Source organism: Lepisma saccharinum, chromosome 2 (assembly GCF_977018435.1).
Source record: "Lepisma saccharinum chromosome 2, izLepSacc3.1, whole genome shotgun sequence".
NCBI classification, from domain to species: Eukaryota; Metazoa; Arthropoda; class Insecta; order Zygentoma; family Lepismatidae; genus Lepisma; species Lepisma saccharinum.
In genome coordinates, this window is record NC_139230.1 from 196381980 (window position 1) to 196454068 (window position 72089).

The 72089-nt window shown below is 37.9% G+C and overlaps 1 protein-coding gene across 1 annotated transcript; it reads left to right on the forward strand.

Annotated features, from left to right (window-relative positions):
- The first annotated feature begins 44723 nt into the window (after positions 1-44723).
- On the forward strand, positions 44724-45377 carry LOC145983822 (uncharacterized). The gene has a single exon (XM_083116868.1). The coding sequence runs from the start codon at positions 44724-44726 to the stop codon at positions 45375-45377; it is 654 nt and encodes a 217-aa protein (XP_082972994.1).
- The last annotated feature ends 26712 nt before the right edge of the window (positions 45378-72089 follow it).

The window sequence follows — 72089 nt, forward strand, 5'->3', positions numbered from 1 at the left end:
CCAGGGTTTCCCCCAGGTACCCATGTCATTCGACGCTGGGTGGGCGCCGGGGCCGCTTCCAACGTTAGAAAAGTTACCGGGCTTGAACCGGCCGGGGATTGAACCCGGGGCCTAAAGCATGGTAGTCAGACGCGTTACCGACTGAGTCACCGGCACAGATAGACTAATCTGAAGTGCATACAGTTTAAAGTGGGATCCGAACCACTATGTGCGATCACCTGGTATCGTACCCCAGACCCCTTGATTACAAGGCCTTACCACTACGCCATCAGTGAGTCGCACACAATCTTTTTATTTCGACCTTTTTAAACCTATATGTATCATATAAGAGGTTGTTTAACGTTGCTATTCCTCTATCGATTATATTTAGCCAGTATTCGAGCACATAGCGTCAGGTTTCATAGAATATAAGCTTCTCTTCCATGTTTATGGTTTCCTGTCTGCAGTAGAAAAACTGGCAGGTTCCCATAGCTTTTCTTTCAATAGTCTTCCAATGGTTGCATATCATATCACTCAAATTTGATTCATTCGTTTCGAACACAATCCCCGATGGCGCAGTGGGATCGTGGGCGCCTTGTAATTAAGGGATCCCGGGTTTCGATACTCGGTGGAGGAACATGGTGGTTCGGATCCCCCTTTAAACTGTAGGTCCATTCACGATTAGCCTAACAGGACATAAAGTGGACTTAAGACACCAAATCAAGCAACCAACACAATCCCGTTATTGTCCAGATTATCGAATCCAGAGCCTTCGTCGCGAATAACATAAGCAGGAAGACAACGTGAAATAACCGAACAGAAACAGAACCTAAAACCTACATCGGATAGATTGGATTAAGTCGACGATACAGCACGGGTTCTGAAATGAAAAAGAATACGAAAGTTGAAGGACCTCTATACGCAACCACTTTTCCTCCACTCAATGGGGAAGATATCCTTCTAGCTGAGAAGCCTTTACGTAGGAGTGCCCTGAGGGAACTTCAAGGCCACGACGATAAAGTGTTCTAGTGCAATGACGGGACCAAAACATACGTCAGATAGCTGTGTTCCTCCTTATTTCGTACGCCATTGAATACTGGAACACGTGACCTCGTCTTTGATAGAGCAGAAGCCTGCTTGCTTGCCACCACCCTTTAGTTCAGTGACCTTCGCCCGTAGTCAGCAAGAGTGAATGACTCACCAGATACTTGTTGTCTGTGAGGCTACACAAGAATAGATATTTCGTTAGTGGCTGTAAGTATTGTTTCATCTGCAGTTATATCAGTTAACATTTCAATAGTTTTCTAATGGTTACGTTAGTGATAAACATGTAAATTAGTTCTCGCGAGTGAACGTTTTATCTATTTGAACGGGGGATTTTTATACAGCCTGCATGCATTATTTTTTCCTGAAACAAGAAGAAATTCGAAGACGCAAAAAGAGTTGTATAAGAGTAGTTAACAAAAGGAAAAAAGAAGAAGAAAACGAAAATGTAAATGCTGAAATAAATTATGGTAGAGATCGAGTGAATAACATTTTGTCATGGGGCCTCCTCGATGGCGTAGTGATAACGTCGTCGCCTTGTAATCAGTGGATCCCGGGTTTGATACACGATGGATGCACATAGTGGTTAGTATCCCACTTTAAACTGAAGGTCGAGTCCAGATTAGCATATCTGTGCACCAAACCAAAACTAAGAAAGAAATTGTCACAGTGTAAGAAAATTTCATGTTCAACCAGATACGAAACAAAAGGGAATAATATATTGCAGGTTGGAGTTCACATCTGTAGCATCTAATCAGCACAATTATGAATCGCAACATATCGTATGAGATCCATTTTTATTATACATGTATGATAATATAAGAGAAGTAGAGGAAAGAGAAAACCAAGCGAAACACGGACGCCTTCTCCAGAATTTCAAATCTCGTTACATAAGGTTCTGGGTTGGAGTCCCGAACAGGCATGACATTCTTGTTATTGCCCTTTTATCTGCTTCATTTCATCATAATTCATCGTTATGGTTTACCTGCAGGGGAAGAATAATGACAATAATTGCCAATACAAAGCCAATGACAAACAGAACAACTCGATTACGGAGATGCCAAGAAGAAACGAGACTTGACAGTTTCTCCGTCTCTCGGTTTGTCGAACTGAAAATTGCTCTTTCGTTCTCGGTCTCGATTAGTTAAATGTAGAAATCGAAAATGTATGTGAATGAATATACATGTATTTTATATATTCCGGTTTTTTAGGAGATTTCGTGAGAGATGAAATAAGTACTCTTCCATCGTATTTATTTTTATAATTTTTATTCCCTGTTCGATGATCGCGACGATAAGGACGAGTGACCATTACATGAAATTGATGACGAAATAGTCAAACACCTCCGACAAGGACGGTACTCAAACCCGGGAACTTTGGCGACGATATCGAATGTCAATCACTTAATGAGCTTGACCACCGAGCCTGCTTAATGTTGTTTCTGTCAGGTAATTCGTAATAACTGTCAATATCCCACATTCACTATCATTTTCTTCATAATTTATCTTATTGTTGTGATTAACCTGAATTCAAAGAATTAGTTGAAAGGCAAACATGCAAGATTGAATGTCTCTGATGTTACTTCGTGCCGAATAATATGACGTGGTATTATGGTATGAATTTATTAATCATATAATATGCCTATTCATTCCATTGATTGATCCCAATTGAGCACACAAAATATGCTATAATGTCCACTCCATGGAGGAGTGGTTAGCACAGCGCGCTACGATGCCATGGGTCCCTGGTTAGAATCTCGACTTGGGCGTGGGTGTCCTTGGTAAGTGTCCCTTCATCAATTTCATCATAGCATCACTCATCTTCATCGTCGCTATTTGCCAAAAGTGAAAGAATAGCAAATCTAAATAACAAACATCCAATCAAATCGAACATCTCTACCGATTTAATTCTATACGGTACCGAATTCCCACTTTATTACTGCATCTTAAGTCATTTTACAGCATCTCAATTGTTTTCAGATTCGAAAACATTTGGAATGTTGTTTTGTGCAGTTGATTGTGCATCGTTTCGTTGTTGGGATTGTTTAATTAACGTCGCATTAATTAGTTTTAGACCAATCGTGACGGGGGAAGCAAGAGCACAAAGAAAGCGAAAAAGACAAGGAAGAGACCACGGCTTTCTTTAAAGATAGCATCCCGTGAATACAATTCAAGTGACTGCAGAATATTATGAATAAAATTTATTTCGCTTTTTCCTTTTATTTCTGTTTCAGTTATTTTACTTCGCTTTTCTTCTACCACTCGCGTTACTCGTGTCGGTGAGGAAGAATTATAAACTCGTGAAATGGACGATGGTACAAAAAAATATATGCCTCTCCCACGGTTCGAAACTGTCAGTACAAAATATTGTCTTATTTTTAAAATTTACGGGCAAATATGGTTTGTCACGTAGCAATTTTCGCTTATCTCTTTCTCAAGGGGTTCCATTGCCTCTCTGATGTCGTAGTGGTAACGTCTTCGCCATGTAATGAAAGGCTTCCGAATTCAATACCAAATAGAGAGGCATTTGGTTCGAATCCCATTTTAATCTGTAGGTCCAGTGCATGAACTGGACTTAAACAATTAACGTGTGGCATGTGGTCTGTGATGAGAACCATCATTTCAGCGAACCTTCTTGACAATGACTCTAATATCACTTGATAGAATAGTATTTCCTTACGAGTAGATCTTGTCAAGAAACCAGTTCCTGAAATTTTCTTCTGGAGGCATCGTAGCACCCAGCTGTTTGTTGTGGCTGGGGCACGAGTCATGTGACTCATGCTATCAAAGCTCAATCCTTCCCGAGAACTCAGAATCACCAGGCAAACTTAAGCGAATATTTTGTTATTTGGGTTGCATAAACAACAGGCTTTAAGACGTTACGAAATTCTACGTCCCGTGGCCCAGGTATTTTTTTCTAAGACTGTACAGTCACCGGCAATAAAAATGGGACACCTAGATCCTGAAATACTCGTTTTCCTGCAAAGCATTATGTGTGTTGCCTAACTCTACGGCGATAAATGGGTTTTAATAGCAAATTTTTAATGGCTATTTCTACCACCTTCTATCACGCTATCCACATAATTAAGGATTTTTGCGTGATAATTCACGGAGCACAATGAATTTTCTAAGGGGATCGTATCCCTATGATAGGTCAGCTTCGTCTCTAGTAACATCACCCTTACACCGATTAAATGTAATGTGTTTCTTTTTTCGTCACTTCCCGTTGAGATATTACGTCAGGAATTAAATGATAAAGTATGGAGGTGTTTAGGTAACAGACTAGCACCTTCTCTACCTCCAACATTGCTTCATGACGTAAAGCTGTCTTGAGAAAAACTTTACATTCATTAGCATCCTTCTTCATGATCTCAAAATAAATGAGTTGATTCAGATGCATGCTGTTGTTATTAGAATACCAGTAGGTCACCCACTCTTCACTTATTCTTCATCACTGGAACACAGGGTAAAAAAGCTCTTTAAACTTTTAATTGACTGGGAGCTCAAAGATCCTTCGAGATAATAAACACCCAACTTTCGTACCTCACTGCATTTCTTGTTAACGCTCGCTCTTATACTTAATATTACATTGTTTCCAACTGCGTCGACAACAAATCGGAAAAGTTATTGCACAACTTGAGAGAATTTCTGTCCTCATTTCACCCTTCAGACACGAAACAACATAATCATCAGTAATTTCTAGGTAAAGAGTTCTACTTCCTATGGCATCCTTCACCTTCATTTGGAGCAAATATAGGGATAACAGAAAATTGGAATTTCATTTTGTATGACGTAATTACGAGAGAAGGTTATTAAAGGAAAGAATATTGCCGGGTGAAATTTTCTGGAATTACTCTATCATGTATCATTAATGTTTGAGGCAGTGATGAAATTACTTCCCGTGAAAGGATTCTTCAACCGTAAAGGTTACAGTTTCAATTAAATTTTCATAGCGCCAGATGATCTAGTGTTTGCTTTCCCTCCACCAAGACACTTCACCTTTGAACACGTCTGTTGTTTTTTGATTAAATGACGCCGCATTCGTTAACACCTAGTTTGAGCGGTGGATGTGTAGACTCAAATATATTTAATTCCATACATATTAATGTCCTGGGTTCGATATCCGGTGGAGGCACATAGCGGTTCGGATCACACTTCAAACTGTTGGTCCAGTCCCAATTAGCCTTTCTTTAGATCGGATTAAATACATAAATAAATTCATTCCAGGTAAATTTTAGAGCTGACATTTTCTGTTTCTGAGCACTGGCTGTAGGAATATATAGATACGTGTACATATATCTAAAGTGCCACGCTACTCCGGTGTGTGTTTGTGCGTGTGTGTAAATTTTATATGATATTCTAATTAGGGATGGCCAAATCCGGAAAAAAATTGTATCCGAATATCGGATAATTTCCTATGCGGATTTCAAATATTCGGATATGGGATATTCTGATATCCAGATAAGGATTAACCCGATATCCAATTTATCCGGACATCGGATTATCCGAACATTAGAATTAACCGGATTATCCAAATTATCAGGATATCCGAATTTGTGCATTATCTGCAAATTTTTATCACTTATCCGTTTTACGGGCTGTCCACGTTTACATTATACATCATTTTCGTATTTCACTGTGCTGATTTTTTACAAATCCTTCTTCAGATCTATTATATCCGGGTATTCGGTATATCTGGATATCCTAACTATCCAGATATTCGGATTATCCGTTGCATTCGAAACGGATATTGGATAATTTGAAATCCTGATATCCGTTTTACCAAAATAAATTAAAGGTTTGAACAACATTATTGCGGGTATACAATGATGTGTATATTCACGAACTACAAGAAATTAATTATAATTAATAATAATAATAATTTATAATTAATAAGAAACTTTGTTAATCATCAGAAATAAAAAAATACTTTTGTAGATCAGTTTTTAATGCTGATCATGAATTTATATGTAGATCTGTGCTGCCACCCACCATCTTTTCATAACAACCCTCTTTTTTACAATGAAAATTATCCTTAGTCTGACATAAACAGCAATATTATTTCAGCAACATAAGTAAATTTGATTAAAAAACGTTAGGAATGTCCATGTCTGCTGTACACTGCATCAGGATTATCACGATATAACATTCAGCAGTAGTCTGCCATCATTGAGGCATTCCAGAAACCCTGGTAGTGCTGTTCCTTTGTCTTTATGTCCTGGTGGAAACACTCCCCTTGTTCGTCACTTACATCGCCAACGTATTTAGGGAAGAAATGCAAATGAGAGTGCATAAAGTGTAGTTTAAGTGACATCGGACATCTCATTTCATTGTATGCACGCAAAAGTTTATCTACACCATTGATGAAATCCGGAGACTTGGTTTTACCTACAAAAAAATTTACAAACCCACTAAAAACTTGTTCAATCTTCTCTTTCTTCAGCACATTTAGGATTTGAGGTCACACGAAGATGCCTTCTTTAAATTTAGCTGTGCTTATGTTTGGAAATTTTAGCAGTAAAGTATTGGAACGCTTTAGAGTTCGTTTTGCTATTGTCTTCACCAAACACTTTACTAACTCAAGTTTTATGTGCAGAGGAGGAAGAAATATCTTCTTAGGATCAACTCATGATTCTGTATTCGATGGTGGCAGACTCGGGCTTCCAATTTATTTCCTTTAGTCTTGAAGCAAGGACTTCTGCTTTCTATTTACGACAATGAAAGAAAGGTCTATAATGAGGTCATTTAACTTCCGCTGATTAAATAGTTTTGGTTCTGAAGTTTTCTCCTCGGGTATGTGCTCATCTTGATATGACTCTTCGGCAGAGGAAAAATCTGCACATTCCATATGTTGTAAAATTATGTATACTTGTCCTCTCTCCAGAGACTCTGGGATGTGTAAAGATTTGTCGTGTGGGACTGGTCTTCTTGCAGATGGCACATCTGGATACACACTTGTATGTTTATTCTTTGAAGTGAAAGCTGCAGTGTTCGTACAACAAACAATGACATCCGTCTTCTTGCTGACTACAGCAAACACTGTCGTATGTTACTGGTCGGATTCAGTCTCAGCAGGCTGAATTCTGATTCTTAACAGATTCATCCGGTTGACAAAACTGCTGGTATAAACTGAACAGCTAACTCAGCTGCTGGATATTTATACCAGTCTAATAGTTTACTGACCTGCATCTCAAACTGTGTCACAAAGTTGCAATCTTAATTAGAGAAAGTATATAACAGCAGTAGGGATCAGCCAAGTATTTTTTTATTTTTTTTATATGTTTTTATTGCAAAGCAATTGGGAAGTTAAAGCAGCTGAATTCAGCCGTTTGATCAGATGGCTGCCTGTGGTGGCTGCAGCTGGTAGATCAGCTAAATGGCACATCTCTAGATATTGCACACAGCGAATTTCATAACCCTGTCTCATGTCAATAACTATACGTGTTGGAGGAAAACTAAGCATAGATTTGGAATGAAGGGGTCCAACCTAGTCTACAGCACCTATTAGTTTCTCTGGTGATTTTTTGTTGTAGACCAGTGTTATCAGTGATTTTGTTCTTGAAACATAGAGAAAGTAAATAAGAAGGCTAGCTTACCCGCACAATATCACATATATATTTTATCTATATAATGCACCATGAATGAAAAATTGAAAAATATTAATTTTTTCAGATGATACAAGTGTTAGATAACGGTTTTTCTTTCGTTTCTCTATTTGCTAATGTTTAGGTGAGTAAAAATGCACTACTCTATTCTGGAATAAAATCCTACCATGAAGAAAGTTTAGGTCGTTCAGCGCTTACACACGATAAGGAACGTACTCAAACTATGCTCATTTAAACAACACGACATTATGGTTACATGTTCGATGGTGAGAAACTTTGAAGAAGTGATTGCTTTGGACAAAAGAACTGCCCTTAGTATGAACAAAAAAAATCCATCGGAACAGCAGGAGACTATTCTCTCTCTGCTGCAAGTTAAAGAAAGTTTCCGGATAGAGACAAACAGAGGACTGGAACAGGCAAGTTTGAAGAACGATTTTCAAAGTTTATCTTGCTCTCCATTCTGCAATATATATATATATAAAGGATCCTGTTGAATGTGTGTGCCAGCAAGTGCGGTGAAACATGGAAAGAGATACAAAGCTAAAAACAATAAAATCGTGAAAAGGGTTGTATTGTAGTGACAAAATTCAGCCATCGATGATGAATGGACGAGAGAATTACAAACGCTGGAATCGGAGTTGCCAGTAGAACAAACTTCTTGTTCCTAAGGAAGATATTGTGAAAATAAAGCTCCCATCCAAGAAATGAATAGCACATGTACCTTTTCAAAATAAATGTGTTTCCTTTTGACTTGATTTAGATTATTTTAAGTCGCTTTTCTACTCCTTTTGGCTACTCGCGACGATGGAGATGAATGCTGCTAAGATGATGAGAGAAATCAAGGGGCAGTCACAGACACATACGGACGACGAGAGTCCCACAGTGGAATATCCTGACTGTGTGGTCCGGCGCCAGGGCCTCGTCTGCCTGCAAAAATGCAGTTCAGTCTATATACGTAGAAGAGAGTGACCTAGGAGATGGCGAGAATTAGGAGGTTCACAACTCAATGCAGATATTGTTATAAAATTACAGTTAAATTAATAACGGTATGAAACGACGATATTAAAAATAAAAATTTTCTTCCGTTAATAGTCATTCGTATATAATATATTTGAGCCTATCATGGCAATTTATTGAAACTACCTAATTCCCAACGTATACAGAAAAGTGAAAGTAATATTCCAACGTTTTGAGACTAAAGGGTTTTTGAAGTAATGTAACTTAATATAACGTGTAAAAAAGCAGCTCCAGAACAAGACTTTATTTCCAATTAAAGGTTACGGTGTATTTGTCTACTTTAGAATCATTTGATACAAATATAAAATCTCCATAATAGCATATTTCGTAATTTAAGTAACTCAGTTAATATACCATTTGCTGTAAATAAGTAATTAAAATTATACATAGAGACCATCCATATGTACTGTTCATAATTTATCATACGTAATTACTTACGACCCGGTGGAGGCACATGGCACAGTGGTTCGGATCCCACTTTAAACTGTAGGTCCAGTCCCGATTAGCCTTTCTGTGGATAAAGTGGACTTAAAACAACAATTTAATGAAACAAATGTATTTATGAAATTTGGTTGTTTGATACAATTTCCCCTTTTTTTTTAAATTAGCGTAAATCCAGTTTGAGAAGTAAATTATAATAATAATAATATATTTTCTAATGGGAGTTGAACCCAGACTCTTAGAGTGACTTGATCGTAACTGACAAATTAAATAAATCTGATACTATGGCAGCATGCAATTTATAATATATAATGTATAAATCTTATTTAAATATTAAAGTAGCCGTTAAAAAATGTGCTCCAATTACAGTTAGTGAATTATGGCTCTGATTTTGCTAAACTTATCCCATTGTGTGGCAATGACTTAATATCCCTGTGTTTGGACTGTGTGAGGAAACATTCCATGGAGCTCCTTCGTTCTGGTAATTATAAGAAAGTTTCACACCAACACAAAATCCGGGAACAGTCTCTCAAGACCCACACACTTCCAAGAATCTAAAGTCAAGTTAACTGCATCAGACTTCCGAAGTTTCTTCTACCTTCCTTGGACATGCTTACAAAGAGGTAATTGTGTTCAGTACCTGCATACCTCACACTGAAATGACGCTAGACTGTTGACGTTAAAAGGTGCATTTTTAACTTCCGTTCGTAAAGTTTTTCAAGGTTTCTAGTTACTATAATTTTGCTGATGCAAGAAAATTGGTGATTGCAAGTTTTACCGTTAATGAATGATAAACAAGGATAAACGTTGGAATCCAGGCGAAAATATACATTTCTACTAAAAATTCACCAGGCAATTAACACGCACCACCACTTATTAAGGGACAAAGTAATGATATCTAGTAATATGCATTATCCCAGTCTGCGATCCAACAACACCAACAGTATCCGAGTACCAAAATGTAACAAGGCAAGATACGGATCAAAATCCCTGTCATCTCTGGCAAGTAAAGCGTGGAACGAACTGCCTGTAAATTACAGAACGGAGAGAAATTTGGCCAAATTTAAATTACAGATTAGGACATTAATCTATGAATACTGACACCTTGCCTCATATACGTCATTGCCTCCTTCATATAACGTAGTTGCAAAATTGTTTATTTTATTCTATTTCTTATATTCTTCAATTATATAAATTTATAATATTCCATTTTATGTATACTTATAAACAAATAGCATAATTGTATATTAATCCATGTAGGGCAAAAATCTGTTTCTATAGTTATTGATTGTATGTAAAGAAAATTGTAAGCTTAATTGCAACCCTACTTTAATAATAATAAATAATAATAATAATAATGATTCGAGAGGCTGTTACACTTCCCCCGTTTACAGAATTTGTAGTATTCACAAATATTTTATTTATCTGCATTTATGATTTTAGTAACTTGAACTTTTAGATACAAGAAACTATTTAAAAATATCATATAATTTCTGCTTTCTTTCTACATCTTCCTATTGCAAACCGTAAAAGTCCAAATTTTATATTGCACCGAGCTCGGAATATGCGCAGCCTTTCTTGCTCATTTACTATCTCCGTTCATGCATATTGCTCAGCATTTACCGCCTCGAAGCCGAGTGAATTGAGTAACTGACTTACGGTCTCACTGCTGGATTCTGGGTTTGGATGTACGAGTATAAGTTTGATTGATTGAATTAGGTTATTTTACGTCGCTTTTCTTCCACTTTTTGCTAATCACGACGATCGGAATGAGTGATGGTATGATGAAACTGATGAAGGGATACTCACAAAGGACACCCATGTCCCGATCGGGATTCGAACCCGTACCGTCGTAACGCGCTGTGCTGACCACTCCGCCACGAAGGTCGGCAAAAGTGTAATTGAGTATTTTCTTCCATCTATTTCATGTAATCATCATTGATTCTCATCCTATAATCCTAAAGGGAGGGAGAGTATCGACCTCAACTAGCCAAAAGCAAAACTTAATACTTACATATATTAGAATAATACTTCTGTTTTATTCGTACACAAATTATCGTTCTGAACCACTATTCCATCGGGTAGGAAATACTGGCTTCCCTTTGTGTTGATAGTTGGCGATCTCTCAATCTATTCTTCGCTAAAGGAAAAGAAAGAAGTCTCAGAATGTGATTCGTGGGGTGCAGGATTGTTTCCCGTTTAGTTTCGTGGATAAGCTCTGCCAAAAATCCCAGAGGCTCTGTTATTGTGCAACAAAATGTCACGTAAACCACTTTTTGGTTGTTGTGCCAGCAACGTTTCACAAACCTGATGGTGTAATGTGGTGGATCACAGAACTTGTTTTGATATAGAATAGGGAACAGTTTCAAATTGACCATTTTTGAAGGACTTTTCAGTTCCCCCCCCCCCCTTACACACACTTTTGCTTCGGTTAACTTTGACGGGATAAATACTGGAAAGACCGATATTGATGAGTGGTATTTTGGTACTAGGTCTGGTTGCTAAAAACATGTATGTTCTTCCATGGTAATCTGACACACGGCATGACGCACCGTAATTAAATTTAACAACAATGACGTCTTCATCGATACCTTCAGTCTATTGCCTACCTTTGCTCTTCTAATCTTTCAAGATATTTTTTCTGATTTTTGAACTCCCAATAAAAATTGTTGTTCGTAAAAGAGCAAGATGACAAAAGTGTTTTGGAATACTTCAAGTGATTCTCTTCCTTTTAATCCACTTAAAAAATCGGAAACAATTATTTCAAGAAAGTGCTCAGCTTCGATCCCCGAGGAGAATCAATTTCAATCGTGCAATATTACATTATTTCATCATTTCCCTGTCTGTCGATGATCTTCAATCTCCGCCATTTTTCGAGATTGAATCAAAAGAGTAAACAACATGATAAAACTACAAGTCCTTTGAATAGCATTTTCGATTGTAGCTCTATGTACCGTACCAATTTCACGTCAATTATACTGTTGAAAAGCTTACATCGTATTGATGCGTCTGATTAAAAAGCCATTGAGACCCAATGACACACCTACAAACGAACTCAAGTAGCAATTACAAACTGTATAAAACAGTGTTAATCACATAAACAGGTTTTTTGGTATTTGTATATGAAAGGGTTCTCTGACCCTATACGTGAATTAAAACAGAAGGCTGTAATGAACAGTGTTTGTTTTGCCAATAATCTCGCATTACGCTTCAAACGAATCGCTGGAACAAAAGAATACATTTGACAATTTGTTTGTTTTTGGAATATCTTCGTCGCCGTGTTGTTTTTGATCCACGGTCGAGCGAGGATTTTTTTTGTATCAAATGTGCGTGAGTCAAAAAGACAAAACCATCAGTTTACACGCTGTTCGTAACTCGAAAATATTTGCTAAATTTTATACGTATTCTGTTTGAATTTGGCCACTAGTATTGTGGCGGTATTAGTATAGCGAACTACAAAGCCAGAGGTCCTAAGTTCGAGTAGAATAAATTTTGTCCAATTCAGCCGTCATTAATTTCTTGTGGTAGCAAAGCTGTCCAAAAAAATAATAAAGGCTCTGGTTGATATTAAAAACTTAATATTGCAATTAATTGTAACTGCTTGCAGCTTGTTATTGTGTCAAATTCATAATATTCAGATACTGTAACCGCAAGACTTTGAAACTTTGTGCCCAATTGACTATTCTTGAATAATATGAATACTTCGATCATATGTCTGAGGACAATATTTTTTAGCGGTGCCAATTAGCATGTTTAGAATTTACGCATCACAGAGATATTTCGGCTGGATCTTAAGAATAACGGCAGTGAATACAATACAATACAATTTTTATGTACCAATAATTGCAACACTTTTTCAAATTAATTATTTTAAATCTGTTACTGTTAAAAGAAATAAATGAAAATATATTGTCACGCCAAAATATATTTTATATCTCGAAAATTTAGCCTATTTTCTTTCTGAATAACCTTTTGCAGTCTTTTTTTCTGGCGGTATTCAACGGTACGCCGTACCGACACCTTTTTACAGGTGAAAAATAACTAATAACGTTTTATTTTAACGAAAGAAATATGTGCGTATGTGTGTATGTGTGCGCGCGCGTGTGTGTGTAACTTCATGAATGGACGATCTTTTATGAACATACCACATTATTTTTAGCAGTTCTTACATGGGCGTAGAAAATTGTTCAAGGTGGTGTCAAAATCGAAAATCTGCATCCTGAAGTTAGATATATTGACATCATGTTTACATGTCATCATAAGAAAAAAGTGTTTCAAGGGAGATAGAAAAAGAGAGATAAAAGAAGAAGTAGATAATGAGAGAAAACGAAAGAAGCCACAAGAACACACAGAGAGAGAGAGAGAGAGAGAGAGAGAGAGATAGGGAAGATAAAGGGACACAGAGAGAAAGACTAGCGAGAGAGAGAAATATAAAAGAGGAGAATTGAAACGCCAGAGAGAGAAGACAGGAAAAGAGAGAGAGAAAGAATAGGCGAAAGCGAAAGAAAAGAAAAATTTAGGAGAAAAGCAAGAAGAGACAGAGAGAGAGAAATAACAGAAGATCAATGGAAATAAATAAAAAAAAGAAACCAACAGAAAAGGAGGGAAAATATAGAATAAGAAAAGGTCAAGAAGAGCTAATAGGTACTAAAACTCAGAAAGGTCGAAAGCTAGAAGGAATAAACAAGGATAGACACACAAGAGTGAGAGGAGGAAGGGGAAGTAGAACCATGAGTTCTTATGAAGAACCTAATTACAAGCAAAGTTGAGGAGTACTGGAACGTACCAGAACCTTTCTTCCCAGAAAAGAGGACTGCTCTTTTGAAAGATAAAGTTACTAAATGCTAGTTGGAAATAACACTGTTTTATTTGAAAGTCGCCGTTAATTGCCGTTTTCTTAGAAATACTGTTGCCTGTGCAGGAAGAGTATCTGCTGCTGTTTGGCAATGAAATATTAAAAAAAAAAAAGAATAGAATTTGATTAAAAATACATCGAAACTCGGGTGATGTCTCCTTTATAAAGATTTAGCTGAAGCTGAGCTCTCCGATATTGGATGGAAGCTTTAAGATTCACTTTGCATCTCCCGATGAGTTTAGGGCGGCGAAGCCCGGGAAGCGTCGCCCATCCCCGAAGTTTGACGCTGGGCGCTAAGACAGGAGACGATCCCCATTTCGGAAATAATTCTCTGGGGGAGATCCCCGCTTCCATTCACGGCTCTTTTGTTGGTCTTTCCCCGGGGCTACAGCGAAACGCTTCCCGCCCCCAACCGCCCGGATGCGTCGCACCTTGGCCATTTTCTGTTCCGGCGAATATCCTTCCCTTCCTGCGTCCCACCATATTACTTCCTCGGCCAAGGAATAACATCATCCGATTCCCAGCATGGCACTTGATCCGTCTTTCTCTGTAGGCGAACCGCCGACTGAGTACCACAGAGAAAAATGAAAGTAAAACTTGGTAGAGTAACAAGAAAATTCGATAGACCATTTCTTATAAAAGAAAGATGAGAAGAAATAAAAACGCTAAAAGTCAATTCGGATATGGTTCGGCAGTGAACGACAAGAGCTTGTTTTAATAACACAGGATTCTATTTTCGAATTTTAATGTCTAATTTATGCATTTGCGAACATTTTATTACAGGTGACGTTGTTAAATTTATAACTACACACTTTGCTTTTGGATGTGAATCCAGAATTTCCTTTTACACATGAAATATTATTGAAGTGCATTAAAGTACTAATAAAGAATATATCTTTGTTTCTTTCAGTCGTAATAGAAAAAATTCTACCACAAGTTACATTATTGCTTTGTCGGAAAGCGGCTGTTATTGGACAATAGTAGTTTCATGGGTTTTCCACCCTGAGAAAGCGTCTATCAGCGTTAGAGTTTGTCCCCTCGAGGGGAATGTATCGCACCATGTGTGACTTAGTACCTAGGTAGTAGCCATGTTTGCGAGTGAACGTGTGTTCGATCGTTTCCTTAAAGTTTTTGTCAGCTTCTAATTTCGAGGTTATCGCATAAGAGAACAACACGAGGTCTTTGCAAACTGTATCGAGCCTTAGCCTGCCTTCGTAGTGGAGCGGTAAGCACAGCCCACTACCGGCCGGGGCATGGGTGTGACTCCAACAATTTCATCTTACTCATCCTCATCTTCGCGATTAGCAAAAAGTGGCAGAAAAGCGAAGTAAAATAAACGAAATCAATTAATCCAGTGTTCCAGCCTTAGGCGGGAAAAAAGTTTCTGACTTGTTGGGGTGCATTTCCTAATCCCATCAAAGTTTAGTCCAAAGATCCATCCATTGCTGGAAGCACCTTTGGAAGGTCTCTTTTCGAATGGCCCTGAGCTCCACCGTAGTGTTCCTCACGATATTCTACCGGCTGTCAGAACAACATACTTCGGTAGTGTTATTAGTTTCGTAAACAACCAGAAGTCAGATAGAGCCATGTCCAAGTCTCGTCTCCAGTTATAACGGTATTGCAGAACTCAAGACCCGGTTGTCAACCTCTATCATGTCCTGCTCTACTTATGTGGAATTGTTCCCGTTTCTGCAAAATCATCTTGGGCACAAATTTCTCTGCCACTCTTCGTGCCACTTCATGCACACAATCACTCTCATCAGCAATTTCTTTGACCGTCATACGACAATCTTCCACTCACAATGTCCACAGTATCTCGACACTTCTCCACTGCTGCTTGTTGACGGCAATAAGAACTCCGGTCACTCTCCACCAACGTGTAGTCGTTTTTTTTAATCGCTCCTGCCATACTTTCATTTTGGTAACCCCCTGGCACTATCATCGAAAGCCTGTTGAATTTTGCAAAATTGTTTCGCTAGCGCATTGCCAAGCTCATGGGAAAACTTGCTGTTTCACACGTTCCGTCATCTCGGCCCAAATAAAATGCTCGGTAAACCTTGCCAAAAGGCAGGAATGCGCATGAATGTTTCCTGCACCACCGTGTGCAGTGTTGTAACTCTATCATCACCAATTTTCGCGGGAAAAAATGAGGCCGTTACTTTCTGACAGACTCGTATTTACGTATATTTTCCGAAATATATTCCGTTATGGAAATGTAAAATAAATGAGGACTAAAAGTGGTAAACGTTGTAAGTGCCAAAAGCAAAAGTGTTGGGAAATCGCATCGTTCAGCACATCAGCCCGTAAGAACGTTCACACTAGTGCCTTTTTATACGCCCTTTGAACTACTTAGAGGGCTACCAGCCACATTTCACGTTTACCACATTATAAAGCATGGCACATTTCACAGTTTAACGTGGAAAACGATGTTTGAATTATTGTGGCACTTACAGCGTTTACCAATTTTATTCTTCAAATCTTAATGAACGATCTTTAAAAAATCGGTGCAATTTGCATTATTAGTTGTTCGGAAAACTGCGTTTAAAAGAGCGGTGTGAAAGTCGCAGGCCGTGACTCGATCCCAGGAGTATAGGTAGTGAGATGGAAACCGGCCACTTGACGCGCTCGACCACCGAGCTGACGTGTAAATAATAAGTGAATCGCTAATAGTGTGAATACTAGCTTTAATTTTACTTTTTTTGTTTTATTATTGTTAATCATATTACTTAGTTGTTATAAACGGTGTTAAATGTGCGCTCTTTGGCGTTTTGACTTTATGGTTAATAACATAACTAGGAATTGAGTTTGACATAGCTGTGTTACACTACAAGACCGCTCATAACGTTATATTGATTGATTGAGTGGGTGTTTTAAGTCCACTTTATGCACAGTAAGGATAATCGGGACTGGACCTACAGTTTAGAGTGGGATCCTCCACCGGATATCGAACCCAGGACCCCTTGATTACAAGGCGACGGCGCTACCATTGCGCCATCGGGGAGGCCTCATAACAGTAGACAAGGGGAGAAAGCTAGTGGGCGAAGCAAAGCTGTGCGCGCTGCTGTAAATGGCTGGTAGCTGCTGCCAGATTTTCCCCTCTCAAAGGGCTTAATTTCGTTCGCTTGCTCCAGATGTTACTGGGATACAGTGGCTTGACGTAGAGAATGTTCCGAGTCCACAACTCCACACCTCATATGGCACTGATACGGGTACAGGTGACATTTGCGAATTCCTCAAAGCGAAGTGGAATAGCTGTACCAATCTGCAGAACCTTTCCGAACCATTCAGGGCGATGCTTCTCGGGGTCACCTTCTCCGCATCGGAAGGTCTCTTCCGTGAAGAGAAAAAGTTCCAGGTTCATCAGCCAATCTCTTGAAAGAGGAAAGGAGGGCGCGAGGAAGAAATTGGAAGACTTACAAAGCATGACAAAGCGATTTGTGCATTGCGGTTCGCTGCCAGAAAACGATGTCCTGCCTTTCTTCAGGAAATGTATTCGACTTCCTCGGAGAGAGCGATTCTAATTTGACCAGATATTGAGTTCTTTGGAATCAGTGGGATTAAGGGCGTGAGCTGAGATATCTGCCAGAAAGAAGATCGCTCCCGGCGTCCCTTGTGCTTCTCCGCAAGATATTTGAATTTATCCAATCACAATGCAGAATGAGAAAAGCACGACGGAAATATTTGCCGACTTCGTCCTGTGCTGCAATTCTGGGTATGTTAATTCGATTGTTTACGCATACAAATTCATGTAGGTAAGATTGAAGTCGTTCTTAAATTTCTCTATTTCTTGCTTTGTAATCATCTAGCTACTGTCCCGTTTTCTTCTCTAGTCGTCCATACTACAGTACGGACGCGATAAGAAGCGGCGTGCAATCAGAACGCAGAACAGCAGAACGTGACCAAATTCTGTCTCCTCGTTGGCTGCCATGTGGCTGGGGGGTTTCTACGTTGCCACGTTCGCACAAACACACGGACAGGCTAGTCAGCTGTTTGCAAGCTCGGGAAAAAAGCGTTACGCGAAATTAAGCAAGTACGTATCAGTATGCTAATATATGTTATTTCCGTCGTAAAGTGATAATTTAACGAATCTAGAAGTTTGAATCTGAAGTTTCTTGTAGGTTGACGTTAACTTCCAGTGTGAATTTTACATTCTGGCAAGCATGAAACATTTTATCTTCCTGCTCTACACAACAACCGAAAACCTTCACTGAAAGAACCTTTGTTGCGTTTTTATTATGGTACATTGCAAGCATCAGCTACCGGCATCTTTTTACTTATGTTGTATCGTATCACAATTACCAACAAAAGAAAATGCGTCTTGTGTTATGAACAACACTGTGGCAAATCGTTCTCCTTTGATTTCATGCCGCCTCTCTTTGCCTTCTTTGTCACGCCGCGATTGTTGAAGCTTCAGGACGTACAAATGAAATGTATTTCTTGAAAATTAGGGCAAATTACGTATAAACAAATTACGTACAACTTCGTTTCGTTAACACGTTTTTAAATTATATTTTGAGGAACCTAGAAAAATTCACCTCTAAAACAGAATTTTACAGAACTGAATTACTATATTACGGAGAAGAATTTATCAAGAACAAATCAATTGTGTGTGAATTGATTGATTGAGTTGGTGTTTTAAAGTCCACTTTATGCAATCTGGAATGGACCTACAGTTGGAAGTGGGATCCGACTTGATTACAAGGCGACAACACTTACCCTACCACTGTGCCATCGGGGAGGCACATGTGGGTGTGTGAAGTGAGATAATTTGGGAAGCTATATGAGAATACAGGCTCAATACAGAGTTCAATAAATTACAACGAAACGCTTGGCAATTGCTCGATTTCCTTAACATTAATGATACATTTGGTACATGTGTTATTAATGCTTTGAGCTATCTGTATGTAAAAACATAAAAAATGAATGAAAGAACAGAAGTAGTAGTTAAAGAATCAGTTGTTTTTTATTACCGGCTACCATTGCAGTGGCGCTATCCCAAGATCATCTTCATTGTTGGTTGGTAAAGGAACATCTTCATCTGAGCTACTACTGTCACTGCTGTCTTCCCGCCCAAGGGAAATTACAAAATCCTCCTTTTGCTGCTCTTCAACTCCCTCCTTTTCCCATGCTTCGGAAATAATCTTCCTTGTGTGTTCTATAGCCGAACGCCACCTATCTGCTGTCACATCCCCGATAGCCTGTTCTGTCAATTGGGAAATTTTAGACGGTGTAAAAGGTGGCAAAGTGTTCCTTTGTGCTACCAGCCCTTTGACCTGTGCCCAAATAAGTTCGATTGCATTGTACATACAATGATATGGCGGGAGACGGACCACCGTATGTCCCGCTTCTTCTGCAAGGTTGTCTATTCTATATATGGGGAACTGGGGTTTGTGTAACATAAGGAGCTGCAGTAGTTCAACCTTCCTCATGTTTCTGTGGGCTCGCGAAAATCCTGAAGTAGGTCAATCCGGCAACAGCGTGTCACTACCAGAGTGGGTGGTTCCACGCCGCTTGCTAGCGCGTCTCGACAATAGATTGTGTGGACAATGGTGATACTAGTGTCTCATCAAAGACACAGTTTTTTCAAATATTTTGCATTCTATTTTTAGCATGGAAATGTGCATCAAAACTAACAATAATACTTTAATTTATTACACTTCTGAGAATAGCTGAATATTATTGATACAGCAGTAATTACAAACAATATATTGTATTACCAAATATGTATTAATATAAAATACGAAAATACATAGAGCAAAACTACCCAGAATTGTTAAATATAGAAATTACAATACAGAAACTAAGAGCGAGAGAAAGCAATATGAAGTGTGATGGGACAAGTTCTATAGTTGTTCATAAGATTGATGTTTAACATTACTGGTACGTCAACTCGTTAGTTATTTATGAAGGGGTCCCGGGTTCGATACCCGGTGGAGGCACATACTGGCTCGGATCACACTTTAAACTGTAGGTGCAGACCCGATTAGCCTTGCTGTGCATAAAGTGGACTTTAAACGCCAACTCAATCAATCAATCAATCAATCGATCAATGAGAGGCCTTGCTGCACAGGTTCTTGAGGCAGAGTGTAGTGTAACACATCTATGTCAAACTCAATTCCTAGCTATGTTATTAACCATAGAGTCAAAACGCCAAAGAGCGCACATTTAACACTGTTTATAACAACTAATATGATTAACAATAATGAAACAGAAACAGTAATATTAAAGCTGGTATTCACACTATTAGCGATTCACTTATTATTTAAACGCCAGCTCGGTGGCCGAGCGCGGTAAGTGGCCGGCTTTCCATCTGCCACTTTTGGTTAATTTGCGAAGATGGGAATGAGTGATGATATGATGAAAATGATGAAGCGACACTCACAAACACCCATGCCCAGGCCGGGATTCGAACCCGGGACCCCTGGCGTTGCAACGCGATGTGCTAACCACTCCGCCAAGGTGACCGGCTTGAACAGAGTTAACGTTTAAAGAATATGTCACTCTACGTATAGAAATGTTACAGCTCTGGTACGTTATGAATTTTTGCTGTTGATTCAAGTCCACTTTATGCACAGCCGGACTAAACCTACAGTTTCAAGTCTGTGCAATGTGTCTCAACCGGGTATCGAACCCGAGACCCGCCATCAGGGAGGCCCAGGAACATTATACCCTTTATATCTGATAATAAGTTTCGTTGTGTTGAGGCAAATATATGAAAAAGAATAAGTTTGAATGCCTCTATCTATTCTACTATAAAGTGAAAAATATTTATCATCTATTATTGAAAATAACGCAAGGAATATGTTGAGAAGAGATTGAAATTAAAACCACTGATCACACAAACACACACGCACCATCACACACACGCACCATCACACACACGCACCATCACACACACGCACCTCTCCCTCCCCCCCCCCCCCACACACACAAACAAACACAAACACGAGTTTACTAAAGTCAACTTTTTAAAATAGAAATAATATTCTAAGAGTCTCCTGTAGTATGCGAATGTGCGCGTGCACAACAAAAAGCTCTGTAAAGCGAAAGTTGATTCAATACATCTTTATGCAGATCATCGACATTGAGGCCTTGTTATTGCAAAATTCATTGCCATATCATGGTCCATTTTATAGCCAGGAAGTCATTGGGATCCCAAAAGACGCATATACGTATGTGTACGTAGTGTTCCCAAAGGTAAGCTTGGGTATTCTCTCAGGGCACATACAAATGAATGGCAAAGGGTCTCGCCAGTGAAGGTTTGCTCAAGACATAAGAGACTTCACCTAAGAATGGAAATGTTGGAACGAGAAAACAGTGCAGTGAAATATGACAAGACCTTAGGTTTATCCATCATATAAAATAAATAAATGTTTTCTTAAAGTCTATTCTTAGAAAGAATTTTAAAAATTGCTAGTTGCAGTAATCCTCTACATTGAATACCAGTCTGTACTAAAATTAATGAACATTCTAATAAGATTTTTTTTAATTGAATATCTTCTCTACTCAATTTTGATTATTCGGATTTTATCGTTTTCCTCATATTTCCGCGACCATTTTTCTATCTATCACGTGATTTGTTTTATGTTTTCTTCATTTTGACATGTTATTTCCAAATCCATTTAGTGCCAACTGGCACTGTACCTACTGTATAAACTGAGATTCGAAATTTACACCCATCGAAAATCTATTTATCAATTTATACTTTTTGTACATTAATTCACTTATTAGACATGTATAGCCTAAAACAATTTAAAATTTACATTTATTTCCGACGTCTCTTACAGAAATTTTATTTTTGAAAAAAGGGCAACTCTAATATACAACGAATTTGTTTTTTATGAAAATTCGTTGTGTAACTAGAAAAGAAAACAAACAGAATTCGAATAGAGCATAAAAGTGAAACAAACTCATAAAGTACATTAGCATAAATATTTGTATTTGGGCACTATATTAGGAGAATTAAAGATTAAAAGGGAATTAAGACAAGGATATGGATGGCATTGAATGTTTTCAACAGGAAACAGAAAATGTTCTAAACAGTAGAAGCACTAAGACAAAGATTATCATGGATTGGATTTGAAAATGAACCTTTAAGAAAAATCTGAAAGATTCTGAGATTAAACGTGTAGATGGCTAAGAAATTGAAAACATTTTAGGAGAATTAGTGTGAATGTAGTGTAATGGAAACCGTAACAAGAATGTAAGGAGTGTTCCTTTTAAAAATATACAAGAATCAACTTCTGTTTCCACTTCCAAGCTAACTACTAACTAACTAACTCTCTAGCCTTCTTAAACCCGAAGGTTCATGGCTGCAGCAACACAGGCCTTCCATATTTCCATACCTTGAGCAAGATCTATATACTCTTTTCCATCCCTACCGATTTCCCTTAGGTCCATCTCAACGTTGTCCCTCCATCTTCGTCTTGGCCTTCCTACAGGTCTCTTACCATCATGTTTCCAAACAAGAATCCTGTAAACTCCCCTTTCCTCTCCCATTCGTGCCACATGACCTGCCCACCTAAGTCTTCTTGATTTAATTATCCTAATGATATCTGGACATGAATACAAATTATGTAGTTCTAAATTATGTAACCTTCTCCACTCACCTGTCTCCTCATCCCTTTTAGGTCCAAAGATTTTCCTAAGGATCTTATTTTCAAATACTCTCAATTAATGTTCCTCTTTCAATGTAAGGGACCAAGTTTCACATCCATATAATACTACAGGCAAAATTACTGTTTTGTATATTTTAACTTTTAGTTTCTTAGATATTAAACGAGAAGACAAAAGTTTATGAAGAGAGAAGTAACATGCGTTTCCTGAATTAAGCCTACTTTTTATTTCCTCTTTAATATAATTTTCATTTGTTAATATTACTCCTAAGTATTTGAATTTGGAAACTGGTTCAAACGAGTTGTTATCAATAATTAGATTTTCATTATTACCTAACACTTGGTTTCGGCCTGTAAGCATATATTTAGTTTTCTCTTTGTTAACTTCCAAACCTATCTCTTTAGCAGTTTTGAAAAATATTTTAGCATTATTCTTAATTGTATTCACATCATCCCCCAGTAAGTCTACATCATCTGCATATGCTAACAACTGAGTCACACCACTTCCAAGCTAGCGGTGAATTATAAATCAAGTTTTTAAGAACGAAAGAAGAAAATTTTACACTTTCCCCCGTAACCTTGGTGGCCAAATGGTTAGAGCGGCAGTCCACTATGGAACTAAAGCTCCTAGATTCGAATCATTGGTAAGTTTTATGTATGTAATTTTCACTTCTTAGATATATAAGGATTCTTATAACTTAGGTAATAACAGTAACCTATGTGTACGCTTTCCTTTATTTATTTATGTTTTGTTTATCATGGCGAAGTTAAGGCTTTGTAGCCTTTTCTACCACGTAACCTTGTTTACATCGAAATTTTAGTGTATGAAAATTAGAAAACAACATTTAAACCAATACATAAAGAAGTAAATATTGAAATCAAAGAAAGAAAAATATAAAATAAAGAAAACAGAAAAAAATATATATACGGGAATAAAAGTCTAACCATACTCACGGGCATACAACAAAACACACACACACACTCTCACATACACTCACATATTCATGACAAAAGTTTGGAATTTGAAATATCAAGTTGAATAAGTAGTTTCAGTGTTTTTCTGATCTTAACTGTATTCAATTGGTCACTAACGTATAAGCTTGCACTAATGTGCTAACTATTTGTAGCCAATAAAAAATGATTTAATTGTGTGTTAAAGACATATGCTTTAATCTTGTTTTAAACTTACGAGGTAGTAGTCGTTCGTTTCCATATAACTTGTGCAGGTAACCCAACTTACATAACTGAACGATCATGATACTGGGAACGACAGGCGCAATCAATTCATGTACCACAGTAATACATGGGCATTTCATTGTGTTTCAAAATAGTTAACATTCATTTCCATTTTTGTCATTTCCCTTCCTTCCTTTCAGTACGTAACCGCGCTTGTTCCAAATTCCAAAATATTTCCTTTAAAGATACACGTACTTTGGTATCAAATTAACAGGCTAAATATAGTAACTTCGATTGAAACGCATGAATATAACATGTGATGAACAAGTGACCTTGGTAGCGCCTATAATAACATTTTGTATCATCAGTACTTTTCCTCGAATTTTGAGCCAATTTAGAAAATCGAAATTGGATGTTTTGCAGATAATTTAGTTATTCGCAAACGACTACATGGTACAGCGTTGAAGAAATTGACGTAAACAGGATGTAGGTTCCAAAGAGCAGAGAGCACGAGGCAGCTCCGGCAATGACACAAAAGGGATATTTTGATACACGTGTCGGTCTCAGATGAACGTCCCTGGAAACATACAAATGGCCTTCGTAACAGATCCCATCGAAAAGGTAATTCTAATGTTCCATTAACGGTGCTTTGAAAGCCTTTCAGTATTGAATTACATTTTCACGTGAAAGGCCATTAGCGTCATGCTTCCAGTTCAGGATCACTTTATCTTATTGACAGACTTACATCAAAATAGACATTAAGCGCAGGTAGGCTGGGAAGGACAACTTCTCTCTGCTTGCGGAATTAGGTCGCTGCATTCGCCTGGCTTCTTCCAATTACGGTCATGGAAGTGGGCTTCCTTCAGAGGAAAATAATATTTTGTAAAAGGATGACCAGAATATATTTGATATAGTTGCAAAACATCATGTTTGTTACACACACACACGTGTACTGATAACAATTGAAGTGTGGATAAGTTCGTTTTAAAACGAGGGGATGATGTTGATGCAAATGATTGTGTATGTGTGTGTGTACCGATCTCCGTAGCGGAGTGGCTGGCACAACGAGCTATGACGTCTGAGGTCCTGCGTTCGAATCCAGACATGGACATGAGTTCATAAATTTCATGATATCATTACTCATCCTCATCGTCACAATTAACCAAAAGTGGGCAGAAAAGTGCCGTAAATTAACCTAATTCAGTTAATCAAAATAATGTGTGTGGTGTTGGTTATTTAACACTTCTGCTCCTTACTACCTTCTTTCAGTGTAACAACTGTTTGTGTAAGTAATAATTTCAGTAGTTACTTGTAATTGCAAACTTATAATTACTTATAATTGCAAACAATATAAAAGTGGTTTTGCGTCTGTATCTCAGATTTCCGATTCATAAATCTTTCATTTATAAATTCGAGCATATTCACTGAAAGTTTCATAGGTACCTAAAATTTTGGTTAGCCACAAATTCCTCTGAGTTGCTAAAAAATTGATCACGTTTAACGTTAAACTACGAGGGGCAGTCAAACATTATCCGCCCTCTCACTATAAATTTCTTTAGGTTGACCACACTGCCTTCATCGCTTGCGTGCTGAAAAGTGGTACTCTTGAACGTGGCCGAGGTTTTATATTAAACTCTCTTTTTTTTTTCTTTTGTTACAGAGTAAACATGGCCTCTACACTGTGCACCAAGGAAAAACAGAGATCAGTGATCCGATTTCGTTGGTCTGAAGGTGTGTTAAGGGCTGAAATTCATCGCAGCCTTTTAGTACAATACGGGAACAGTGCTCTACCGTGTAGATGTGTGTATGCGTGGATCAAGAGGTTAAAAATGACTGGAAAAGGGGAAAGCACGAAGTGGGAGCAGGACGCCCATCAACCTCCACCACTGACGAGAAGATTCAACAAGCTCCAGAGATGATTCTGATGAACCAACAGGTCACAGTCGATGAGGTGGCATGTTCTTTGCAAATTAGTCATCAGTGGCGTGCCCAAGGGAGGGGGTTGACGGGGGATATACCCCCCTTTGGCACAGTATTCTTAAAAAAAAAAAAGGAACTTCAAAGTCAGTATAGCATGACAAAACGATGACTGACTACTAAAAAAGTGTACATAACCCCCTCCTCTTTCGAAAATTTTCGGCACGCCATTGTTAGTCATGGTTCTGCATTCGAAGTCATCCACGACAAGCTTCAGATCACTGATCTCTGTTTTCCCTTGAAGCACACTGTCAGTGTAGCAGCCATGTTTACTCTGTAACAAAATAAAGAAAAATGGAGCAATTAAGATAAAACCTCGGTCACGTACAAGAGTACCGCCTTTCAGCACGCGAGCACTGATGGCAGTGTGACCAACCTAAATAAACTTATGATAAAACTGCTGATAATTTTTGACTCATTGATTGATCTGGTGTTTAAGTTGAGACACAGTAAGGCTAATCGGGACTGAACGTACAGTATAAAATGGGATCCATACCACTATGTGCCTCCACCAGGTATCGAACCCTAGACCCCTTGATTACAAGGCAACGACGCTACAACTGCGCCATCGGGGAGGTCAATTTTTCACACATGTAATATATTGACTTTAATTGGTTTAATTTTCTGAGGCACCATACAGAGGTGTATTCTAGTGTGGCTATTGTCTCTATTATAAAATGTAAGTTTCTGAACACTGGCCATACGATGATTGGTTGAGCAACTTCACGGCTGAGCCGCCTCTAGAAGTGATCTTCGAACTCTTTACACCAACACAACTAGCTGGATGTTTCTTTAGGATGGCACTAACAAGGCTCCAGGCATCGACGCTAAATACGGTGCACGAAAACTCCCAGTTTACGTCACGAAGAACTTCGACACCATGCTCCGGACCTGCCATTATCCCAAGCAATGGAAGATTGCGATCGAGCACCCCATTTTGAAGGGAGGAAAAGCAACTCTTTCCGGCCAATTACAGACCTATAAGCCAGCTCAGCCACCTGGGTAAGGCCTTCGAAAGACTTCTCTACGAGAGGTTTGAACGTTCCGCCCTGGAACTCACTTTCTACAGGAGTTCGCCGCTTTCACATCTAATGTCGAAATTCATGACGCCCCCGATGAGGAAACTATCTTTGACTACTTCATAAGTTGTTGTTTTTTTTACTTATAATCATACGAAAGTTTTTTGATTGACTGATTGATTTGCTATAATTTAAGTTGATTTTCTGAGACACTTTTGACTAATTGCAAAGATGAGGATGAGCGATGATATGATGAAGTGGATGGAGAGACACTCACAAAGAACACCAATGCCCAAGCTGGGATTCGAACCCGGGACCCCTTGCGTAGTAGCGCGCTGTGCTAACCACTCCGCCACGGAGGTCGGCAGTTTGATTTTCTTGTACCGAAATATGAAATTACTTATGGGACACCCTAATAATAATTACGACACCGGTCCTACATTCGGTTCTCATAGAACATCACATTAATTTCACAATGGGATGACATTTTTTATACTTCTATTTGTGTTCGAACGGTCAAGCATGAAGCAATGAAATTTAGAGTCTTAAGAAAAACATTTTACGAGGTAATTTTGGTAAGAATTCCTCATGATCAATTTTGTCGAGATTGACGCCAGGGGTTCTTGGTTCGATCAATTGATTGAATTTTGTTCTTAGTTCACTTTATACTCAGATAGGCTAATCCGGACTGAACCTTTAGTTTAAAGTGGGATCCGAACCAGTCTGCAATGGCCCTCCACCGGTATTGAACACAAGACCCATTGATTATAAGGCGACGACTTTACCACTACGCCATTGAGAAGGCTTTTTTCCGGGTCGAAGATACGTTAGAGCGTCGTACAGTTCTTGCACAGAAACCCTATAATGTAAGTCAATGTGCAATGTGTTAGATTTGGTCAAAAATGTTATATTTTTAGCTGAAGGAAGTGGATATCTAGTTTTTAAAGAGGAGCTTTGTAAGCAAACTATCAGAATTTCCGGTTAAACTTCTACTTCTGCAATTTGGCATCCGGTGTCTTACTTTCTCCTCGTCTCATTACCAACCTGTGTGACCATTCGATTCTGAGTTCCATTTCCTTACGTTCATTATGGACATTAGGACAGCAGAATTGCTCGCCATTTAGAACCGCTTCCTTGGGAAAATGTCCTCCACTTCTACTTGCAGAAAGGTTCGTGCCGAGTCCCCTGCTGAATGTCACTCGGGAAATAGGTATTTTGCCACCAAGCAGACTTCTGATGTCCTAACTAGGTTCATACCTGGAAAATAAAGGCTATTAGGTATATGAGACAGTTAATTTACAAGAGAGAAGGAATATTCATATTCACTAAGTAACAAAATTATTCAAGAATATTCAAATATTCTGAACATTAGTAAGCCTTAGGACATATAAATTTGAAACAAAGCGCTGCTAAAGTGAAAAGAGCCCTTCGTGCATTTGATATTTCCTTATTACTTTGCTTATTTGAAGATTAGCTATTTAGAGATAGTTTTAGTCTTCAAATAAGATTATTTATACTTGCTCACACAGTTGTAAAAACGAGCAAAATTGTAGTCGCAAACACTCCTGACTTGTAAAGATCCCGTTGTAAGTCAATGAGATCGTTACAACCCAGAAGTGTCCGTGACTGTACCAGTGTTTAACAATAGTAAGTGACATTGTCGGATTTATTGGGGGGAACGGGAGCACGTACCCTCCAAAAGTGATGACCAAATATTATCAAAGTGATTATATCCATTTATCCCAACGAACAAAAAATATTTGAGCAACACAGAACAGAATTCTTCAATAATATTATTTTCCATACTGCCAAAGAAGACAAAAAAAAATATTTAACGTAAAGAGACTAATCAGTACTTGATCTACTATTTAAAATTAAAATTTTCCGCAACTGGAAATCGATCCAGGACATCTTCATTACAGGCCGGCAAAGTTAACACTGCGATAATTGTGGTAATGTACACAAGCAGAATCAGTGATGATGTAACCGGTTTTGGACGCCCACTCAGAATTGATCTATATAAATATAGTTTATTTTTAGTTTCCAGTATGCTAACTTTTACGCAAAGAAATTTAACGAGTATTGAACAACATTGACATGTGAGAAAAACAGAGTAAATGAAATAACAGCTAATAATGACATGGTTTCATTTTACCACACTGTGATGAATAGCCTAGTATAGAAATCATAAAGTGGACATTGTTGTATTTCTCTAAAACCTTGGTTTCTGAGCCTACCTCATTGTCTACTTACTATAAAGGGAGAATCTAGCATCACTATAGACAGGGTATCTGTTAGGAAACGTAGAGTCCTTTGATAACTATACTCGTGAGGCCTCTATTTTAGAAAAGTGAAAATATAAACAGCTTCTGTTTTCGTAAAATTTCTACACTTATCCAAAGTTATTAGTAATTATAGTGTGTAATTATTATATATTGTTGTGGACTATATAAGCACAGGGTTTCATCGTTAACCAACCATAAGATCTGACACCATGTAAGGAACATCAAGACAAACAGCTTTTCTTGATAACTGTTTTGCTAGTCTAGGCCTTGTTTCGGCGCTTCGACCTCTCGAGAACATGTTTCATGTTTTTGTCCATGTCCGCACTACAGATTCATTGTTGCTGTTAACATTTATTATTTTTGCCAGATAATATGGCGTTAGCAGTCTAAGAAAACGGGATAGCTCTAGACAGAGAAGCCGACAGGATAAAACCCTGAGGTTAACCCTTTCGCTCAGTTCATGTATGAACGATATTTAAAGGTAGTAAAAATACTTCGAAAGCACTTTCTGACTCAAAAAATGCATCCATTTTTGTGTATTGTGTACGCTGTTCAATTCTTTATATCCCTTTCTTTAATCCTATTACAATACTGGTTCAGATTTACATTCCCTAATACGAGCTCCTGTGCAGTGGCATACGTCGCAGACCCCATCACGTTGGTCTTGACTATAGATATTGTAGTGGTTACGTAGATAATTTTGCAAAATATTGTGTACATTGTTAGAATTGTATTAAATGTTTTCCTTGAGTGTCAAAACTGTTTTTTGACACCCGAGAAACGAATAGGAATCTCTTGATTAATGAACAATTTTTCATTCACAGTGTCAATTACAAGTATGTTTTAAATATTATTTTCATATTGCGTATAATTTCATATTTTCATAGAGGGGAATCTGTATGGTCATTACATTATGGAAAATATGCTGGTGAAAGACGAAACCAACCGTTTAAAGAGGCTCATTTACCTCTCAGCTTGCGGAACACTTATCGTCTTTGTATGTATGTCTAATCGAATAATTTACTATAAACTATAATCAAAATATTAGGATTTGGTTGTCGTTTTATTGATTCCTACAATTTCAATTTATCCAATTTGTTGTCAATTTTGTCAAAATACAAAAACTTTGATTGTTTTATTGGCGAATGCAAGATATTTATTCTCACAAGTGCCTTGGCCTAAATAAGATATGGCCCAGCATTGGACGGAACTCTCTTTCAATTTATACAAAGTCATGTGAATTGTATTTCCTTGAACGTTATCTCGAGGCAATGAAACAAATGGTTTCATCTGGATGGACATTGCTTAAAAAATCAAATAAGAGGAAAAGCTGCGGGCAAGGAACAGCCGATTGATCCAACCAATTCGCATCACGAAGATTTCCAGTTGCATCTACAGGGAATCAATGTGTAGTGAAGCAACATGCTTCGCGAGCTCTTCTCGCTGATTTAGAGCCTGATATTGAGGGTGCTATTGGATCTAGTCCTTTCAGACAAGCTTTTTTCTCCGATAACTTCGTTTTCTCCCCGAATGGAACTGGAAGGAACGGCATGGAGAGCCGCTGCAAGGGATGGTGTTGTTGCCATCAATTCCTCGCAAGGCGTAATGAGGAAAGGAAACTAAACTAGAGATGCTGGAGGACTGCAAATCTTTATTTTGTTGTTCTGCTCGATCTAATATCAGAATGTTTTTAAATAGTGAATGGAATTTGTGAAATTTCTCTATCCAAAGTAGGATAGTGTGTGTTCTTGTTACAAACAAATAGAGCTGAATGAAGAAACTTTCGTTCCCTAAGAGAATGTGCGTAACCCATTTAGGGTTTTATACTCTTTTCTACCTGTTGACTTCCGTGGCGGGGTGATGAACACAGCACGCTACGATGACAGTGGCTCCGGGTTCGAATCCCGGCCTGGGCATGCGCGTTCTTTGTGAGTGTGCTTCCATCAACTTCATCATATCATCACTCATCATCATCGTCGTAGAAAATCGATGCTGAATAACAAAAATCAAATCAAATCCTTTCTCTGGAAATTTCTTTATATGTTGAAGTTTTAAGCGAATTTATATTTTAAAAATTTCTGAGGCTTATAAAAACGTACCCGGAATTTGGCTGGTAAAAGTCCCACATTGGAGGTATCAAGAATCCATTTTGTCCGTAGGATGGCAGTACTGTACTGAATGACCACGCAGAGGGGTAGAGTAATCTATCCATCAGTTTGTGCACAGCAGCTGCTTACGTTAGTTGTGTTGACGAGTGTCCTGCGATTTGCAGAATGGAGACAAATATCGAGCAAAGAATTTGTTTGAAATTTTGTGTTGCCAACGGACTGTCGTGTGCTGAATCGTTGAAAATGCTACAAAAGACCTTTGGCGATTCGTGTCTGTTGAAAACATAAGCGTATGCATGGTACAAGGCTTTCAAAGAAGGCAGAGAAGTTGTTGCCGATTTGCCCCGTTCTGGTCGACCTTCCACGTTGACGACTGACGAAAACGTCGGAAAAATCAGGACTATGGTGCTTGAAAACCGGCGTGAGAGTGTGAGAGGGGTGGCTCGTGAGCTTGACATATGACACATGTTCGTTTACAACATTTTGACTGATGCGTTAGGCACGAAACGCGTCGCGGCACGACTTGTTCCGAAGGAGCTGAATTTCCTGCAAAAAGCACATCGCAGGGATGTTACTGAAGACCTGATTTCGCGAGCCTCTAGTGACTCAACCTTCATGAAACGCATCATAACTGGTAATGAGACTTGGGTGTATGAGTATGACATGCAAACAGGTCAACAATCTTTGGAATGGCGCTTCGAAAATGAACCAAAACCCAAAAACCACGCCAAATTATCTCAAAAATTAAGGTCGTGCACTCAGAATTCTTTCCAGCGGGACAAACTGTGAATAAAGAGTTTTTATGTGACCGTTATGAGGCGTCTGCGTGAGAATGTTCGTCGTAAAAGACCAGAGTTATGGAAAAACAATTCTTGGATTTTGCGCCACGATAATGCGTCGTCACACAAGTCGACTCTTGTTCGCGAGTTTTTGGCCAAAAACTCAAACACATGTCCTCGCCCAAGGCCAATATTCTCCAGATATGGCTCACTGTGTTTTTTTTTCTCTTTCCGTGACTCAAGTTACCACTTTGGAGAAGGCGTTTTGAATCAATTGAATCCATTAAAGGAAATTCGCAGAAGGAACTCAGGTCGATACCGTCTTCTGCGTTTGAAAAGTGTTTCGAAGACTGGTTTAAGCGTTGGCATATGTGTGTTGGATATGATAGGGCCTATTTTTAAGGCGACAAAATAAATGTTGATGTTTAACCACGTATTTTGTGTTTTATTCACAAAGTCCGGGTACTTTTTGTACGTAGTAGTATAAACGCTTCTAGTGTTATTTTGGCCATGTAGTGTTAAAGAAAGAAGGAAATAGTGGTGTGTTTTTTAATAATACACGGCTCACTTATATTACACCATTTTTTCATCCTTAACCCGATAATCCATCACGAAATGAGGGATAAAACTACCTTATCACTACTTCTCCTTCTCTATATGTACATGCTTGTGTGTGTGTGTGTGTGTGTGTTAGCTAGTATATTCATTGTAACGACAATGCTAATTACAAACCAGAACAACGGTTTGCAACGCTGAAAGAATGATCTTTTCTTATGAAGCTATACCCTGTCCCCGGATTCTCTGGAGCGAGCGAACAAAAACAAGTATCTGTGCAAGTAGTGACTTAAGAGGATTCGACCAATGAACGCGTGAGAGGGAACGGGATTGCGTGGGGGAAAAGCGACTGCAGGTACCAGCAGTTTGCAGGAGAGTATTCTGCTTCGCTCCGACCACTCACTCTCCGACCATGATCGCGACCTTGCTCCAGAGATTCCCGGGATAGAGTATATGCAAACTGCTGTAAATAATTGTGTATATTTGTCCACGGACACAATTACTGATTGTCAAACAATACCATGATTTTTTTCCTTATTTTCCTTCCCTCCTGAGCTCAGTTGTATATATTTTCAAGTTGGCTCCAGTTAAAGATGAACTCTTCAGTTCTTCAACCCTTATTCTTAGACCATCCCCATTGCGTCCAAATGTCGTTAACTTGATACGCACGAGTCTGAACACACTGACGTCAGAAATAACGAGCAGAGTGGTCAGGAAGTTTCAGCGGCGCAAGTATTCATATCGTCTCACCAAACTTCACTTAAATTTTGTTGGCGTGCAACATCTGTTGCAGGGGTAGTTGGAAGAACGAAAGACGAGGGTCGTGCCAAGAACCACCCTCTCAAGCGATGCAGTGCCTAAGTGGTTCGTGCTCTATCCTTGCCAAGAATTCAGTCGTGAGAAGGCCACAAGGAATATTGATCTTCCTCAGAAAGTTCTTTCAATTTGCAGCTTGGGGACAGAGCGAAAGGGTCTTATTTTCTACACTAAAGAAATATGTATCTTATTTTATAGTGATGAAATAAGTTAGTCATTGACTCTTCAGATATACTTGGCATACTATCGTCATTAAAATGGTAAAGTATAATAAATGGAAACACAACTACAGTCACAGATAAACATATTTGTGAGCCGACCTCCGTGGGGGATTGACTAGCACTGTTCGAGGACGCCATGAGGCTTGGTTCTTTTATTCCTTCCTCCTTTCTTTTTCCTTCTTTCCTACCTTCCTTTTTTTCTTTCCTACCTTCCTTTTCTTCTTACCTACCTTCCTTTTCTTCTTTCCTACCTTCCTTTTCTTCTTTCCTACCTTCCTTTTTTTCTTTCCTACCTTCCTTTTCTTCTTACCTACCTTCCTTTTCTTCTTTCCTACCTTCCTTTTCTTCTTTCTTTATTTCCTTTCCCTTCCTTTCGCCTTCATCCCTTTCTTTCTTTCCTTCATTAGAAAGAATGAAGGAAAGGAAGGGAGGAGAAAAGTAAGAATGAAAGAGGGAATTAGCCCGGGCTGTTCATGAGTGTTCCTTGTGAGTGTCCCTTCATTGATTGATTGATTGATTTAGTTTATTTTACTTCACGTTTTGTGCCTCTTGGCTAATTTGCGAAGATGGGGATGAGTGATGAAATGATGAAATTGATGAATGGACATTCACAAACAACCAAGCCCGACCAGGATTCGAACCCGGGACCCTTGGCGTCTCAGAGTGTCCATTCATCTTCATCAATTTAATCGTATCATGACTCATCCTCATCTTCGAGATTAGCCAAATGCTGTAGAAAAGTGAAGTAAAATAAACCAAATCAATCAATCGGTCAAACATATTTATGAAACTTTCAATCTTGTAGAAGGGCATCCAAAATTACACTCAAATATGCTGTATTGTACAGCTTGGCGAAGATAAGAAACCCTCTGGCGCTGTAGTTGAATTTTCAACAGTAAGCAATCTGAATGAGTGTGGGCGATGCAATCAGATGTTTGCCATGTAAACCTAATATTGCATTGACAAAATGTTTGATAGAGACGTGATATTTAACGTTGTTGGATTTTGGCAAGGAAGTAAGGCGGTGGGGGGAGGGGTTATGCATATTGAAACTCGGTAGCACAAGCAAAGGGTAGCGAAAAGAGAAAACAAATGACTGCCCACTGTAGTTCACGAGTTTGCTGAGGTTCTTCCCATCTTGGTTGAGCTATATACTCCCTCTATTACAAAGAGTAACTGTTATTTCTGTGCCATTAAGTTATCTCATAGAAGCCCTGATTCCTTATTATTAATAATCATTCTAATTATCTCTGTTCCAGAGTCCTATTGATAAATAATTAATACTCATTGGTGGACGGACTTGTTAAAAGCCTTGCCGAAGTCTTTTGAACTACAATATTATTTTTTTATATCAACACATATTTTCAATATCGTCAATCTGTGACGGATGAACGGGCTGCTTGATAGAAAATTGCATTCAATTCACTTTGCAAACACAGCCAATGAACAACCTCCCTCTGTGGATCGAAAAAATGACAATCGATGCGTGTCTCATTAATTATCTGACAGAAAGGTTGCGAATTTGTGATTCCGTAACGGCATTTGTTCAAAACCATTCGTTTAAAGTCCTAGAAATCGTTTACATCATCTGCAAACTCTGCCAGGTCAGTTCTCAAAAAAGTCACTTAAATTAAACGTCTTGAATTTCATCCTATCAATGTCAATTCGAAATCGACGCGGAAGAGAGAGATATTAAGTCAAGGCCGACTTTCAGAGAAGCAAAGATTTCCTCGAAATGTAAAATAAAGAAAATATCCAAGAGAGGAAAAAAGGTATTCTTAGAATTGTGTAGATAATTTTGAAACTTTTATTATATTTTCCGAAAGAAAATATTCTATTGCTGAGACCATCACAGGCAGACAAGGAACCATACAATATTCACATATCTCGAGGTGCAGAACATTAGTATATTATTATATGTCGTTCGATATTTTTCAACATTATTCCGGCCTGTGTGGCGAACTATTCAGCACAGTGCAGGAAGATACGATATTTGTGGCGATTCTGAAACTAGGCAAGTATTCTATGATATAACAAAATTGCACAAAGGTTCAGTCCTGTATGAAAATGCTTTCTGGAAGTGAAGATCGTAAAAAATATGGTAAAATTTTGGGACAGTAAAGTATAAGAATGTTCCATTTTATATAGCTATTTTATAGTTAATATTTACACCGTCATTTCCCTCATAAGTTATACACACTTGATTTTACTGTTTTCCAGCACCGTTATGTCTAAAGGGATTGAGACATATTTACATAGATACTTTGGCACTTATAGAACTTAAAATTTATAGTTTATTGTTATTGTTAAGTCCAAATCTCTTCTTTCTCCTCTTGAATCAAACGGTTTGATGTGAAATGGGAAAGAAATATTAAATTGCAGGAATAACAATAACTGATACAGGCTCAATAGTACATATTGATTGTTAATAAATTTGTTTCTTTGATGCTCTTTATATTCAGGATCGTTTTACTTTCCATACAACGAGGACTTGCAGCCTTACAAAGTGGCCAATTCAAGCGAAACCTCCGAACAGAACTTTTAAATCAGTATTCTCAGTTTCTAATTCCCCGGAGGGAGATTAAAAGAAATTTTGGAAAGCGTCCTTTCTCTGATTTATTCATCTAGCAATTCTTCTCTCAACGGAAAAAAGTTTCTCGCACAAGAATAAACTTTTACTCTTGAAGAAGAGCATACGAAAAACTAAATTGCTGTGAGAAAGACTATGAATCGCTGTTTGTTTCTTGTATTCCAGTAGATTTATGTTCTACATCAATGCGTGGGCAACGTGTGTCATGTGTTTCTGTGCACTTCTACCTGGCTATAGGAGCCAGAGACCGAGAATAATAGCTCATGCAGTACAAATGAAATTATAGCTCCTTAAGTAATAGTAAGTAATTTGAATTTTTTAATATAAAGAAATACTTCCGTGTTGTGTGTATGGGGGACCTGTTCGTTACTTGTATTACATAAATAGGGAATGTAGAATATCTTTCGAAATGGCATTCTGTTTTCAAATGATAGTTTCAAATATGTATACACATAGCAATATAGAACATGCCTCTTAATTATTTTCCATTAATTAGAACATTTTGAAGACTAAGTAAGCACTGGAATCACAGCTGGTATATATAATCTTCTGTGGTGCTCGTGAGTGAGTGAGTGTTTATGTTCACTTTATGCACAGTAAGTCTAATTGGGACTGTGCCTACAGTTTAAAGTGGCATCCGAACCATTTTGTGCCTGCACTGTATATCAAACCCGGGACGACTCCTTGATTACAAGGCGACAATGTTACCACTACGCCATCGGGGAGGCTCTGTGGTGCTTCTGTTGTGTTGGCTATGTGTATTTGTGATTGCCCCTCCATCCATCATAATATCACCATACGTCCCCATCGTCGAGATTCGCCAAAATCGGAAGAAAAGCGACGTAGAAAAACTCAACCAATCCACGAATTAGCGGAATGTAGAAGAGTTATTACATCTGGATACTCATCTTTTATTGCACATATACATACTTATAACTTGATGAAGAGAGAAAATGTGTAATTAGCAACAGTTGGAAAAAGTCGAATTTTTCGTAGTAAAGAGCGGAATGTTACACCTTTCTATGTTGATACGCCCTTCTCATTTGCTTTTCTCGATGGCCAATACACTGTCCCAGGAGTCTGTGGAGCAAGCGAACGAAAACGAGTTCACTGCGCAAGTAGTGACTCGAGAGGGTTCGACCAATGAACGCGTGAGAGGGAGAGGGAGGGGACAACGCGACTGAGTCTATCATCCGTTTGCAGCTGCGCGCACTGCTCGACCAACTCCCTTTCTACCATTCTCTGCCGTTATGTGCGTCGTTATTCCAGACTCCTGGGATGTAGTATAGTTTCATTGTCAACTTACAGTAGACAGTTTTTAAATATGTTACTTTCCCTCCTTTGCATAGTGGATGTGAATTTGTGATAAATATATTTTTTTCGAAAAATTTAGAAGTTGGATCTTTCATGCAACAGCAGGGTTCAAAATCACATAGATGACGTGATTATCTGATGGAGAAAAGTGTTAACAAATACAAAAACCGCTAATAGTATGAAGCCTCACATGTAAGCAACCCACTTAGCACTTCAAGTAGGCAGGTTGCATACCGTAAGGCTGTAACTTTCAAGCGTGCTTAGCGTAGAACAGGTTTGTGTCAAGTATGTGAGCACTCATCCATAAAAGTAATTCTCAGCTACCTTAACGTGCAATAAATGAGTTTCTCGCTTGCTCTCTTTGCCAAACATTTTGTTGGGCCGCAGAATTTAGCATCGTTGAACCCTGACTTCTAAAACAGTGAAAATATACAGGCCAAGATTCTAAACACTCCGTCAGAGAAGTTGGCGAATATTTCTTGCTATTGACATTCGGAAAATTGAAATTAATATTTACGTTAATCTTGGAGTATGAAAGCTTGCCAAGTTATTATGGTTTGATGATATTATCCTCCATTATCCAATTTGGCTGTACTGTGAATGATGCTTTGCTTTAGACCCAGCATTTCCTAGGCTCCCATCGGCAGAGGCAATCCCACCTTTAAAAGCCTGCATGCAGTCAGTCCGCAGTTCGACAGATGTTAGCACAAACCAATCTTGTTACAAGCGTGTGCTTTGGTACTGCTCTCGTATCGAGTTACTCGCCATAACAACCACATATAATGCTATCCCAATTCACGATCGTTAACGGACAGGCTTAATAGCAGCCAGATAGCTCCGTGCTCCCTTTTATGTCATCACGTGACCAGAGGCGCCCCTCGTCGGCTCGCAGATTGGTGGCAAATTAATTGGAATTGCAAGCCTACTCATCGGTTCAATACTTCGCCGGGAACACCCAACAATTCTTTGCAGCACGTGCTTGAATTGTGACCAATAAGTGTGAAAGGGAATTTAATATGGAGCTCTATTGCATTGTCAGTACCCTGTCTTGGATTTTTTCGCTCGTTATGACTGATTGACTGTTTGGGGTTTACGTAACTTTGAAGACGTTTATTAGAAAAGAAAAGCCGCACATGTACAAATTTGAAGCTTGAGTTTGTGCTTTAATTTCACTTTATGCACAACTAGGCTAATCGGGACTGGACCTACAGTTGAAAGTGGGATCCAAACCACTCTGCACTTCCACCGAGTATCGAACCCGTGACTCCTTGATTACAGGGAGACGACGTTACCACTGCTCCATCGAGAAGGGCTCCATTTAAGGAGTTTATTGTTCGAGCATGCAATACAAATATAATACACCTCACTCTACTACATAATCGTTCATGATCACAAATTTTACTTGACATGTTCTAATATTGTGCTTTTCAATTTTGTTTTAAGAGAAAATAAGTCTACTCTGTTTTCGCTCGTACTGAAGTGATTAATCCTAGCTTACAAGAAGGACAGAGAGGGGGTTGGGGGGAGGGCTGTCAGGCCTACCACCTCTATTTTTTTTGTTTTTCAAGTTTGGAATTTTTTATAAAAAAATTGAAAAAGAAATTGCATCGTTCCCTAGAGTTTCCCAATCTTTCTGGATTACTTTTGTTCATAAAAACATAAATGTAGCGAATATAGTAGGCAAAATTTACTTAGTGGGCCAATCAGACACTTCGTGTTATTCGAGTCGCTCATGTGAGTAACAGTGTACAATTAGGTAGGTAATTATAGTAATTTTGGTAATTATTATAATTAATGTACAACTGTATCCATATGAACAAAAAAAAGCATTGATGAAAAATTAATATGGCTCTTGTGAGTCTTAGTGAGTGATAAAATGTGCGTGTGACACCTATGGAAAGAATTGTTATGATCTTATATTAATTAAAGTAATTTTTGTAATTATTATAATTAATGAATAACTGCACTTACATAATAGACATTGGAAGCAGTGATTCAATAAAAAAATGTTTCTTTAATTTTAGTGATAAAAAAGTGGGGGCCTTTCACCCCCTCCCCTTCAGGTACGTACATTTATCGTATGGCATGAGTTAGCTAGGGTTGAAGCTTTTGCAAATATTACATATTTGTTCAGCACTTTTGAAGGTTATGCATTTCATTTCTCGGCTTCTTTGGCGTGTCAAAAATAAAATATAAATAACATCATATAGGTGTCGATGGAAAAAAAAATATTTTGAAATTTAAGGATAGATTTTTGTCGTTTCATCGTCGTGGTGAGTGTACGCAACTGCGAGTAGATCATATTGAGTTGCGGGTTTGGGAAAGTTTGAAGGCGTCATAACGTTCTATGAAAGTATGCCGTTTCACACAAACCGGCGGAAACGACGCAATAATATTTAATAGCGTTATCTTGAGAGAGCCTGGACCTCTTTTGCCCATTGCCGCTTTCTCTTCCCACGGATCCCGGAGTGCCCCAAATATCGCGCATCGCCGCTGGTGGAGTTTATGTTTGGACGTTGGAACTTCAAGGAAAACAGAGCGAAGCAATTCCTCCTCGTTCGTCCGCTCATTTTTCAAATCCCCAGGCAATCAACTCGCCTTGTCTATTTACGCAAGGGTTGACCCTCCTACAAACAACTGCTTACGTTCGGATGGTTTCAGTGAGGACAACGTTGTTCGCCTAAATCTTGAGGACCGTTCTTGTCCTCTTCTCTCGCTATCTAGATGGTAATTACGATAGCTCTCCAAGGGTCATGTAAAACACAGCATCTTCCTTATCCATTTGATCTTCTTATTTGATCTTGATATTATCTCGCGAAGGCTATTATTCGAGCTTCAGCAGAAACAGATTGTAGGAAGTAAAACCTGACATTCTCAAAGAGATCCTATCGCGAAAGACTCTTTCAGCATTGAAAGCTGCTCGATCAAATAGGGTGAAGGAAACACCGGTTACAATACAAATCTTGTTCTCGTACCAATGTTTCATTTAACATCATATAGCATCATTCATTAAATATTACAGAACGTGTTACTTACTCTATTATTTCTATGAAATATATTAGATTTATCAAAAACCGTAATATACTTAATGGCTTTTGATTTGTTTTTCTTCATTTGGCTCATTTTACTTCGCATTTGGCGAAGATGGGGATGGGTGGTGATAGGATAAAATTGATGAAGGGACACCCACAAAGAACACCCATGTCCAGGACGGGATTCTAACCCGAGAACTCTGGCGTTGTAGCGCGCTGTGACAACCGCTCCTCCACGGAGGTGGACACGTACTTATATTTTTGATACCAGGAATCCTGATCGTATTGTTGCATTTTTGGTATTTGTCGTTGCCTTTCTCTTATTTTAGTTTAATCCCGTCGATGAGAATGATGTTCCAGGAGAGAATAGATACAAATATCACCCATTTCTTAACCAGTATTCAAACTTAAGTTCCATCTCACGTTAACCAAAACACACAAGGCAAAAATAGAAATATTTCTCTCGAATAGAATATGATTTTTTTGTTTATCTTCTTCCCTTTTTTCGTCACTTTTCTGTCAGTTTTAGCTAATTCCAAGGAAGAAGATTAATTTCGTGAACTTGATGAAGGGATACACAATAATGGAACACCCTCCCATGCCTCGGCCGGGAATTTAACCTGTAATCTTCTGTGACGAGATAGGTATCGACTCTTCAACGTGCCCGACCATGGAAGTGGTTAATGTGTCTAGTGTAGCAATACGAGGTTAATAACGTCCTTCCGAACTTTGTTCAGTTCAGATATTTAATAAACATTAAATTTAATGGTAACACTATTAAGACTTGCTTTCATGTTTAATGAAACACTCAAAATGCTGACCAAGGCAGAATTTATTGTAAAATAACAGGCTATAAACGTAACGTTTCCACCCTCTAACAGGGTCTTCTTCAGACGATTCACACTAAAATTAAATAAAGATCCAACCATAATCTTACATATACACACACAGTACGGGGTCTGCACACAAAACACATGAAGGCTACAGTCCTTATCCCAGACATTTCCTATCAGGAATTCCTGAGTGTGGAGTCTCCTGACAGGTAATTGACACTCTACCTGGCAGGTGATTGACAGGTAACGAGTGAGATTCTGGCACCATCTCCTTATCAGTTCCTCTACATCTAGACGTGAACAGATTCCTTATCTCGTGATCTTCTTCCCTAAATTTCAATTCATTATTTTTTTTACTATCATCGTACCTCTCATTGTTGCTATTCATGATTTTAAAAATAAATAAATTATATCTTATTATGTGCTTCCTAAATGTATTACTGTAGGAGTAGAGTTTGTATTTTAGCTTCAGAAATATGTAAAAGTAACACAATCATATTTTGTAATGATTTTGTGGTTAGTCGTCACAATACCTCATTTCTATTTCTTCAAACACTTTTAAATTTGACATGCACTTACAAGCGTTTTCTCTCTTTAGGTTTCTTTCTAATTAAAATTCAACCCGTAAACGCCAAGCCCTTTAAGTCGTGATCCAGACAAAGCTCCCCAGCTGCGAAACCACAAAAACCAATTCCACGCCTCGTGCAAACAGGAGACTTTGTATTCATTGCGTGATCGAGTTTTAGCTTAGTATTCGCTTCAAGAACTTGCTAATAATTTGGTTATAACTTTTTTTCGACTTGACGAGAACAAATATCCTAATGTGCAATTTTCTTGGTGACAGAAAGGTTGAAGCGCCAGCGGTTTCTTTATAACTTTTTATATTTTGTTATGCCATCCTGCTAATTTGACACACAAAAGCACGTATGAATGTTGTGTGCATTTGTGTTTTTAAAGTAGCATTGCATGTAGTAAAATTCAAGGAATTTCACATATTCTGTTTAAAAATATGAAAATAATTTAACATCATCCTAGTAGCACTGAAGATACAAAAACAAATACTTTCCATTGAATTCCTAATTAAACCAAGCATGACTATATTCATATTCTCATTCTTAAGCATTTTCTTGCAAATTTTCTCCAATTTGAATTAGAGAAATATTTATGAAGAAAAATCAGGTTTATTGTTTATTGATTTGTGTATTGTGAGCATTTTAGCATACAGGCAATTTTTGCCCGTCACATAATGTGTGGATTAGCCACTTGAACAAAAATAAATTGGGGACGCATCCATAATAAAAACAATAGGTCTGGTAAAAATCTTCTAACTTAATTTTTAAAACTATTCATTCATTCATTCATTCATTCATTACTTATAAGGAAATAAAACTATACAGTCTCTGAGGACTAAAATAGACAACACGACTCCACAGAGGATTGCCTTGATCGTGGATCCAGGCGCCAGAGCCTCGTTGGCCTGCAAGAAGCATTTACTGGGGTGTACTACGTGGAAGTGAGGTTGATTTTTGGGTGTCTTACCCCTCATACCCCCAAGAAAAATTAGAAACTCTAGTTTAGTTTATCATTTCATTGAATATTTGAACAATCTACAATGCAATTATACAATTATATTACAATCTGTAATACCGCTTCTTTAGTGTGTATCCTTGATATTTCACCCTTACAATAGGACTGTCAATAAATAACGCACTGATAGGACCAGATTCTAGCCAGAAGTGCTGTTATTTATACGTGCTATGAGACCATGATGAATTATTGAATAGCATTTGTACATAATAGCTTTGCAACATTTAGCGTACTAATGTATTAAAATGTGATTCTGTACTTCTAACACCTTCGAATCCTCGTTGCACTCAAACATAGCCCATTGTAGGTCTGAGAATTAGTTATTATTTGACACTGGAACTACAGTAATTCTCAGAAGTTAGGCTGTGCTTGCAGAAAGATTAAAAGATCAGATTTTTTCTTATCTCAAAACGTTGCGACTACAAGCATCTCAATGAGGCCAAAAAATATTCGTTTCCTTCCAAAACGGGATTCTCTCCTCGCAAAAGTTTATGGCTGTGCTGTTCTCGAAGTTTCTTGCAGGAGCCACATTTCGGTTAAATTGGAGGTCAAACCAGGCTACTCTCTCGAGGCCGAGAGAAGCAAAGTTCGAGAGATTTGTTACTTTTCCATTAAGAGCAAAATGCAACGCTAACGGTTCATTATTACGTGATTCCAGAATCCTCCAGCAGACCCCGTAAACAGCAAATGAGTGCGATTCCTGAGTTGCTCAGTGGAAATCAGGTAATTTGAATGAAGTAACACGTATACACTGGAATAAATTTACCAGCAGGTTCTTCGCATAAATTACTGCAGCTTATTTAAGGTAGCACAGTCCTCTGCTGCAAGTTTTCAGTGGGAATTGTGTACTCTCTTACGGACCGAACTTTCCAAAACGTTTAACAACGTTTACTGTAATCATTTCATTTCATTGTTATTTAAAAGTAATGAACAGCTCTACTTTCCTTTAGTGGTTGACAGAGAAAAGTGGCTCCTGTTTCGTTAATTTATATAATCAGTTCAGTTATCAGTAAATTTATTTATTGATTTGCCTACAACAGAGAAAATATCTTCATTTACAGGAAAGCTTACACTGCTATTTAAATAATGAACATGATGCTACGAAGTTAGCAAAAATTTTGAATTTTTCTACTGTCCGGTGAGTGTTTCCTTTTACCTTCTTTGATTTTTACTTAGCCCTTTTGGCCCTCCTTGCTTTTATCCATTATATATATATATATATATATATATATATATATATATATATATATGTAACAATATGCATACATGTAGTCATACACAAGCACACACATACACACACACATGTATCTACTGTAATGTTATAGTGGGGGTCAAGTTGCGGTTGCACACGATATTTAATTTGGAAGCGGCTGCGTGGCAACTGCAACTGCGAACAAAGACTAAGACCCGTACTATATATTACAAATTTTAAATTTGTGTCGTACTTCTCGCACGATGCTGCGGGAGTTTACAGGCAGAACCTACGAGAAGCGCGAGACAAAGGCCTTGTAAAAGAATACACATATACATATATATATATATACAGGGTGACAAGAAATAACCCGTACAAAGTTTGGCATAGCCTGCCAAGAATGTAGTGTACCGTAGCCAAATAATTGTTGTGTTATTGGATTCTCCATAGTCTTTTGAAACTGTACCTGTTGTTTCGGCTTCATAACGATTACTTTCTGTGTGTTTGAGAATGTCAACCAAACGCAGTACAATTTTGGAACTGTGGCGTCAAGGAAAGCGTCAATGTGAAATTGTTCGTTTGCTGGGTGTTCCAAAAGTGACAGTCTCAGACGAAGTTCGGCGATTGAAGGAGCTCGGCCATGAAGGCAACCATCCCAGAAGATGAATAAAGCCTACCGTCAACATGTCCCAGAACCGCAAGATCATCAAAAAGCGAGTTCAGCGAAATCCGAGGGTCTCCATGAGAAAAGTCGCCCGTGAGATCGGGATCAACCGCGATTCGGTGCAGCAAATGGTGAGTAAGAACCTCAACCTCAAGGCGTACAAGCTCCAAAAAGTTCAGCTTCTCACGGACGAAAACAAGCGCCTGCGACTCAAAAGATGCCGTCCTCTGAAGCGCCGGGCCGCAGGTCAGCAATGGGAGCGCATTCTCTTCACAGACGAGAAGCTGTTCACCATGGAGCAAGCGCACAACCACCAAAACGACAGGACCTGGTCTGCAGAGGCTCCCGGTACCTCAGCCATTGTCGAACACCGCCAAAATCCGCAGTCGGTCATGGTGTGGGGTGGAATTTGCGCAAGCGGCAAGACGCCTCTGGTTTTCGTGGATCAAGGGGTCAAAATCAACCAAGAAGTGTACTGTCGCGACATTCTGGAGAACGTAGTCCTTCCGTGGGCCCAGCAGCACTTCGGCGATATGCAATGGACATTCCAGCAAGACTCCACTCTGGCCCACAGGGCAAAAATGACACAAGCGTGGTGCAGAACCCATTTTCCGGACTTCATCGCATCGACGGAACGGCCACCCTACTCGCCGTATCTCAACCCAATGGACTAGTGTCTGGTCGATTTTGGAGGCCAGGGTATGTGCTAAACGCCACCACAGTTTGGAGTCGCTGAAGCAATCGCTGCATCATGAGTGGAACCGATTGTCGCCTGAGGACCTGCGGCCCATCGCCCAAAATTTCAAAGCCCGTTTGGACCTCTGTATCGCAGCTCAGGGAGGCCACTTCGAAACTGGCTGAACATCTTGTTCCTAAGGTCCCATGTCATTGTTCTTCAGTGTTGTTTTGCTCAATTGTTTCGGTTTAATAAATTTATGATCACAAACATTAGTACGGGTTTAGTTTTCCTAAGGTCCCATGTCATTGTTCTTCAGTGTTGTTTTGCTCAATTGTTTCGGTTTAATAAATTTATGATCACAAACATTAGTACGGGTTTAGTTTTTCTCGTAATTAAATTAACGTTGTTCCCTCTCTCATTTATAACTGCTATTTTCCCCAATTACCTCTTAGATTTTTAAATTGGTATTTGACTCGTAACGTACGTTTCTAGCATTGGCTTACAGGGTAGATTTAAAAGGTAAGAGAGTTAGTTATATTACTTTTAAATTTTAATTCTCAACAACACAAATATATATTGCGCACATTATCGTACATTTCTTGAAAAGACAAGACCACTCAAAAGGGAGTAATAACATTAACAACAATCATGCATGTAAAGCTACAATTTTCAAAGCGTGCATCCACGCTGTAAATTCCTAGCACGTCCTGCGTGCTCTAATTCAATCATTAACATTTAATCAAGCACCAATTATGGATGCGTAGTACGTACATGTGCATACCTTCAACAACAGATTCAATTAGACAGTACAAAGAAACCAAATTTAGACAATACATTTCCTCTTTCTCATATACGTGTGAAATACCCGACAAGTTTTCTTTTATTTGATTAATGACCCTTTTGACATAGAGATATCCCACTTATTATTATTATTCTGATTCGTTGGCATTATTAATGTTACCGTTACAAGGGAGTGGGTTAATAGGAACAAATAGTTCCATGTAAAATAGGGGTGCAATGAAGGATCGTAGTTTTCCACGCAATTCAAGTTCAATTAGACGCGATTGATGTCACTGGGCGAAACGTTAAATAACGGGACCAAAAGGATTGCGCTACCAGATCGACGAACATAAGTCGTCTATTCGTTAAATTGGAGTATGCCTGTTCATAGATTATCTGCACGTGCACTATGCGTTTATAGTCAGAATAAGCATTTACGAGCACAAAGATCAGTAAACGTAACTTAATTCAGTTCACACACGTTTACACACATTTTTACTTCTTTTTCCCCTTTAGCGTAAACAATGTATAGGCACACTTAATCTGTTCAATACGTCAGAAAAACGGGTCAGGGGGGGGGGTGAGAAACAACAGATTTTCGTCGTCTTTAAAGTTAAATAAAGAAAAAGGGGGAACGTAGATTTACGATAAACGTACGGCAAGGAGTTAATGCGTTCCAATTTCACAGCGAAGAATTTTACGTACCTAACAACTAATGTTCAGCCTCTATAACCATGCGACACCACACTCCATTTGTAGTCCTTATACTCTTGCCGTAGGCCCTTCACACTAGTGGCACAAAATGGTTGGCTTCTATTCTGCAGGCAGCATGGTAGGTACGTCTCTCGCCGACGAGGAAAAGATGTAAGACAGCAAAACTGGTTAATGCCGTTTCGTTCCGGGCGATCGAGTGTGACTGACTGGGAACACTGTGCCGAGATTTACGGCAAGGCCACTTATACTGAGTTGCCACTAGAGGCAGCACCGGTAGAGCTATCAAGAGGGAACGCCCTATGATAGCCGAAAATTGAACCATGAACGTATTTACGTCAATTTTCAGTTTATGTAAAGTTTACAAATATCAAAGTATTGAAAACGTTACACTACATAATATAATAAAGTACAAATGGAACATATCCATCCTTGTGCACATACGTACATACGCAGTTTAATAATTCCTTAACCTTCCATATAAACACTGTCAACCACAAACGTAGATACATAATACGTATATGGGTTAAATGTAATGACATTTAATATTGAAAAAATACAGAAAAACAAAATATTAATGCATATGTAACATATATATAAATATATATAAAGAGTAAAACTAATAAAATACAATATAAATAGAGTAAACAGATGTGTGTCTATCTTTTTTTAAAAATTGATCTTAATATTATTATATGCAAAGTACACGTATTTACTGTTGATTATTAAATTTTGTAACGTGATGTTGAAATATAATCACGACTGTTAAAGCTATATACATTTCTCAAATGTGAAAATTCAAAATTTTTGTAGGTTTCTACAACTACTCCATCATTACACTCTTTCTCCCAGCTTTTAATGGAAATGTGTTTTAGATATAAAATCGCCAATTCAAGAGAAACGTTCCTCACTTTTTTTAAAAAAAATGTTCCGTTTATCCACATATATTCTAATCGAGACTGGAACTACAGCTTAGAAAGGGGCCGCATCATCGAAGTGTGCCTCGATTGGAAATCAAACTTGGTGAACATTCCTCATTTCCATGAAGAAAATGTTTACTTTTGAGCTCTACAAAGGTAAAGTTCCCCGTGGATATAGTACCCTGCCATGAGTTCCTTGTGAATACTTCTTCATAAATTTCATCTCATCATCACTTGTCCTCATCGTCGCGATTAGCCAAAAGTGGCAGAAAAACTACTATCAATAACAAAACACATATATGCATTCACAGGCTATCAGTGAAATACAGTTGAAATTAGCGAGAATCTAAAATGCAGGAACTTTCCAAATGAACAGGGAATCCAGACAGATGGTGGTGTAATTTCAATATTATTAAGTCTTTGTCTGTAGATGTATTGTTTTTTTCACCAATATTAAACCTCACCAATATTGTATTGGCTAATCCTGTCGTCTTGTAATCAAACTTTTCACCAGTCGATTCCAACTTTAAATGGTGGTTTCCTGCTCGTTTAGTCTGTGTGTGCCTAAAAAAATCCTTGCAAACTTTGTTGAATTGATGAATAGTCTGCCGAGCCGTGAATCCCTGAATGTGAGTCATTCACTTTCGCACCAAACTACGCGTACATTAGGCAAAATGTAATTCAGAAACTTTTCGACGCACGTATGGAAGTTGAGACTTGTTAAGATAGTAACCGAAAAGATAGTTTACCTACCAAAGCTCACTCGGAAATTCAATTGCCCGTTCCCGGAGTTGGCCATAAACTGAATATACTCGTTTTTCTTTGGTTCCAACTGGCTTGACCGAAGTGTTGACATGGAGTGTGACACCGTCACTTCCAATCTGCCCCAGGGAGTGTGCTAACTCACTTCATTTCCGTTGCAATTTCTCGAAGAAGGGACGGAGACTTAGAAACAGCTTCACTCGTCCATAATAGAATTACGTGCCCAGCTCTTCTTTCGTCAGCAAAATATAAGATTCAGCTTTCCAATAACTAGATTACAAGACTGGAGTCAGGAGCTAACGAAGAGAGACGTTGTACAACTAACGTCCGTTTCTATTAGATTAAAATTCAGGAGAATTCTTGCAGCCGTAATACACTTTACACTACGTGTTCAGATTTTGGTTTCAGGTTCCACCATTTATTTTTGTACATTCTAAAGTCAAGTCAATCTCTAACCGTTCTTGCTTGATGGGTAACTCTTTTGTCTTGAAATGAAGGAGTAACTGGTTTGAATCTCTTTTCCTAACAATTCCGATCCCATTTGAAAATACAGTTATCGTTTGAAATATCTTCACACGTATGAAGAAAAAATTACTGTTTTAAATTTCTGTTATAGACGGAGGCAGTAAGGTAAGCAGCGTCTTAACCTAATTCATCTGATAGGAGGATAGGCCTCAGAGAGACATTTGGATCTTATCGCATCCTTGCTATATCCTGCTATATGCCTACATCTTGCTGTACCAGATAAGCATTTATGTAAATTATTTATTTCTCATTACCTAGGCTTCACCATACAAGAAATAATTTCAAATTTAACCTTCCACTCTGCAACACACAGGCATATCAGTCGTCGTTTTCATATTTTGCGGCAAAAATATGGAGTGCCCTACCTAAGACCATGTCGAGCATATCTAAAATAGAATCTTTCCGAAATGAAGTAAAGAATTTTCTTTTGGCAGAGCAGAGATTGTGTTCAAATACTATGATGTAACTTGTATGTTTATGTTATGTATTTTGTCTACATATTTTTATTTTTGTTTATTTTTTATTCATTTTATTTTATTTTTATGTAGTTGTCTTTTCACAATTTTTGTATCATTTTATTCATACATTTATTACAATTACTTTATCAATAGATTTTGTAACTAAATCGTACAGTTTATTGTACACTGTATTAATACTGTAATAACATATGTATAAGAAATGTAAATTTAAATGTAATCGATGACACGGGTTAGGTGGCAGAACAGCCTCAGGCTGAACCTCGCCCACGTAAATAAAGAATTTGAATTTGAATTTGAATCTCCCAGATCGTTGACTGCCATAGATAGACAAGACAGGCCAAATAGGGATCTTGGAGCTTTATTTAGTATGTTCATTAACGTTTATCTCTACAGAACTTGTATTACTTTACATATTAATTATAACTGGTTGGTTGGAGAGAGTGTTGAACAGTCGACTCAGAATCCTACTACTGAGTTTTCAATCATGGCATAGGCATGTGTGTTCGTTGCGAGCGAGTGTCCCTTCATCCAATAATCGCCATGTCGCCCTGGTCGTCTAGGTTAGCAAAACCTGACAAAAAAATGACGTATAATAAGAATAGAGCACAAAACTATACATAAAATAGAGTGCAATTGCTTCCTGAATAAATATTTACTTTATTTGTTTCCCTTATTTAAAAATCTTAAACATGCCTTATTTATTTATTCATTTATTTATTTATTAAGAACACAACAGCAGGTACTCAATTACAGCGTTCTGTAAACTATAAACTAAAGTTTTAAAACGCAATTAACAAAGGTTTTGTCACTTGTTCTACAATTCCAACCTTGTTTACACGTACATAAATGTTATTATTAACTATGGCATAGTACTCATTCATAACAATTACAAAAGACTTAACTGATATAATCATACAATACATTCAATAATAATGATAAGAGAGATATAAAAAACAAGTTCAAGGATATGAGTTCGTTAAATATTCAATACGCACGCGCGCGCGCGCGCGCACACACACACACACACACACACACACACACACACACACACACACACACGCGCGCGCGCGCCATATATATGTACTACATAAAAATAGCTTTTCAATTTACTACGTAAAATGCATTGAAGATATTTATTCGGAATTATTTTAGGTTTGTGGGCAATGCAATCAACGCTAAGAAAATAATACGAAAATATAATTGGAGTGCATCATTTCCTGAAGAGCTTTCAACAGTACAGAAAAGAGAATATCAATTCGACTCCCACTCAAGAGATGCGAAGAGTCTGAGACGGGATACACGAAAACAGTTTTCTTTCCCTGTCCTCATCTGTTGAAAGAACACGAAAACTCACTTAAAAAGATAGCTCTGGACAGTTTATAAGTTGGAAGACAATCCATATCCGTCAATAAAACTTGTCATATTTCTTAAACACCTTAATATTGGTTACCTTGACTGTCTTGTGGTGGAATTAGATCCTTCGGTAATTTAAATCCGTCAGAGTGAGTAAGCAATTTCGCATCAAGAACTTCAATTCGATTTTCTCTCTTTACTCGACCGAATAACTTTACAATACGAAACAATACAATTGATTACGTAGTAACTATCATGGTATAGTGAAATAATATCTGAATGTGATGTTCGCTAGTGAAACAGCCTCAACATTTTGATTGGCGCTTGTGTTCTTACATATAAACAAAAGCTTTGGAGTATTTAACAACTACTGGCAGGATAAGCTAATATTTTGAGAACTTAATTCGTAGAATGGAGTAAGTTATAAATATACATGAGGATGAGTTTATGCGAGCCATGACGGCTGGTCGGTTGAGTGTCTTTGGTACCTCGCCACCTTAGTAGGTTCCGAGTTCGAGTCCCTGCCTGGAGATCCTCAGCGTCGCGATCATCCAAAAGTGGAAGAAAGACGCAGTAAATACCAAAATATAAAAATTCACAAGTGAAGTATGTACGATTTTAAACATCTCCCAAATTCTTAAGTCAACAAATTTATTATTATTATAAAATGTATACAGCTTTTATAGGTATATATTTATTGTCACGCTTTTCATTCTTTATTACAAGACATTCATTTTCACAAAGTTACGATATCTGTGGAATTGTGTCCCTCGTTGATGCATAACTCAGTAAACGCGCGTGTGTATGTGTGTTTGGATTATGAACTTAAATATGATCTCGCTTATGTTTTCTATCTCGAAATTAAATAACATTAAAGCGATGTAGATTAAAGCAAGCAAATTGTAATATATGATATCCGTCTGGCTTTGGAGTCAATGTAACTTGCTGTATAACAAAGTTTCTGAAAACTTAAGGATTTGTGCTTGCTTAGCCATTAATTTCTTTAATCTCCTTCGTCGCAATTAATACAATGGCTAAAACATGCGACGAATATCCTATTTCAGTGTTCTTAAGAAATAAACTCTCCTTTAACTTTATGGCCACACTCACTAGTATTATAAATTGAATGAATGAAAGAGCTTTTATTGCAATAATCCAATTGTCTTCGTTAGTGGTACGAAACCGTAAAAGCAGAATTCAAGTTAGATGGACAGCTCACGCACAACTAAGCCTGCAATTGAATTCTGCTGGTTCCAATAAAACATCCAGCAGCAAAGATCTCTTTCTTACTCGGACCTGACGACACAATCTGGATGATGATTTGGAGGACTGAAAGGCTCTTGAGGGATGGAAACGAGGGATGGAAGATTCGGGAATAATCTTCATTGAGCTCTTCCCTCAACCTCGTTGAACCCATTTCTTGGAATGTCTTTGTTCCGCGGAGACAAATTAAAATTTCCAAGACTCTCTGCTTCTTCTTTATTAGTCCTTATCGACGGTCGATTAGACCGGAATTGTATAAAATGGCGAATCAATCTGAAATTTGGAAACAATTAGCTTAATATTAAATCAGCGGAATGGCTATGCACAAAAGGTTACGATTTAATAGATAGAAATTGCTTCCAAATCCTCAATGTTCGAAAAAGGTAAAGGTAAAAAAAAGGTAAAGTGTTCCCCTGTGCATAGCACCACGCCATGAAGGCGTATAGGGGGTGTGGGGGTAACGCCCCACACTTTCTTGATCCGGTCGTGAGTGGGGGTGATGTGATCAGCATCACGCCCCTGACCGCCTTTACCCCCCAGGGTTTCCCCCAGGTACCCATGTTATTCGACGCTGGGTGGGCGCCGGGGCCGCTTTCACCGTTAGAAAAGTTCCCGGATTTGAACCGGCCGGGGATCGAACCCGGGACCTTGAGCATGGTAGTCAGACGCGTTACCGACTGAGCCACCTTGAAGGCAATTTATTAATTATTTTAATATATCCATTAAGTTTATCTAAAAGATTAGAAATATAACCTAATTCTTAATCAGTTTTTACATCAAATTCTTCTTCCTTGTTTATTGAAATTTAACAGCCACTCTGAAATATTTACAAACAAACAAACACGAGGTTTAACATTCTTTATTAGTAATATCTAAGAAGCAGAACTAAGCTAACATATTATGTATATTCAACTTAATCCTCGTGTTTAGGGTCTAGCTCAACATTGTTCTTCTACCTTCGTCATGTATGTTGAATTGTATATGTAAAAATGTTCTACATAAAAGATAAAAGGCAATGTTATAGCTCACACCAAGCTTCGTTCAATTTTGCAGTGAGTTTAGCATTTAGCTCTATGGTGTCAGGTTAGAATCCTGACTGAGGCATTGATGTGTGTTCCATCATCCATTGCATGAGTCAATCCTTCACTCCTCATCGTGACGATTAAACTAGAGAAGTCGAGAAGCGACGTAAAATAATCAAACAGTAATGCGTCCATAAGGTTCCACACTTTCCATTTTTGGTCCGAGATGAAATCGTTCGATCAACACCACTGATCGAAGAAAGCTATCGGATGGTTGGCCACTCGAAAATAACTACTTCTTCCTAGTTCCGAAGTTAATAACTTGCTCTTCCCAACGGGGTTTACTTGTATAGTTCCTTCGTTCTATTTCCGGCTTGGAAATATGTTACAATATTTTGAATTTGAATTGGACTGTAAAACACCCTTCCAGAGCACTGATGAACGATAGCTATTAACCCGCGTAAATGGTGCTTCAAAGGCTCGTAGTACTAAGTCAGCAATTGTTTTCATTATTTTCATCAAAAGCATTAAAAAAAACACTGGAAAAGTTAGGACAGTTTATTATGAATTTTAAAAATGTGCATTTGAATAACAATAGTGAAATATATAAATCGGCACCGAAAATATTATAACATCTTCCATAATGACATTAATCCACATTTACGTAACATTAACATTCATTTAACATTACAGTAGAATTATTCCAAAATAACAGGGGACTCTCTCTGCTGTTTTGTTCGATAGATTTAATTAACAAACCCGATTTGTACTTTTGTTATATTGGGCATTATCTATTATTAATTGTGTCTATGGATATATCTCCTCCCCCATTTTGTTTTAAATGACGATCATTCGGATCAGAGCTCAAGAAAAAATAATTACTAACACTACTTCTACAAAATCACTAAAATAGTGTTAAGTAAGCAAATACTAATGTAAATCAAACCATTGCCACTACGTGCAGTTGAACCCTTCCGTCACGTCCATCTATTGGCCTTTAAATAAACTAAATCTTTCTTTCTTTCAGCTAGAGAGGTCAAAATTCTTCACAGGGCTATATGGGCCAACTTTTAGGCAAACCTTTCCTAGAAAGAACGTTGAATACAAGAAGACACAAGAGATAACAGCACTGACTATTCAAACAAGTAAAGCATGCCCAACCCTTTAGGGCATACACCTCCTTAATAAATTACTGGGAACGCTCTGCTCATCCCCGACTATGTGGCTGAGTGCCAGCGTAACGCGCTACGTAACTAGAGGCCCAAAGTTCAAACTTTGGCCAGGCATGGGCGAATCAATGTGTTTGTCCTATCACTAATTTAATCAGTTCACCATTCATCCTTACCGTCCCAATTAACCCAAGAAGAAAAAAGCAACGTAAAATAACAAACATACTAATAATAATAACCCGTTTCGTAACAGCCCACGAGGGCCAGGGCCTACCTACAGACTGCCGGCCTCTCTCCCACCTGCCGAGGTGGGAGATCGTCCAACCGGTTATGGGGCGACGTGTGGTCAGCACGACGAACCCCCAGTCGTTTTTGAAGGTTTCCGTGGCCTTGTTACACTACTAATTCGTAGCTCCCCATTTTCCTCACGAAGGTCGGTGGTCACCGGTCCCATACAAGGCCGAAATCTCAGGAGAAAAATTGTTACGCTTCCCCCAGGAGACTCGAACCTGCGCGCGTCCCGTAACCGAAGCCCACAGCATGACGCATTCGATGTACGGCCACGGTGCGGGACAAGATAACAAACACAGAAAGAGAAAATCGAAAACTCTCTCCTCATGGGATAGTAAGAAGGGCTGCTCGAATGACAGGATCATCAAACAAGGTTTACAGAACATAGTATTTATAGACAGTGTAACTTACTTTAAAATGACGATTTTAAAATGAACATTTTTAGTATCCTCTGTGGTTGAGTGGTTAACATATTGTATTTGTCTCCTTATCTATTTCAACAATTCATCGTTCATACTCATGCTTGCAATTCTCCTAGAGTGGTAGAAAAACACTGTGAGTAAGCAAAACACGAAATACAAAGTAAAATTTACTCTGGTCCACAAACTACATCTTTTTAAAATAATTTTGTCTGAAACGAAAGATATGTATTTTATTTTGTCATCAGATTTTCGAAGCTTGGTGCACATTTTAATATTTTCCGTTTTAACATAATCATTTTATGTTGTTGGTGGACACCAAGCAAGAACGTATGGCTCCACTAGAACTCGAATCCATCCATTGGACATTCTGTGTCATTGCTATAATCACCAACGTCAGACATCCAGGTTGAAGTCCTGGTCGAGTTTGCATTTCTTGCTTGCATTCCAAGATCAAACATCTTCGGCACGGGCTAAGTGTTGCGTTACACCTGTAGCGTATTGATCTGTAACGGATGTTTGTGACGGAATCCTTATTGAATGTTGCTAGCAAGTTCAAATCTCACTGCAGTCTGGTATTCTTTTGAAGTCAGTCAGTCGTTGTAAATGTGCACTTCTACATCAACAGTTTATAATCCATAAACGATATTAGTTCCCTTTCAAAACTGTATTTGAATTCGAAGCATAAATGTGAGAAGAAAATTCTGAAATTTAACGCTGCTATGAATTTCAAGCGGTAATACTCTGATATGAGCGAACATCTATAACCCGCACACTTTGACACAAAAGCAAAAATCCACAATGTGTAAAACGTGCTTTGAATACAGTGTTGATTTCGTTAAACCGTAAGACTAATGGACTTCCCAGAGAAAGAAGGAAAAAGTGGCACGTTATTGTTACCGAACGAGTACGCGGTTCAGCGAGTTCAAAATATGGGTGAAAAAAGAGCTCGATCAGCAGGAGAGCATTCGAATCCCTGAAGTTTGTGTTCATAGTAGTGATAATCCGATTTAGAATGCGCGGAAGCTTTTGTTTAGGGATTATCTTCTGAACAACGTGGGTCCAAATGCGCTTTTCACAAGCTGTCGCTTCGCTTTGAAGTTTCGTCCATTTACGGAGCTCCATTTTCGACAACGGACCTCGGAAATGTATATTTTGTCTGTGACATGAGGAAGGATAATACAAAACCGAATTTCTCGGATTATCTTCTTCTTATTGAGTTTTGATTGTACGCATGTTTTCCAGTCCATGCAATTCTTGACACTTAACGCCGTTTGCTGAAAATAGATAAATGACGATCTGAAATACCACTTTGTTAATTGCAGTAATATGAATGGAAGAAATATATAAGTACTCGTAATTCGACATACGTAGGAGAACTTGAGGTAAGACGGGGTGCTAAAAAGTAACCACATATAATGACCACTAAATATAAACTAACATCTATTTCTCAACACAAATCCCTTTATTGAACCCTTCTTTACACATAAAGATGATTAAAACTAATAAAAAAATGTATGAATGATTGATTTAGAAACGAACGTTTCAAAAATGTATTTGTACCTCTTGTACCCGCCCTGGGTGAACCCTAGAGCCGCTCCATGCAGAGACATCATTTCACAAATATGACAAAAACGTAATTATAACTTTAATATAATAACTAAATATTGACTCTAAAGATTTTAATCAAGAAAAACTTAATACCTAATATATGCTGGGTTTTTTTCTAAATTGAATTTCCTTACGTTTGCAGCTGATACCATACGTACAGTCACGGACACTTCTCTTCTGGGTTCTAACGATTCCATCGAGTTTCAATAGAATGCTTACTACCCAGAAATGTCCGTAATTGTACACGACAGGATATTATATAGTCCAGATCCAATGTAAACATAGTTTCGTATTTTGTTGAAACAAGCTGCATACTACTTAGTTGATAGCGCAACCTGTATCTGGATATATTCAATATATCTTTTACTTTCTACATCACATTGATTTATAAAAAGACAAACATTAGATTTGGTTAAATTTTCGACTAAAAATTCGGGCTTTGTGTTGGATTTTTTTTTTCTGTACGGATCTCTGTAATAATTTTGCGGGGCTAAAAGACTTATTGCAAATATTTAGATCACTGCAAATGCAAATTCTCTTGTACAAACCACGAGAAATTTTCATAATTTGTAATATTAGTGTGTGTTCTCGAAACGGAAACCTTTTTCTAAAAAAAAGCATTCTTGCTAGGACAGTTCCAGGACCAAACTGAAACTCAAATGTTCACAATGATTTTTTTTTAAATGTGACATTTTCCACCTCGTAATTCTGAAAGTGTTTTACTATCCTATGCTGCACCTTCACCGCTATTCCTCATACTCACACTTCTTGCATTTAATTACAGTCTTTTCGAAGAGAGATGCTGTGGAACGAGACTATTCGACTAATTAGAACATTCTATTGAGGATTGGCCCTTTGTGAATTTTATAGCAACAGGGGCCATTCTGGACGGTTTCCAAGGACATTTCGGGAATCTAGTGTAATGAAACACTCGCATCAATAAGAACGTATTCACCCAAGCACAATCTCTCTCGCTCATACACACGATGAGTACTTATAAATCTTGTAATTACTAAGACGACGGAAACTGCCGAGTTTTAGACCTGAAAATAGGCAAGTTCTTCCTTCAACCGACGTCTTCTTTTGTCTTTCGTGGAGTCATGTAACTCTGCTATAAATCCGGGCCAATAAATGTCTCGTGGCCATTCATGGACGGAAGAGACTGGATCGCCCATTGTTGAGGGACGAGGAGCAAAGCACGCCCCGTAAATGTTCAAGGGGGAATTTCAGGCTCGTATTTTGTAATAGCTACTTACAGGGTCCCTTTAGGAGGAAATATTGAACCACGTAAACATTTTGTATGAGCAAAATTTAGAAAACTTTATACGATATTTCCGGTATTTAAGATTTGTGTATTGTGTTTTGAAGGGACTTGTTTAGAGATCCAGAAACATTGTTATGCTTTAGAGAGTGTAGGATGAAGTTTAAGACTTTAAATGCATGCAGAAAATGTTATTTGTTGCGTTCTATAATAACTCGTTTCTGAAAAGCATTTTTTCCCTTGTTAGATATGTTTTAAATGCATTTTGTGATTGTTATGTGGAGATCCACATGCAATCTTCTCCTTTAACTTCATGCAGGGTCTTTTGTACGTACAACACTTTAATGATTCTGTATTACTATTGTTCAGAAAACCATAAAGGTACATATGATGCACAATTCACGTGGTGGGCCTATCAGCCCCCCCCCCCCCCTCCACACACATATATAAACAAAAAAGCATTGAGGCACAATTATTTTTTTTTTAGGTTAGTGAAATATACGTAAAGTGTGTAACACTCGTGCAATAATTGCCCGACCCTGTGGCCGAGTGGTTAGCACATCGCGCTGCGACGCCAAGGGTCCCGGGTTCGAATCCCGGTCGGGCTTGGTTGTTTGTGAATGTCCATTCATCAATTTCATCATTTCATCACTCATCCCCATCTTCGCAAATTAGCCAAGAGGCACAAAACGCGAAGTAAAATAAACTAAATCAAATCAAATCAAAAAAACTCGTGCAATAATTAGTCATTATTTTTATTAATGATGGTAGTTTTTATAATTATTGTTATAACTGCATCTTCATAATCAACAAAGAGAGCAGTGATCCATTAAAGCTCTTTTCCAGTCTCACGGCGGGTGCTCTATATGCTGGCAAGGGAAGTGGGGAGCGGGGAAGCAACCAATCCAGCGCGATAAGAAACGCAGCAGCCTGTAGAACGAGGTGCACGTAGCAGTTCCTCCCCTCGACGTCATAACTCTCGGCGCCAGCGCTGTTGTCTGGTTGGTCTGCTGCGTATTCTCCGCTTCCCACTTCCCTTTCCACCATATAGAGTGCCCGCCGTAAGAGTAGAAAATACCTATAGCAAAGTGGTTTCTTGAATTTTAGTGATAAAAATATGTGGGGGCATCTGAGCCCCTCCCCCCTCTCAGGTAAATACGCTTCTTGCGTGGCACGGGTAAGCCAAGGTTAAGGTTTTATCTATGATTTTGAGACAAGAAGTTTCCCCAAATAATGTGAAGCGTGTTAATAGCATCTATTGCTGACGGACCGAACAATTTTAATTCATCAAAGATTCTCTCAGGATATCGACCAGGTGAGTTCTGGAAAGATTTCCAAGCTTTCGAGAGCTAACGTCTTCAGAGTAGATGTAATTGAGAGAGATGAGAATGACGTTAGCTCTTGAAAGCTTGGAAATTCTTCCAGAACTCACCTGGTCGATAGCCCGAGAGAACCTTTTCATCACTCGTCGATATGAAAGCTTCCAGACTCGCCACAATTTTAATTCAATCAACCAGTTAATTTTATTTCTATTTGGCCTGTAAAAAAAATGTTAGTAACTCGTATGAAGCCATGGGTACACCAATTGACAAAGAAAATGGTAGGATTTGATTGATTGATTGATTTGGTTTATTTTACATCCCTTTTCTGCCACTTTTGGCCAATCGCAAAGATGAGGATGAGTGATGATATGATGAAATTGAAGAACACTCGCAAAAAACACCCATGCCCAGGTCGGGATCCCTGGCGTCGTAGCGTGCTGTGCTAACCACTCCGTCACGGAAGCCGGCGAAATGGTAGGAGGATTGTCCATCACCACTTTCATTGAGTCAGTTTTCCATAATGTAACAATCATGAAATAAAAACAGCAATAAGCAGAGATTGCTTTGCATAAACAGAATTCTATTCATTCATAAAGCAACACAGGATGTAGAATAAAAAAAACTAATGAAAATACGGATGGAAAATTCGCCTACTATTATCTTTGCCGTTGACTGTACATGTTACGATTCGTGGATAAGCCGTGGAGTCTCTTGTGCTAAATTCCTATCAGGAGCATTTATGTGATGTGAAGAAAGTACTCTAATTATCAGGTGAATACAGCTTGAAAGTGACGATAAACGTTGTGGTATCCTTCGGGGAACCTGCACGATGTCCATCTATTGAACACTCGTTTCTGCAGCAAATTTGTGATGCTGTGTGGTGCGAGAGAATCATATTGAGCTGTTGCCTTGGGCACTAGCTCCTATTCTTGGCACACCTGTGCGCGAGGTCGAACTTCATGTAATTTTAAATTGATATTCATGTCATCAAAGGAGATTAACCTTTGAACCTCGAATGAATGAAATGTCGATCACAGTTCACCTATTTTACAGCAATAGGATCGAGGAACATTAATAGTTTTTGAACAGCGTTGGCAAGTTGCGAGTGTTGCATTTGGATTTTAAGTAAGGTATTTTATTTTAAAATTCTCAAAGGAAATGCATATCTAGCTGCAAGTTAAGCTTTCGAACTAGCTCTGTCTACGGCGGAAGTTAAGGAAGTACAAATCCTCTTAACTTCATATCTTGCCATTTCTTTTTATATCCTTGCGCAGAGAATGGATGCAGTCTTATTATGATCATTTTTTAAAATATTTTATGTGCCTTATTATTAATAATGAGATTATTTTATTAGTGATTTATAGAAGGAGACGTTTTTTAATTAAAAGCATTGACGGTCAGGGAAGATGTTTCTGCAAGATAACGTGCTTGGATTTTATTAACATTTACGATTAATAGGAAGAAATACGTACCATCCTCAATTTTTATTTCAAACTAAAAGTTTTGTTATTTATGGACGAGGTTAAACCCAATATATTCATCATTATATGCTGTAATTTGTTAATACAACGAAACTAAGGGTCCTGAGTTCGAATCCCATGGAAAGCATTACCGCTATCGTCATTCAACCTCATTTTGAAATTAAACTAAGAGGTGGAAAAGTGACAATAAATAACAAACGAACAAACCTTAAAGTTGGCTAAATAATAAGAGTTTTGATATAGGAATTTATAGTCTAGTACCTACTCATTATCACTATAACTTGAAAATTGGAAATCTGAAGTAATGAAGTGGCGACCTATATATTTCACGAGCCTTCTCATTGAGGAACACGAAACAACTACTATAGTGGTCCGTAAGGTCGACTTTCTATCAGCGTGATGCTAGATGATGAAAACACAATTGCTACTGATGTCAGTTCTGTTTGTAAACAATGTCCCTTCTGCGGCCCAGCTTCCGGCACCACAAGGGAATGAACTTAGCCTGCCTGGAATAACAAGTTCCTCGAAAACAATCTCGTGGAAAAAAAAGCTTGTGGCTCGTCTGTATCTGGTGTAATATCCAAGCCATGTGTAGAATTGTTACTAAATGTTAATGAGATTATAATGTTCCGTTGCGTTTGGTATAATTTTGACGTGTGTTATTTTATCATGACATAGATTACATCTTAATTTTGATAAATTATATATTAACTTCAAATGGAAAAGATTTATCAAGCACGAGTTCAGAAATTTTGTTTACACAATAAAGCTTCATTTACTATGAAAGATTTGAAGAATAGTCAGCCTTTAAACTCGTTTGAATATGGATATAATAAAAAGGAACTTCTATAATAGCCAAATAGAAGATTAATATTAATTTTCCTGTTCTTGCTAAAAATTTCTATTAATTTGAGTCTTACAACGGAATCTGAAAGGTAAGTTTAAGAAATAGGAATTACTTCTTATTTCAATGTCACTTTAAGGTAAAACAAGATAATTTTACAAGTTCTATTCCAGTAACATGCATTCGATTTCCACACAGGATAAGGACGGGGCAACTGGACACTGGGGGAAAACGGGCATCCCCTAAGAAAAGTACGTATATTTTCGGTTTGAAGTTAGCAACAGTGCAGCAGTTGGAGTTGTGTACGAACCTGAACGGAAGAAATCGTAAGAGGAAACGCCAATCCAGCCTAAAAACCTGGCCAAGTAAGCATAAAATGTACGTGCAAAAGCCTGAATACTAAGAAAATGTGTTGCGAACACAAGGATTTCATAGATTACTATGGTCCCGCCGAAGTTGTGATTTGAAGTGTTGTGAAGGCAGTGATTTATTTATACACACACTCACGTGTTTCCAACATTGTGCTGCCATCTGGTGGACTTTTTCGGAATGTAAGGCCAAAGGCTACAAGTGGGGCAGATGGATAGGTTGCCGTTGGGGCAAACGGACATAGATGAATTGTATTGTATTTAACGATTGTTAGGTACTTTTTGATTGAGATACTAATGTATACTTGACTCGGTAATGGTAATGGCAAGTGTGAATTACATGTAATGCATTTTATACCCTTCAAATGCTTGTGTTTCTAATACAATGTGCCCTTGTTACAGGATGGTGAGACATCGAGAACGAACAACAGACAGACAGTGGGTATATGCAATGGGAACAATTTGCCCACTTCATGAACCATTTCATTGATACGAAACCCTCTGGTCCTATAGTTCTAATTCGCGATGGGCATGGATCACACTGTTCAGACCCTCCAACCTTTAAGAAGACAGTAGCCAATGATGTTCACCTTCTGTGCTTACCACCACACAGCCCACACAAGCTTCAGCCTCTGATTGTGTCTTTCTTTGCCCCACTAAAAACATTTTACAATGATGCCTGTAGAGGTTACGTGCAAAGAAATGCTGGAAAAGGCATCAATAAAGTGGTCTTTGGTGGCATTCTTGCTGCAGCCCGGAATCGTGCAGCCGCTTTGGCGAATGCTGTAAATGCTTGTGGAATATAGCCCTTTAATCCACAACGCCTGACTGAGCATGTCTTTGTTCCTGCAACTGTCCATGTTCAAGATGAGCTATCATCAGAGCCTACTGCAAGAGAAGAAGATGTGTCATCTCGTGGAAGTTTTGAGGAGCTAAACCCTTTGCCATCAACTTCTGGGACCTGCAGCAGTAACGCAAAACTGAGCAATCACATGTATTGACAGATGCTTCCTTCAATGCTTGCCTCAAAGACAAAAAACTGAAAGCTGCAGCAAAAAAACCAAAGCTTAAATGCACCACAAGTGACGAGTGCCGTGTATGCAAACATGGGTACAAGCAGGGTCAAAATTGGGTGCAGTGCTTAGAGTGTTCTCTCTGGTTCCATGTAAATTATGTTGCAAACGGGAATGACCCATATTTTGTATGTTGTTATTGTGAGAGTGAGGTTGGTTCATAAATCATCACGTGTCTATCTGCTCCGATCAAATGTCCGTCTGCCCCGAACGTGCGGGGGAAACGGACACTGCCGCATCCGGGGATTGATCAGACTATTTTGAGACAGATGTTCATTTGCTTGCATACTATGTGCTATCATGTGTTAACTGAACGTTCACACCTTCTACGCCAACAGTTACTTTCATTTTTCAATAAAATGTTTCAGAGTTATTTTGAAAATTGTGCTTAGGGTGTCCGTTTGCCCCGTCCTTACCTATGCAAAATGGTTGAATATTCAAATTTCAATGCTGAGTTGATAAGAACAACTAACGTAAGCATAAAACCCATTAATCACGTAATGTTATTGAAATCATTACTGATTAATAATAGTGTATATTCTTGTAGAGCATATTCTTATTACACTTCATATGAATGAAGTTTCACCAAGTAATGTTCTTCACACCAGTCAATTTAGTGTGTTGCTTTAATGCTTACTGTTACTGAATCTGTTCTTTAAAATGTTCATCAAATATTCATTGAGCTTTCATCTCATTGTGTCGCCAGATAATCAGAGAAGTGTAATGAACACATTTGAGTTCATTATGGTGCAATTAGTCAAATGGGAAACCTTCTCAATTGCGCGTTGCTAGACTGATTGCCGAAGTGTAAATCATCTTGTTAGTACATGATCTACGTAAATTGTTGATAGCAGGGTTATACGTATATGGGAGTGTTTTGTAAAACACTCGTGTGGTAACAAAGCACATAATCATTATTCATTCCTTCATCACTGTCTCTATGACTGAATAGAAATATATTTTATCGAAATTCCATTCCTAATTCAGTGTACACTAGCGAGTAAAAAATGCAAATATTTTTCTTAAGCATCGTACCGTGTCATGAAGAAAGAAGGGCTATGGAGGTAGGACCCAACGCACACTCGAACTCAGCCGTACTGGGTGTGATGTAATCAGCACCATGCCGCCGCCAATTTTACTTTCAGTCTTTCGCCCAGATTCATTGATTGGAAGCTGAGTCGCCTTATGCAGGAACATTGTCTAAGAAATTCCCGCCTGAGATCATCCAACCCGAGAATCGAACCCGGGACTCTCCTCTGGTAGTCAGACAACCTACTGACTGCAGCACCACGACTCAGCCACGATGAGGTTTGAAGCCAGTTTAAATTTAAACTTACATGCGTCTTGTGTAATATAACCAGGCAGCAAAGAAAATTAAATAATAGCAATGAAAAATAATTAAACATTTGTTCTCTCCTAGAAATCGAAACTCCCATGTAGATTAATATTTAGCGCTCTTGTCTGTGGTCTAAGCGATCCGGGTTCGATTCCCGTGAAAATTACAAGTTTTATTGTTTGCCTACCAGCGTGAGATACAATTGTGGAGCTACTTGAAAGCAATAATAGTGGACCTTGGTCTCGAAAGCCAGAAAAACCGCGGTGGTGAGACACGATGCTCTACCACTTATCACTCAACGAGAAATCGCTTGGCTTGCATTGGCCCTCAATGGGCTGATTGCTTTGGCTGTCTTTGTTCCCAGAGAAGCAAATTATGTCGGACCTCAAGTAATCGAAACAAAATAATGAATCCTTATAACAACAGCTTCTTACAGTGGAGCCGAAAACACAACTAACATGAAGTAAGACTTGATGCTTTCCTGCGACGAATGTTGAATAGATTCTCTCGGGCTATCGACCAGGTGAGTTGTATACACCAGGTTGAGGCTCAGAACTGCACTTCTACCCTGAAGATGAGAGTGACGTTAGCTCTCGAAAGCTTGGAATATTTTCCACAACTCACCTGGTCGATAGCCCGAGAGAATCTATTCACAACTAACATGAGTTTACCGAAGTTAAATTATGTTCCATTTAAATATTCCAATGACTCCGTTATATGAACACTGTATGTACTGTGCTCATTTCTTATCGCATATTTGGAAGTGTTGTTTTAAGTCCACTTTATGCACAGGTAGGCTAATCGGGACTGGACCTACAGTTTAAAGTGGGATCCGAATCACTGTGCAATGTGCCTCCACCGGTATCGAACCCAGAACCCTTATCGCATATTTACTTGTCATATCTCTTGTGAAAAAGCTGCTTGATTTGATTTGCTCAAGAACGTACCTGTAATTTGTTTGCTGACATATTTAATAACATTTTATTTTCTCTTATCAACCATTATTGGACCTATAATTTAAAGTGATGTGGGAATCACTGAAAATAGCATTTATTTATTATTCGATAGCACTAACCTGCATGCAAATGGAGTAGTTATGTACACATTTCTGATAATTTAAATACTGCATAATCATTTGAATGAAAGATCAGTTAGGTAATATTTACACTCGACGCATTTTTAAACACATTGGAGGAGTATGACGGTATCATAATGAGTACCATCATAGCATTAAAAATTAAAATAATTTTTATCAGTTGAAATCTACGATTTATGCTCAAATTTGGTAGTTCATATTTGTAATAAATTAATTTGCATCACTTTGGCTTTGTTATTACTGAAGTACGCATGTAAACTTCAAACATTTATAATATTTTTATATCACAGCGATGTAATTTGGTTTGTGAATTATTACGAAAATTACCAATTTATGCATAAACGCATATATGTATGGCTTCAATAGCTTTTGTTTGCTCTTTCTTTGATATTTGGGTACTAACATGTATTTAATATGTTTCACTAGCTTGTAAAAACCCATTGAAATGGCAAAATTTCGATAATAAACTTACGATTTGGTAAAAAGAGCGCTTTGAAAAGTAATCCTAAACTTGGAAGTAATCCTAAACCTGTGAAACTTAGCCAACTCAGATAAAGGGAAAAATCTAAGTCGCGCACAAATAACCTTTTTCCCACCGAAATTGTAAAACTAAAAATAACTGAAAAAGGTGAAAATAAAATACATAAACATGTAATAGAATATTGTAACATCTATTGTATTGTATCTAAATTATTTTACAAGCGTTTTTATGCATGATATTTGTACAATTCAAAATTTGTAACTTGAAATGTATCCGCGAGTTTGTATTCTGTGAAAAAAGTGGTAACAGTGAGAGTTTGCATACACTGTTTCATCTTTAAGATCATCTTGGACTGACGAGAAGTCACAAAAATGTTTCGGAAAGTGAAATTTGAAGAATTTGATTAAAAAGGAAGATCCGTCGATATTTTAAAGCATATCAGCGCAGATAAGTATTATGTTTACTTTTAAAAGTTGAAACTTCATCGCTAAAGGCGTAAAAGGTCCAAAGGACATAAATTTGGTGACCGGCTGGAATCACATAAAATGGCAGCCATCTTCGTTTTATAAGGAATCTACGAATAAATATTATACATGCATGTAGATACTTTAAATGAAAGGCCTATTTCGTAAATGTATAAAAAGTGCTTAATTGGGATGTGGAAAGTGAATTGAACATATTATTTACATAATTCGTCTTGGTTTTCGCCGATTGATTATCGAGCATTTCTTGCCGAATTACGACGTACAAATCTGCGAAAGATCGGAAGTAATTCTTCTTAGAAACAATTTGACATGAAGTAATAAAAGTAAAGATAAACCTGAAATATGCCAAAAGGTTGATGTAAAGCAATATTTATGCTTCATTGTACAAATATATACTAAAGAATGTACAGAATTTATGTGTGAACTTGTCTAATTCATTGTTCAATTTTGTTTAAATATGTAGTGCATTAATACTCGATTTTGGTAATTTTCCTTGAGTATTAAAGGTGAATACATACTTGTGTCAGTAATTTAACAACACGGAAAATATATAAAATTGATCTTGTATTTTATCATGTAAAAGCTTGAAAATATTTTCTTTATTTCTTTTAAAATTTGAATACGATCCCGACCGTACATTTCAATAAGCCGAGGAAGGAAGGTCGTGATAATTAGATTATGAGACTCATTTTGTCTCTTTATGGATAAGAGGTAAATTGTCAAAAATATATTTAATTTGTGTAATTTTGGGTTTAACTTGCTAGTCCATTGCAATATTTTAACAATGACTGAAACTGTTGAGAGTAATATCACGCTGGCGGACATAGTAGGATTGATTAATGCACAAAATAGTAAACTAGACGTACAAAATAAGGACATTAAGACTGCTTTGCAGGTGCAAGCAGATCAAAACAAAAAGGTGGACGCAGCTTTGCATGCATTAACAGAAGCAAACAAAGCTCATACCAAGGAGTTCAAAGATCTTAAAATTGACATAGGTCAATTTAGAAACGAATGCATGCTTAGGTATGAAAAAGTAGAGAAAGATTTGCATACGCTTGACACAAAGGTAAACGTTGAATTGGTATCGTTAGCGGAAGATGTTGATAATAAAATCGAGAGTGTGATAGACGATCTGTCAAGACAATTTGACAAGAAGCTAGAGAAATGTTACCAAGCTTGTGAAGAGAATGAAATGTCTTTGAGTAAAGTTAGTAAAAGTTTAGGTCAGGTTCATAGTGCAATAGATCAATTACAGTTCAAAAAACCGTTAATGAATATGACAGCTAAGGGTGATCGCTATGACAAGTGTGATGTTGATTACGAATCAGATGTCGTGAAACACGTCAGTCAGTCATCCAAACTTACACCTGACGTTAATAATGATAGTGAAGATGGTAAAAATGTACAATATGTTAAGTTTGCTCCAAAAAGTGACATGGTAAATGATGGTGCAGTTACTCATTTAAATGTCAACATTAGAAAGGCTATGTCTCTGATTGAGTCAAGTTTAACAACCATGGTCAATAATGTACTGACTCCTGTTACGGTTAGAACAAATTTGACATCGAAGAATGAAAATGTGAATTTAAAGCAAGATGTTTTTCGTGAGCTTAATGATAGGCAGGCTGATCTAAAACATGAAAGCCATAAAGTTGTTACTCGACCTGGTGATGGTTACGTTCCGCATGACTACAGTAAATGTAGACACTTTTCGGGTGCAGTTTCTGTGTCAGAAACTGATTGCAGTGTCAACTCAGTTCATGATAGTACATGTGTAGATGATGGACCGTATTGTAATACTAGACTAGCTAATAAGAGAAATAAGTTAAAACGTGACAGGTTAACTAGTAGGGTTGGACAAAATGTAAGCAATACACCTCAGATAACTCCTCCGACAAATGTTCCAAATGTTAAACATTCGGAAGTTGATCCGTCAAGAGATACATCAAAGGTTAGGTATAAGCCAATAATTAAACCACAAGATTTGAGGCACTTCCCTCATTTTGATGGTGTTTCCGCAGATATTATACCATCTGAATTTTTAGAAAAAGTAGAGGAAAACCTGGAAATTTACAATATACATGAGAGTGAGTATATGAATTATTTACCTAAATTACTCACAGATTGTGCGCGTACCTGGTACATTGAAAATAAATTAAAGTTTAAGACTTATGCTGAGTTTAAGACGGATTTCTTATCCCATTATCAAAATGATAGATGGAAATCTGTAAATTTGACCAAAGTTTTAAATACACCTTACGATAAAGATAGCAAGGAGAACTTATTGCAGTTTGCGAATAAGAATTACAAAAAACTAAAATCTATACAACCACACGCTGACGAAGCACATCTTATTGCTCAGTTATCTTCGTTGTTACCTTACAAAATAAGTGAACACTTGGTGGTGAATAATATTCATACACTGAGACAAACTTTGCAGGCCATAGAAAATTTTCAGTCTTTGAAAAATAATCCAATTCGGTATATGGATTCTAGTAAGTCTTATGGTAACCAAAAGAATAAATCTAAGGTAGCTAATGTGTCTATGTTTAAGGAGCAAAGTGACCGAAGTATGTCTAACAGAAATGGGTTAAGAAATTTAAGGTGTAATAACAATGTTGGATCTGCTCGTAAATTTTATGATAATGGTAGGACATGGGTAAAAAATGATCAAATTTCTAGAAAAGTAAATCTTGGTTCGAGGCAGGAAAACTCTTAGATGCTCCTGATACAGGAGGTGTCTTGAGCATCAAAGCGGTTGAAAATCCTCCTTTTCCCAAAGCTCAATATAATGTACACTCAAGTGTAATAAATAGTAATCATCATAGTGATATAGGTGAATTTATTCCTAAGTTAGGAGATCATCAATTACTTGGTGACAGTTTGTTAGTGAGATATGCTAACAGTATTTTAAGTTATAGATGGAATATGAATGAATCTGCTTCCAGATTCATAGGTTTGTGTGTCTCGGGACAAACCATTGATGATCTGCATAGGCGTGTATCAAATGCTAAGAAACTCTCAGACAAAATATTGGTCTTGATAGGTACCAATGATTTAATTAGGAAACGCAGCTTCGAACAAATGCAAGTGTCTTTCAGCAAACTCTTGAATACATTGAAATCTAAATGTGCTGAAATTTCGATACTGTGTTTGCCACCTCTTCCTAAATATATGTCATCTCCTCATGAACAATTGTGGCAGACATGGAATAATTTCAATCTGTATTTGATGTCACTACACGACGAGTTTAAAGTAAAAGTATACAATATAGCACCTTTATTCTTCTTGGAGAATGACCGCATAGATAACTCCTTGTACCAGAAATTCCTTGGTCACCCGTCCAGAGGTAGAGTAGATATGATACATTGGAATTATGCGGGAATGACTAAGGTTAAACAATTTTTGTACAGTATGGGTTTTGGTAATACACCTTGTACTGCAAGTGATAAAATGGGTAGAAATGTAAAGGTACAAGCTACCGTGCACAATGTCAATGTTAATCATTTTAAGGATGCAAACAGCATTGATAGTTATCCCGATGAGGATAACGTTTTGTCCTTGCGGGAAAACTAATAAGCGACCTTTGTTTTAAAGTGGGTGATGAAGGTCAAGTTAATAATCCCACTATTGATAGCATGAATTTAGGGAAATGGGAAGAATTTCATAACTGTGATGAATATGAGTCAAAAGAAATTCCAACACCAATTAATGCTCTCAACGGTAACACTCTTACTGCAAAATTAAAAGTTTTAATATTTGATAAATTTTATGATGCTCTCTGCGACACTGGCGCAGAAATTAGTCTGCTTTCTAATACTATTTGGAAAGAAATTAATATTATGGCTAGTAGACCCAGGCTCACACCTGCGGATAATGTGAGATTAGTGGATTTTTCTGGTAATAAGAAAACCAAGGTTTTAGGTATGGTTAAACTGATCATTCAAATAAGTAATTTACAATGTTATGTTCAGTTTTTGGTGGTTCACAATTTACAAGTGGATATAATTTTAGGATTAGATGTGTTGTATGCACTTCAAGCATCATTAAATTTTAAAGATCAAACAATAACATGTGGCTCCGATGAAGAACGCACTTTCGCGCGCTTTATGCCAATTATTGAAGATGCTAAAAATTTATGTTATTTTGAATGTTCTCATGTCAGTAGTAATAATGCCTTGGAGGATAAGTCCAAGTTCAACCTGCATAAGTTTGAAGAGTACATGAATAAGGCTGATTCGCTTACAAACAAACAAAAAACTTTGTTCATAGAGTTACTACTCCAATATCAAGAAATATTTTCTAATAAGCCTGGTTTGTGTAACGATTACGTTCACAAAATGGTTTTGAATACAGATCTACCTATTGTAGGCAAAAATTATCCTATACCTTTTGCTTATAGAGATCAAGTACGTGAACAAATAAAAATCATGCTTGATTGGAATGTTATTGAGTTGTCTAATTCAGAATATCTGTCTCCACTTTTAGTAGTTCCTAAATCTGGGGGAGGTATCCGTTTATGTGTTGATCTCAAAAGAGTAAACCAGCATGTTAAGCTTATTCAAGTACATCCCATAAAGATACAAGAATTATTAGTTGAATTCCAAAATTGTAAATACTTCACTTCGGTGGATCTTTTGAATGCTTTTTGGCAAATTAATCTACATCCTGACAGCAGAAAATATACTGCGTTTATGTTCGAAGGTATCCTATATCAATTTAAAAGAGTTGTATTTGGTTCAGTAAATGGTACAGCTGTATTCGTCGATGCTTTAAATCGTGTGCTTAAGGACTGTAGAGATTTCGTGGTAGTTTATGTTGATGATGTTATCATAAAATCTCAGGATTTTACATCTCACATAAAGCATGTAAGAACAGTTCTTGAAAAATTGAAGCAGGCAGGCATGACGTTGAAACTAGAAAAATGTGAGTTTTGTAGATCAGAAATAAAATTTTTAGGTCACATTATTACTTCCCAGGGGTATAAGAAAGATCCTAAATATGTGGATTCCATTGTGAATTTGCCTGTGCCCAATTCGGTTAAGCAACTGCAAAAAATCTTAGGTTGTTTTAATTGGTTGAGCAAATACATAAAAAATTATGCCATCATAGCACAACCTATGTATGACTTGTTGAAGGCTGGTAAGAAATGGCAATGGAACGACCAAGCTTCTACAGCTTTTAAAACACTAAAAGATAAAGTTAGTGAACAAGTACTTTTATCTTTTCCTAACTTTTTATACACTTTTTATGTACAAACTGATGCATCAATAATAGGTGTTGCAGGATACTGCTATCAGCTGATTGATGGTGACTTTAAAGCTCTAGGTTTCGTGAGTAGATTGCTCAGGAGTTATGAAAAATCATACACTTCTACAGAATTAGAGGTTTTAGCCATATTGTTTACTATTGATAAGTTCTGTTCTCTGTTAAAAGGCAGACATTTCATTATCATAACTGACCATAAGGCACTTACCTGGTTAGAAACGGCGCACACATGGAATGCACGTTTAACTCGTTGGTTTGTACAATTGCAACAGTATTCATTCCAAGTACAATACTGTAAAGGGTCGGAAAATATAATTGCTGACGTTCTGAGTAGAACATTTCCGATGCAAGAAGGCCTCTTGTATCATGTAAATTCTTTGCAGT

What these genes read in the sequence shown, in the direction of transcription:
- LOC145983822 (XM_083116868.1), top strand. Translation starts at nt 44,724, where the DNA reads ATGTCCCAGAACCGCAAGATCATCAAAAAGCGAGTTCAGCGAAATCCG.